This window comes from Ambystoma mexicanum, chromosome 2q (assembly GCF_040938575.1).
Source record: "Ambystoma mexicanum isolate Mex_15411 chromosome 2q, UKY_AmexF1_1, whole genome shotgun sequence".
Taxonomy (NCBI): Eukaryota; Metazoa; Chordata; class Amphibia; order Caudata; family Ambystomatidae; genus Ambystoma; species Ambystoma mexicanum.
In genome coordinates, this window is record NC_090924.1 from 285,343,298 (window position 1) to 285,415,386 (window position 72,089).

Sequence of the window (72,089 nt, forward strand, 5' to 3'; positions counted from 1 at the left end):
TAGCAAAGGGGGGATGGGTGTGGATGAGGCAAGTGCTATAGGCCAGGAAGACAGTCAAGGGACAGGGACATATGTTGATTGCAGGGGTGGGGTCTTCAAAGGGGAGTCTGCAGACACAAGGTCTGAGGTGGCCATGTGGACAATGGTCCCTGTGCTGAAGAACCCTTCAGCGGTGTACATGGCGTTCGGCACCTTGAGTGTTCCCATCCACCTAGCCCCCTTACAAGCGCACGCCCACAGGTGCGAACTGTCATTGATAGCGGAGGGGGGAAGGATGTGGATGAGGAAAGCGGAATACGCCTGGAAGATAGTCAAGGGACAGAGACATATATTGATTGCATCAACAGGGTCTTCAAAGGGGAGTCTGGAGACACTGAGTCTGGGGTGGCCATGTGGACAATGGTCCCTTAGTGGAAGAGCCCTTTGAGGTGTATATGGTGTTCGGCACTTTGAGGGTTCCATCCACCCAGCCCTCTTGCAAGCGCACGCCCACAGGTGCAAACTGTCAATGATAGCGGAGGGGGAATGGATGTGGATGAGGAAAGTGGAATAGGCCTGGAAGACAGTCAAGGGACAGAGACATATGTTGATTACACGGACGGGGTCTTCCAAGGGGAGTCTGCAGACACTGAGTCTGGGGTGGCCATGTGGACAATGGTCCCTGTGCGGAAGAGCCCTTTGAGGTGTATATGGTGTTTGGCACTTTGAGGGTTCCCATCCACCCAGCCCTCTTGCAAGCGCACGCCCACAGGTCCGAACTGTCATTGATAGCGGAGGGGGGAAGGATGTGGATGAGGAAAGCGGAATACGCCTGGAAGATAGTCAAGGGACAGAGACATATATTGATTGCATCAACAGGGTCTTCAAAGGGGAGTCTGGAGACACTGGGTCTGGGATGGCCATGTGGACAATGGACCCTGTCTCGAAGAACCCGTTAAGGTGTACCTGTGTTCAGCACCTTGAGAGTTCCCATCCACCCAGCCCCCTTGCGAGCGCACGCCCACAGGTGCGAACTGCCATTGATGCTGGAGGGGGATGGATGAGGATGGGTCGGGCGCAATAGGCCAATGCACGTGTTATTGCACACCAATATCTTATGATACTCTGGACGTGTAGTGGGCTTACAAAGAATTTCTCACAACTGTTAAGCTTGAATTATTATTATTATTATTATTATTATTATTTTTATTTAGATTGGTTAAGTGAATGTAAATGTCATTACAATTTAGGCTGCTGCAGTCGAGGTACACGCTGCATACATCCATGATATTGTCCGCTGTCACTGGGGAATTCATCACAAATGGCTCAAACCACACAGGGAGGTATTACTCTTCGGATGCAAAATCACAATCTTCCATGAATCGTCCACGTATACCCACCATAAGCCACAAGCCTGTACCACCTGTGTAAGAGATACAGACGTAGTTTACTGGCAGTAACCCAATAATTGAATTTTCTTTTTATTTGCACTACCTTGTAAAATGTATGGCCTTGTTTGATTTAAAAAGTACCTTTTCATAAAAGGTATTGACAGTATTTGTGATTTCAAGTACGGATCAGTTACAAATGTGAACACACATTAAAGAAAGAAAAGTTTGGGAAATATTTAAAACACAAAATTGGACGATAAATCTACAGTGCAACACTGGCTTCATTTCACAAATAATACATTATTCAATTTACAGAAACATTCTTGTGTCAGTCATCTGTCGAACTTATATTGATCTAGGGGAACAACATATTATGTTAACCGTCTCTATTATCAATCAAATTAGATATGTAGATTGAACTTACTCGTTACTTGGATTACCAGGGCGCACTGTAGCTCAAAGTTAGTGCATTAGGACCATCTTCATTTGCAGCATGGATCTTGTAAGGCAGACTGCCCTGAAGTCATGCAGCTCGGTAAAGCATAGTGATGGTGTGTCTTTTTCGGCAATGTAGGCCAGGCAGCCAGAGTTTTCGCTGCAACAGCAGTTCTCCACGAGAGTAGGCAAAAGCTCACAATGAAAGCAGGTACACCAGGTAAAAACCTCTTCCATGCTACTGGGTTCAGGCTCCGGCAATTGATCCTCATGACTTTCATCTGATTCTGCATCCTCTCCACTTTTTTCTCTTTCAAGGGTCTCCTCTTCTGAGTATTCAGATTCGTAAATGTATGGCTGAATTGTTGCCATAGTTGCTGATTCCTGACTAGTGAATACGCACAGAATCAACAGAGAGGCAAATACACACCCTTTTGTTTTTGTAAAGCAATGAAAAGAGGTTTCACATTAACATTCAATGTTAAAGAAAGACAAGCAAATAAACAGCCAATGTCACAAAAGCACAATGTAAAAAGGCAAGATTAATAGTCTCAAAGTGTAAACATTCCCAGGGATACATTTTTAAAATATGGTTTGAAAAAGACCTCTGTATATAATATAAGAAATGAAAAGCAACAACTGGGTTAATTGATTTTAGGCCATATAAGTGCCTGTTCTCAGTGTGTTGTACTTAGCAGAGAGCTGAACAGAGCAAAAACCAGTCAGGGAGGCTCAATATGAAATACACTGACACAAAGGAAAAAGAAACTCCAAAGATGTGAGCTCAGAAATGATTTGTTTATATTTGTTGAGGAACGAGGCGTCTTGCCATTTCCATGGAGACACGTCAATAGATTGTGCACAGTGAATGTTGACATGAGACGTGTATTTTCATTGTGAAATGGGGTGTAAGCATCTAGTGATATCAGCGTTAGGGGTGGGCTATCCGAATCAGTGACGCAAGGGCACTTGAATTTAGGGCGATAGATCAATGGATAAGAATAGAACAAGATGGCGTTACCCGAGTCGTCGTTTCCGCATGTGTTGAAATAAGAAACACTCGGATAAGTTGCATTGGCAATTTATTTTCAGAACGTTCGATGTTTGCTATGAAATACATGCCCGATCCATTAGGCCAATAATATTTCTGACAAACCACCCCATTAATGCATGTTTTTGTACTATTCACATTATTATGCAGCCACAAATTACGTAATCCGCCGTGCTGATTGGATTGAATATGTCTGAGTTTTTGCATTCTGTTTTAGAGCTCTGGTGAGTCCCGGTGTCCTCTGACCCTGTTCTAGAGAGCAGCCTAGTTATAATTACTGCCTCACACAAATGACAGTCTTGTGGCTGCGGCTGCGGCTCAAGACCCGGACCATAAGACTGCTCGGAAACCTGGAGTGTTCTCACTGTGGACGACAACTCTGAAATGTGCAAAAAAGAATGCCATGGCCCAGCATTCCACACCCCTAAATGTAGGGGTGAGGGCTGACACTCACACGCAAACAAGCACTTTCAGCCATGCATTGACATATCATTCATACAACTCCTTGCATGCACACATTCATAAAAACAGAACCAACATACATACATGAATGCATGCATACAATTAATTCATACACACACACTCCATAATAAAACGTTCCTGCATGCATCCTCCACACATACCTGTGCCACCACAGGGAGGACCAGATGTCCTTTCCCTCCTCTCCGCACACATGCTGACTGGCTGGAGAGAACTCTTCTCCTGTCAGTCAGCGTGTGTGTGAACTATGCTAATAGCACAATAATGAGAGGCAGATGGGCCAGTCTTCTGATGCCCGCTGACTTCCATAATTATGCGCTACGTTAATTTCAGTGTAAATAAAGCACAAAGGGACTGTGCTGCCTACCACTCAGGGAAGGAGGTGGCAGGACACCCAGGCAAAGGGGCAGCACTCCCCCATAGTGGTGAGCCACCACTGACATGGACATAACCTAAAACTAATGGAGTGGAGAACCACAAAGTCTCTTAACAGCCACAACAGTATGACAGTCACACCATCAATTAAAGTAGGAGCAGCTTTCATAATGAACACCAGCAAATATTCCACGCAGAGCAGGGACAGTTTCCTGATGCAAGGCATTACATCAAACTGTAGTAAGCCCTAAACAAATTATTCAAAGCAAAACTGAACACGATTTCAAAAACACTCCAGATTGAGACTAGAGAAGACATTAAGGAGCTAGTAGTAGAACATCCAGCATTTGGCACATTTTACATTCCCTCCAAGATACACACAAACATCACTGAGGAAACCCGATCATGTCTCGATCAGGCACAATTACTGAAAGAAAACCACTGGTGGGGTTGGGAACACCTTCAAGCTATTCAGAAGAGAACCACCCCCCCAGCTGCATGCAGTGCTCCACTTATTGTTTAACTTGCCCAATGTGATTTTAGACCAGTGAGATACCTGTCATGCATAGATTGTATACTTCTCAGTTGTGCCATCGGGGAACAGGTGTGCATCTACTTCACCTAGGTGTTAATGAATTCTACAAAACCCTCAAGTCCCAAGAAAAAGTATATTTCCTGGGCATCACATTAAAAGAGAGCCAGTTAGAGACATGCATGTACAGCAAACCAAAAGACCAGACTAGCTATCTAAAGAGTGACCAATTCCAACTAGTTTACACAAGTCATGCCCCCAATATTCTGCCCAGCCATACCATACAACCTGTTATGTTAAGGTATTGGGGAGAAAAAATAAATCTGACAAACTTTCAGATCATAAATCATAATTCATAAACCATAGATACAACCAAAGATTAATGGATAACCTACTTCAAAGGGCAAACAGAATTCCATGGAGACATATCCAGAATAAAGATCAACATAGATTAAAGACTGGATCCAATGTGCCATCACATACAATCTGTATTTTGTTTTGAAGGATCCTGCATCTACAAGAGCTATGGACTAAGATAAACTGCAGTCATGTTTTGTGATGTTTGCGAGGTGCTGAGGAATTAGGGCTTATTGCTTATGGAAACATAACCCTCCTAGGGAGGTGTGGCTATTACATGAGGCTTGGCCCAGGGCATGGGAATGCCTAGTTATGCCCAAACACTGCTCTGCTAAAAGTGTCAGTGTGACAAATGTAGGTTAGGTAAACAACCTTGGAACCTCAACAGGGAAGCATGTGTGAAGGGGGCTGCTCAGTCACCTACAATTATGTTACGAGGAAATATAGGCTAAGGGGTGTTTTATACTACATTGGAAGGCATTGGGAATTGTACAGGTCTTGAATGGTGCTATAAAGCCATGCACACAAGGCCAGAGGATGTACCATTAGGAAGTTCATTCTTGCTCTAACCATCAAAATGTATCATAACTGACTTTTCTGCATGAGGCTCATTGTGTCAATCCCAATCTAAGTGTACTGTGCTCATGGGCCACCCTTTTGGGACAGGGATACTATGTTGCTTTCCTGATCCATGTCTGCACAGCTGTATGGAAATTATCCTGTCTCTACCTTTACTGCCTCATGTTCTTTTTGGATTACTGGGTGAAAGGATGCAAATTCTGGCATTTGGTGGCATGACCCAGATTCACATGGATACTGTCCAAAATAACAAGCACATGATCCCTTATTATTTCTATCCTTGAGAAAAAATGGGATAACTAAAAGCAAAAAGAACATAGGCTTTCTAAAGTCAAGATAAATCAAAAGTGAACACTAACAGTCAATTTGTGGTTTAACAAAATTAAAAGACAACCTCTTTATAATGAAAACAATTGTTGAGACGAAAACAAACAACCATTTTATGCATGTGTACATATAGGGCCTGATTCAGAGAAGCATTTTATAATGGTGCAATCCCATTGGAAAACACTCTGTGAATCAGGCCCATAATGACAAAAATCGATTCTAAACATCAACTGTTGATCAAAATTTTCAAAATTATCATTATGCAGATCCTTTGTGTATGAACAGCACATGTGTATGAATTTGCAGTAGAAGTGAGAGCACAAAGGATGCAATGATTGTTTTTTTTTAATTTTGTTTTATTAGTTTAAAGTGCAGTTTGGTTAATAAAAACCTTACACACTATAAGCAAACACAGATAAGAATCCCTTTTTATACAATATTAGATAAACCAAAAATACAGTAGAATAAAAATTACTTTGATACACAATTCACCTCCTTTTTACAGGTCAATTCCAATTGGATTCTGATTATTAAAACCAAATCATCAGTATAGATTATATCATAAAATACTTTAAAAAGGAAATTCATAATGTTTCCCCAAGAGATAGCTCTTTTCCAAATATGAAAAGCTTTCCCGATGTAGACCTTAATCTCCCCCTCATAGATAACTGCCCAAAATTGTTCGATGCAATCATTCTCATGTCCCTAGTAAGATTTCCATATCCTTTATGCCACCATTCCTTTAATTCGGTGCACATTGTAAGAATGTGTCTTGCGGTTGCCACCTCTATTTTGTAATACCTACATAGTCTTTCTGCTCGGAGGATGTTTGTCCAAGCACCAATATAATCATTGCATGGAAGGGTATTCATGCATAATTGCAAAATAAATCTTCTTAGTGCTCTATTACCTGTTTTTAATAAATATTCTCTTGGTGTGGCCGGTTTGAGTCCTTGAAGAGCATAATCAGCATAGCATAGAATTGGTATCCCCAGATATGGTTAAGCCTCTACAACCTCCACAATTACGGAGTTTTTATGCCATCTAGAAGTCAATTTTCATTTCTCTTTCTTGGCTGCTCCAAATATCATAATCTTAGTCTTGTTAATATTAATATTTAAGTTATTACCCTCTGAATAGAGGTACAGTTCATCCAGCAACCTTTGTAGTCCCACTGGAGTTTTATCCATCAAGATGGTATCATCCGCATACATTAGGCCACATATAACTTTACCACCCACTTTGGGAGGAAAACTGTAGTGATGAATCCATCCAGAAATCCGATACATACAGATTATATAAAATCGGTGATGTAACACATCCCTGCTTGAGGCCAGTGTTTGTTCTAATCGCTGGGGATATCGTCACCCCTTTACCTAAACAAATAGATACAGTTGTATCCATATACATTTCTTTTAAGAAGTGTAGAATTCTTGGACATATTTTTTTCCCACTTAATTTTTCCCACAATAAATCCCTATTGACACAATCGAAAGCTTTCAAATAGTCAATAAAGCACACATATAAACTTTCCCCTTTTTTATCTTTTGTGTCGGCAATAATATGGTTCAGCATTATCAAGTTGTCCAAAGTGCTATGGTCTTTTCTAAAACCCATTTATTCATTTATTGGGCAGATAACAATCCCTTCTCCTTAATCCATTTATTCATAGTGCCCACTAACAGAGAACAGAACATCTTGCAGCTACTGTCAGCCATAGCAAGCAGTCGATAATTATCGGTTATTTTCCTATCCCCTTTTTTAAAGATAGGGATGACTACAGCTTTCCTCCAACTATCAGGAATAATTCCCTTTTCCCATATTCCAGTGAATAGTTGGAGAAAAAGCACTGCCTATTTTTTGGGTTTTGTTTGATTACAATATTGGCCAGCCCGTTTCGGCCAGGGGCTCTCAATGATTTAATTTTGGTAATAACTTGAAGGATATCTGAAATGTCATAAGGGAACATTTGTGTTCCATAAGGCCACTACAAATGGGAGGTTCCCGTTATATGGTTTAGCTTGAAGAAGAGGTTCGCTATATAATGCATCCATACATCCTGTCCCACATCATTGTTTTCTCTGTTTTCATCCTCTATCACGAATTGTCGATACAAGTACCAACATTTGTTTTGAATCGTGGGTTTTGCATAGCTTATATATGCACCTCCAGTTAGCGTTATTAATATTATATTTGTAATCTTTAAGCCAATTTTTATAGTGCGTCATAATATTACTAGATCTAATCCTCCTCTCTTCTTCGTCTAGATCACATGACTCTTTAAGCTTCTTCATTTCCCGCTTCATTTCTCTTTTCCTTTCCTGTATCTGGTGGTCAAATTTATGTGTATGATTTTTACCTTGTTTATTTTTAAAAACCATATTACTGTTTATTTTTTGTATCAAACCTGTCAGGTTTATAATTGAATTGAACCCATTAAGGGCTCTTTCCTGGCCATCAATAATAATCCGATCAAACAGTCTGTTAAATAAATCTAGGTTTTTATCAGACCACATAATCCTATTACCTACTGCCGTAAATTGTGTATTCATCGCCTTTCCTACCTCCCAGCTCTGTGTTTGGCATTTAATAAATGTCCCCTTCAATAATTTATGGTCACTTAGAAGAGTAGGTATATGTTCAAACGAGATAATGGATTTACTTAGCCTTTCATTAACAGGCATATAGTCAAGTCGGTACCCAACCTTCCCATTTGTCCAGGTTTCCCCAGTGCATATTCCCTTTATTAGGTTCCAGATACTTCAACCCCCAATTTGACAGCAATTTCAACCATTGTACTCCATATATAGTTTGCTGAATTTTCCCCCATCCAAACCATAATTCTGTATTTCCACTGGCACAGTGATGAATGATTCATCCCACAGTTCATGGCACCTATCCATCTCTTTTTTAGCAGTGTAACAGTAGGCATTAAAATCTCCTACTATACAAATTTCAGCACCTTCAATGGCATTGTTCATGATTTCTCCTATCTCAGAGACATTTTTCCGCCCCAGGTGGGAATGTATGTTATTAAGAAGCGATTTGCCATATTGGCTTCCATTATCGATAACTGCACACATTACAAATTGGGAGTTCCCATACTGATCATATGTCCTGTATGTGATGTGATTTTTTACCCCTATACATAGACCTCAAACCAGTCAGACTTTTTCCCCTCTAATAGCGGCTTTATTCCATATGTTATACCCTTCCAGTAACATTTCCCCACACACCCAGGTTTCTTGGAGGGCAAATATGTCACTGTCCAGTTAAAGTTGCATTCTATCCATATGAAGTTGAGAATGAAAACCCCTACTATTCCAGGATAGTAGGGTAATTTCCTTTTTACATACCTCATCTCAGGTTTCTATTGGTAAATTACCCTCCAAAAACCGTACTTCCTTTTGGTTACCTCTTGTGTCCATTCTTGTTTTTGGATACCGCTCAGATTCCATATTTTTATCACTCTGATCTTGATTTATTGTAGTGTGGCATTTAACCATTTCAAATTCATTACCCCACACCCCATTAGAGTGTTCACAGATCCAATCCACCAGAACTGCAGATCTAAACTGGACAATTTTCCCAGCTCCCAATTGTATTTGGCAGAATAACTGTACCAATGTCTCATGAATTGATGTTGTGTAGCTGTGGAATTTGTGACAGTTTATTCAATATCCAGGCCCTATTTAAAAAAGGGATTTTGTCTGAGGTCATTTTTTCTATGAGCTTAATACTTTCCACAAAATAAGTTTAGATTCCTCTTTGTTACCATTATAGTTGTTCATTCTCGTTTCTGAATTTCCATTCATTGCCAATCGTTCCATCTCCTTAATATATATTTCCCATGCCTCATTGGTAAGATTCAAGGCCATTTTATTAATAGGGATATTCACATATTTTATTTAATTTCCCAATAGCTCTTCTCCCTCAGGTTCCATTAAATCTGGGGCCTGTTCTCTGCCCCTCAACCATGTTTCCATACACCTTCTTTTACTCACATCCATTTTATCCTCATCCAGTTTCCTCTGACATTCAATAATTTCAAAGCGGTTTCCAACTTCCACACATTCAGAGTCTAGTGGAGCAGTGGTGGCTAGCGCCTTGGTATTCCTTTTAGCGCACTTATGTGTTTAACCTTAGCCATGGCCACCCTATTTCGGGTAGTTCTTTTGTTTTTCCTTTTACGTCTGGTTCGTCTATTTGATCCCCGGGACACAGTTATTTCAATGACACTTTCACAGGCATTCATTTCCTCTTCCGACATCTCCTTTAAGGAGGCTATCTCACTAGGGTGTATATTTGCCTGTATATCACCTTTCTCGTTCTCTTTCTCAGCAGCCAAGCACAATTCACTCAAATCACCTAAAACTACATTATCATTGTGGTCATTATTATTACTGTTTTGGTTTTTTCCCCTATTTTCCTCTATCATAATACAAGTGCTTTGGTATTATCAATGGTCTGTTGTACCAATGATTTGAAGTCATTTTGGCCTTTAGCAGCTTGGTGCAGATGGTCATAAGGACATCCATCATGGTAGTCAGGGAATCACATTTTTCCCCAACTTTAAGGGAATTTTCACATCTAGTGCCTAATCCCAGATTAGATGAATTTTCAATAGAATTCCCTGTTTCATTCCAGGACTCATCCCCCTAAATACATTCAGTATCAATCTGTGCAAATGTTCCCATATCAGGTGTGGCTGACAAATTAATTCCAATAACATTATTCATATTAGTTTCATCCATAGCAGAAATATCAAGATCCAGACATGTTCCCATAGATTGATGTCTGAGGTTCTGCACTCATTTCAACAGTGAGTTATTGTCAATCATCGAGCTATTAATAGGGGGAGGTTCGGTGTCTACTATATGGGGTTCATTCACCTTTTCCTTTATAGTTAAAAAGCTCAGTATCTTAGGTTGGTCTAAGGATTGTTTATCTGGACTTATATGGCTAACACCTTTATTGCCTCTTTTCTTCTTACTTTTTTCTTTGCCTAACACTGAAGCCCCTTGTTTGGCATTAAGAATAGGCATGTTATTCTTGCCCTTCTTAGATCTAAGATTATGGTAACAAGACCTAGGGCCCATATTACTCATCTCAGCACAAGCCAGCTAATCAAAATTGTGTGTAGGGGTGGAAAGCTTCCTTAGAAATTACCAGAGGAGAGGATCAACCTCGCAGCCTCCAATGCTTAGGGATCAGGAGGTTTTCACTATTAAAGAACCTGAAGAAATCCCTACAAACCAGGGGAAAGCTCTAAATTTAAAGTGGTAAGGGCCACAAACCACAGTAGATAGCAGAGGGAATTATTAATAGATCCAAAACCAGGATTAAAAATCCATACCAAGATTTATAGGGGACAAGATGTCTTTGCAGCCCCGATATATTAAAAAGACATAAACAGAATTTAAAAACAGTGTGGCCGTATGAAAAGGATACAAAAGCACTATAGGCAAAGGCAATTATCTAAAAAACCGTCATGATCGAGATCAAAATAAAAATGTTCATATAATTAAGATTACAAGCATCAAACAGGCTATCCTAATATTGCCAGGTTCGAATGAAAATTCAACGTCAAACACAGCCAAAGTTAAAGTAATAAGGGACTGCCCAGGTTGGGTAGGCATAAAGCTCGAGGAGCTGCCTTAGTCCGACTCTCCCCCACAACCGGGCAATCCTTTATGTTATAAGAGGTAGAGCTCTTACTTCCAAACCTCTGCTTGCTACGGTAAGTACTCCAGAAGTTACTGGTCATGACAAGGTTCTGAAGTTAGGTTACGGCCTGCCAACATGCCCAACAGCCTAACAGCAATCACCCGCCATTTACTCCTGCCGGGCTTAATGCCACAAGGGTGACCATGCAGGAATTTGCCTGCTAATACTCCCCAAGAGTGTCACGTTATCCTTTTATGGGATCACGCTGGTATGAGTGTCCAGTGGGTCTCCAGTGCTGATTGTGCTAGGTAGTTATTCCCCGCTCCTTGGGCAAGCGCCCCCACCACCACGCAGCCCGGAACAGCCACCGGGCCAGGCCCCAGTCCACTCAGATCCCCGGCCTGGTCCAGGATAGTGGGGTAATTGGTCGTTCAAGTCGGTCCCACTCAGGAAGTCGCAATAGTACCTGATGCAGGTCACAGTGCAATGTGCAGCAGGCCCAGTCCACGCACCAGAGTACTCAATCCCCCCAAGATTTAGAACGGCAATTCACCGCACCCTCAGCACTCTGTAGACATTTTTCTGGAGTTAGAGGATCTGTAGAACCACCACCATTTTCGGATTAATATCGGCGTAGTGCGAAGCAGTTCAGCTAGGCAGCCGTTTGTAAAGGCTGCTCAACAGCGCCCCCCTTAGACAATCTTAAACTCACAGGAGACACTACATTAGTGCAATATGTAGACAACCTATTCATTGGATCATGCTCTTGTGAACCCTTTAAACAAAAAAAACATTAGTACTTTTGACTGCTTAGGCAAAAAAAAAACATATAGCATCTAAGCAGAAATTGGAACTATACATGGAAATATTCCATCATCTCAGAAGTGATATAATGCAGGCAGTAGAAACAGCATCATACCAGAGTAAAGAGTACAAGCAATTCTAAAATTGCCCTCGCACATTATTATAAGTCAAGGGGGATTAATTTTGGGTTTCACTTGCTATTGCTGTAAGTGAGTTCTAGGCTGTGCTGATATATTCGAGGCATTGCAACAAAAACAATTTTTTTATTTGTTTATTTGTGCATTTCACAGGTACATCACACATTGTCAAGGGTGAATCAGTCTTCATGTGAATCAACCTAACAAATAATACCTATAAAGAATTGTTTTGATGTCAAATTATTTAATGCAGAATACATTTAATAAATAATTAATTTTCTATATTTAATACCTATAAGATTTTAAATACACACATTAACTTTTTTTTAATGGAATATTTAATTTGACCAGTAGGTGTCACTCTATAGTTCATTTTTCACATTAGGATACACCGGAACCTTGCAGCCATTTTGGATTTGCTTTTTTTCGGTTTGGGAATTAATTTGGATTTGATTTTTTCTTGTTCCTTGGATACATTGGGCTTTTTCCTATTTGGATTTACTTGCAGTTTGTTATACACATGAATATTTGGTGTTTGGAATTTTGGCGTTTGAAGTGGTAAGTGAATATTCCTGTTTTCAATAGTTGATATTCAATGCAATGCTGTTCAGATATACTATTTTTTCTTACTTTTCGAATGCAAGTACACATTGCTGGTTGTTCCGATATGTTTTTCTTTGCTAAGTCTTTTTCTCTTGATATACATTGTGCAATATGTAGTTCTTGATATGATTGTTCTTTTTTTGAAATGTTGCAAAAAGCACCGTAAATTTGGATGGCAAGTTTTGAATGCCTGTCTGATGCCATCGTGCCATCCCTCACGTTTCTTGTTAGTTTTAGCATTTTCGTTTATGACTGCTGTATAACAATTCCACAGATATTTGCTGAAACAAGATCTTTCTTTGTCATGTTCCACTTCTTGTTAGTTGGCCTATCCATGTCGAATCAAAATAGTCCAAAATTGGTTCTAAAAATTGTTCATTTGCCTTATAAAAGTCAGTTTGTGTCAAAAGTTCATAATATTCTTCTATATGATTCTCTGGTAGAAAAGCTAAAGCGAACAGCAATTTTATGGTGAATTGAAATTCTAAATCTTCTGTGTATCTATTGTGCATTCCATTTGCCTGTATTTTATGTCATAATCATTGAGTGAAATGAAAAATAAATTGTGTATTTTAGTCTTCGGAAAGATTTCTGTTATAGTCTTGATTTGTTGTATGTTGTAATCTAAAATCATGATTATTGGCTCATTTGGGGACATTTTTCCTCAAATAAACATATATTTCCCTGTAATTTTCTTCTGTTTTAGAAGGCGTTAGTGTGAATATCAACGGAAGCAAAGTGTGAGAATGGTTTTGGGCAGACCTTGAAAGTTGTGTCTACTTGCCATTGTTTTGCACATTTCAACTATTCAACATTTTTAGTGGTTTCAAAAATGAGCAATATTTGTTCCATCTTTTCGTTGTCAAACAGTAAAAAGTTTTCATTTTTCAAAGTTACCAACAATTCTGGTGAAATTTTCACATCATGAAATCTTTGTGGAGCTGGTGGAAATTGTGATTTTTTTTTCTGTGTTTACACAACTGTCTTTCAAGTAGTTTGACACTCTGCATTTGTCCTGTCACGTGGAATGGTAAATCATTGCATACTTTGGTAATTATAGATCCACTGGGCTCATTTTCGTTAGAATCTACACATGCTTTCATTTCTGATATTTTTTTTATTTCCACGTTTGTGCTGTCTGGCATGTCATTGCGGGTTCACTCATTAAGTAACTTGTCTCCCTGTGTCACTGCTCTTCCTCTGCAATTGTGTACGTAGTAATCAGTACATTTCCAATATATTTTATAGTTTTTTTCCCTTTTCATTGTTTATAATAATTCTTTCATAATCAATTGTTTTTTCCCTTCTTTTGATTCAATATATTTCAGGCTGGCCCTCATTATGTTGAACTATAAAATGAATGAGAAGCCTTGTTTTATTAACCGCGATGTCAATTAAGAACCCTTTTGAAATGCTCTATTTTCACTGTTATATGTTCGAATCACTAATGTTTTACCTTACGTGCACGTTATAAATCTTACCTCAGCAGTTAAAATGGTGTGCTTGCCTTTGTTTTGTTTTTCTTCCGTTACTCTCTTCATTCAAGTCATTGCAGTGTCTTTATCGCAATGAACTGTTATTGAACCGTTGCTCTTGATTTCAAACATACTTCCTCATTAGGGTCCTTTTCTCAGAGCTGCCTGTGCACTATCGGTATATATTAATTTTGTTATACACGTTTCATTGTAAGAAGTTCTCTCATGATTTCGAATGTATTTCGGTAAGTATGTTTTCGTTATACAGTATTTGTTATAACATGGTGTCGATATATGGGATTCGTGATAAAGACATGTAACCATTCAACCAATATACAGAAATAAACAACACAAAACAAACAAATACCCAATGCTCATCCGTTTGACTTATATGATGCTAGTCTCTGTTCAGTTTCACAACGTGTCTAACTTGGGACAGGTGGATAGTTCACTTTTGTCATTTCAGTGGGAGAGTTGGGTCTGATATATACATCTTGTGTATAAGTAGGATTACAAGAGTGAATCAAACAATGTCCAGGGGAGGAATTCACAGCGGCAAGACATTACTAATTTAAATAAACCCAGACCATTAGTTTGAACAGGAGAAACAGAAAAGGCTTCCACAAAAATTATAAAAAAAACATTGATTAAATACTGCCATGAGAAGGAAGGCTTTGTACAAGCTATATTGACACAGAAATATTGTGAGAAACACCACCTGATAGCTTTTTACAATAAAGCATTGCACCTTTTAGCAGTAGGATCACCAGACTGTTTGCAACGGGAAGCCATAGCAACAATGGAAGTAATCAGCTCCAAAATCAGCTCCAAAAATATTTTGCTACGATCAACCATGCTTGTAACAGTGCCACAAGAAGTCACTGAGCTTCTTCTCAGGACTCTCTACATCGAGACTTACAAAATATGATCTGATCTAATACTTTTAAATTCAGCAAACAGAACATTTATACAATGGTGAGTGTTCAACCTAGCCCCTCTTTTGCCATGTTGACAGATGGGTAGCCAAATGATTGTGTCCTAATTATCAACGTTTTAATTCAGCCCACAACATATTTGCAGGAAACTACTTTGCACAATCCAGATGAAGAACAATTTACAGATGAGTCTTGTGTGCTGAATGATGAAGGGTATTGGACAGTTGCATATGCAGTGTGTACTGTTCCACAGCACTGGAAATCAGGCAGTTACAGGATTATAACAGGTAGCACAATTAATGACTTTAACACATGCATGCCATAAAGCAAACGTTGAACAATTCTATGGATTCTTGCTGCACCATGATGGATGAAGTGCTAGAGTGGAGGCAGAGAAAGTGAGTTGAGGTGTGACTATTAACAAATGCAAAGAAGGAATTGTATGTAATAGAAATGAAATATGATCAAGACATTTATCTTTTTAATTGGCTCATCACACATTCACGTTATGCTCAATAGCAGATGTTCTTTGTCATGTATTGAAATGAGAAGACACGATTGGTGTGTTGTCTTTAAAGCTTTCCAGAGAGTTCTGTTCAAGTTCATAATACTCAAATGATGCCGCTCATTGTAAATAGCACAGAGCTTACACATGTGGATTCATAGGCAGAGACCAAGGAGTGACCGCACAAGAATAGAAATACAGATTAACGAGAAAAGAGGAAAAGAGAACTGTTAAATGCAAGATGTTGATTTACTGTGCCAAATTACTTGAACTGCTTTTCTGTTTCCATCTCAAATACTAAACGATGCACTTAATACAAATGGATAGGAGTGCATATGAGAATTGGGGGAGGCATTAATACTTGAGGGTTGGTGTAATAACATGTCACAGAAATGAGGGTTATAAAATAGAGAAACATGAGGAAATTAGGGAGGTGGCAATGAATGCGTACTGATTTGTTTGCATGAACCAGGAGCCCCTAAGGTAGTGCGCCTATTACATCATGCATGATCCAGGGCTTGGGGATGCCCAATTACACTCCAAAACTGCCCTGTTGCCAGTATATGCATCACACATGTAGGTTGGATAAAATGCCTTGGCTGCTCAATGGGGAAGCATGTGTTCAAGAAGCTTTTGACTCAGCTGGCATTATGTTATGATGAAAGATCTGCCAGAGTAGTGGCGTGTGCCATGTGGGTAGGCAAGCTGAATTCTGAAACAAGAGGAAATACTGCAAGAAGTTTTCCCTAAAAGGCCACTTTGAACTGTAACAAAAGGGGATGGCCTCATTCTGTGCCATATGTGCAGGACACCTAATGCACAGCCTGTGTCGATGGTCCAGCTGCATTATATGGCCCTAAGTTTTATAGAGGGCATGTGATGCTGCCATGCCCCAAATACACTTTTCCCTGGATGTCACCTGTGTTCAGGCCTCATCCACAGCCACCAACACTGCACCAGTGGCGGCCGCTTATAATGGACGGGCGGGCGTCGCCCCCCCAGAGAGCTGCGAGCAGAGAGCACGTCAGTGTGCTGCTGTCATGAAAGTGTTTGTCTGCATGTATTTTATTTTTTTTGCAGAAAGTGTTCGTCTGCATGCATTTTTTTTGCAGTGCTGCCTGCAAACCAAATAAATCTGTTGGAGCAGCATTCTCATTTTAAATCAGTGCTGCTCCAACAGAGGCTCTCTGCTGTTCATGGCTTGCCGGGCTGTTTCAGAGGGGCGCGTCCCCTTTTACGCAGCTTTTTCCAATGTAAAGTGCGTGGGGGTCGTAGCTTCACGCAGTTTACGTAACCCCCATGGCAGTGCAAAGGCTAGCAGGGCGCTAGAGTGGTGGCTGCGCTAGTCATAATGTGTGCGCAAACAGCACACCTGCTGAGGACTTCTGCATAGCAACAGCAAATCACTAAATGTCATTGGCTGTTTTCGAGCCAATGACATTAATGTGATTGGGCCCACGCAGCGCTGCGTGCAGACGGAAATCCGGTTCAACCTTGTTAAGTGGACTCTGTATGAAGAAGACATCACAACACTCGAGAAGCTGCCCTGAAGTCAACTGAGGGTTCACACGACGGATTTCAGGTAAGTGTGAGCGACTTCGTTAGGGCTTAACAGTTAACTTAGTGATGGTGGTGCCCACCCGGGGCGGCCTTCATTCCCAAGGGACAGTGCTCCCACGACCGTTCTGGTCCTGGAGCCCTGCCATGGGGATTCCACCAATCTGATAAATTGTTTGTGTACATTATTTGTGTGGCTTAGCCTGTCATAAATGTCAAGGGTTGGGGGGCTTCAGTAAGGGCTAGCACCACCATCTATACCAGACCGTTCCCAGAAGCGCTTGCCTCTCTTCCTGTAGGAAGGTCAGCTGCCTGTCTGCTGCAGCCGCCACCCACTCTCCTACCTCCATCCGGCCTGATGCCTGCAGGCCCTGCACTCTGGAGATATTTCCTATTTTCCTGCCCTTCCCCGCCCGTTCTCCTTTCCCTCCTCCCTTTTCCGTTGTCTCGCTGCACCACAGCCCTTCTCCCTCCCCCTACCATGCCCTATTTCCTGTGCCAGCCCCTCTTGCCTTCTTAGTGGACGCCCTATCACCACCACTGCTCTCAGCTATTATTCACACTGGCTTCCCCCGTTCACTTCTATACCCTCACTCGGTCCTTCTCTTAGTCTGCTCCTCCGCACCGCCTACCTCTCCCCTTTCACCCTTGTGGCCTCTTCAGTCTGCCTGTCAACCCTCTGGGGTAGAAGGGAACCAATTCCATGCCCCTCGGCCCCCGAGCCTCCAGCCCCACTGCTCTGCCTTAAACTGAGCAGCATCCTGGGGACAAGGGGACATATAGCTGCTCTGTTGTTCAATGCTGCAGGCAACGAACCCTTCCACCCAGAATTCCCAGAGGTCAGATTCAGGCATGAAGTCCAAGACCAGCCCGCAGAGCTTTCTCCATCTAGCGAGCGTTGTGTCCCCTATTTGCTGCCACCCCCACTCGGTCAAGCCGAATAATGATTTCCAGCAGGACAGCAGTGAAAGAGGGCATTTTTTTACTGAACGTTTTCAGAACTTCTAAAAACACGTTAAAACGATAAAATATATTTTTTCGACCTAGGAATTCAGACTGGTAGTGTCTGAGACGTGCCTCTTTTGACCAATAAAACAATGTGCAAAGATATACTGTTGCAACATTAAAACATGTACGTGTTGTATATCGCTATTAAGGGCACCTCAGAAAATCGCACATTGAATGCTTTGTTCACAATGAAGCTACGATTGAAATCGAGGCTTTTTGGAATTGCCCAAAGTTGGGAGTGCAGGTGTCATTGGATACATCCCAACATTATCCATTCCATTAGGGAAACGTAAGTCTGCCCAACCCTAGTTTTATCTTTGCATTCTGGGACTTGTAGTCCAGGTTTTATAATGGGGCAATCCAGGACTTCAAGTCCCAGAATGCAAAAGTAAAAGCAGGGCTAGACTAATGTTTACTGAATTAAATGGATGAAGCTGGCATCTATGTCATGGACTTTAGCTTTAATGAAGTTGTGAAGATGTACTAAGCTTATACAACTTTTTCTTAGACTTGATTGTCGTATTTAAATGATTAATTACTCTTTTATAAGTACCATAAAACCGTCTCTAAGGGTGGTGCTGCCTTATGGCTGCTTCAAGGTGTTTGAACATTAGACATTTCAAGCAAAACATTATAATTAAACCTCAACATAGTATAACATGACCGAACAAGCTAGTATAAACGGAAACAGACATCACATTCTCCCCCCCACTCCCCAAAGGTGTGAATAAATACATGCAAATGCAAGTTAAAAAAAAGCAACACTAAGGTGACTAGTTAATTTGCATTTAGCTTTGGTGAAAAAACACATTGGGCCCCATTATAACCCTGGCGTTAGCTGTGCTATTAAAACCGGCATGGCTGCCGCCGGAGTTGCATCCGGGGCCGGCACCCGCGAATGGCCAGTTACCAGGTCATGCCGGGTCATGAGCTTGCTCGCTCCAAAATCCGCACCAACAAATTTACGCCCCGCCACCTTTCAAAGTCACCAGCCTCCACTGCACTGCACTGCCCTCTGGCCTTGGCCTGCAGGCATGAACAGCAGTCATGGAGCCTGTGACATTGCACCTCATTACAAGTTTGGCGGTAGCCTTGCCGGTAATACCATAACATTCCGGCACCTCCGGACCCGGAAACTGCCCATTCGCGGGCGCCAGAAAAACGATGCTCCCCATTCCCATTCGGCCCCATAGGGCTGAAAGGGAATGGGGAGGTCGGATGCACAGGCATCGTTTATAACATGCTGTGCTCGCAGGTGCCTTTATGCCCGCCAGTTCCGACCTGGCGGGCAGAAAGGCACCCGCAAGCACAACTCGTAGTTTGCTGGTCATGGAACTACGGTACCGGCAAGCTTACCAGTAACGTAGTTCCCAGACCGGCAAACTAATGATGAGGCCCATTGTCTTTGGCTATGCTATTGGCACAGAAAACTCTCTTGAAGTGCTTTCAGTGGATTACTTGCAGCCATACCTTGAAAGCACTCTTCAACGAGCATGGCCTTTGGCGAACGCTTATGTGCAGTACCTACTCCAACCAATAGAAACCTTATACGACAGACTCAGCCATACAGAATTCCACCTTGTGAAGTGGCACTTTAAATGACATAAGCCAATAGGGTGATACCATTACATGCACAAGAAAGTCCTTTAACCTCAACATCTAGACAGATTGCCAATATTGAATTTGCCCATTCTGTGAAAGCGAAACCAGTAGCTTTTCCAGGATACACAACAAGTGCCAGACCAGGTGGGGGTCAAAAGTAAGATATAAGACCGTTAACTCAATCAAAACAAACAACTCTGTGAAAGCGAAACCAGTAGCTTTTCCAGGATACACAACAAGTGCCAGACCAGGTGGGGGTCAAAAGTAAGATATAAGACCTTTAACTCAATCAAAACAAACAACTCTGTGAAAGCGAAACCAGTAGCTTTTCCAGGATACACAACAAGTGCCAGACCAGGTGGGGGTCAAAAGTAAGATATAAGACCTTTAACTCAATCAAAACAAACAACTCTATAGAGAATATATGTTCAAGACTAGGAAGTTAACATTCTGTTCAACCTTTGTTCCAAAGATATTTATAAGTGATTCTGAAACAATGGTGTAATTATCAGCATTGTTTATTAATTCAATTAAAATCATTGTTCACTCAGGAGCAACGCTCCAAAACGGTTACTGATTATATTTGCATATAATTTAAACTGAAAAGTAATGTTAACCTGTGGTTAAACATAATGCTTTCTCCGTGTTTAGCAATGTGGAACAAAAATAAGTCAGTTCATTTTAAAAAAAGAAATTGCCACATCATTGTAATTTGGCAAGAAATGAGACGCCTGCATTGACAGAATTAAATAAATATTCATCCATAAGTATCAAATAAGCCCTGATTACTATTCGCAAAGACAACTATATTAAGTATAGCAAGAGCAACAACACAAAATGATAGCTTCAAACGTAAACACCATTAAATGAATTCTAGCAACAGCCGAGACATCACTTAACACTGGCTTAAACCTTTTGTTGAAGACAGTTGTGATGGGTTTGTATGCACTCTTTCTGACAAATGCAGGCATACATGTTGTTCATTGTAATTTAAGATTAATCCAGTTAGAGAGACTAAAGAATTATTTTTTACGTAACCAATTTTATCAGTTTCTATCAAATAAGAATTTAAGATTAAATATTGCATATTATAGACAATTGATAGGGACATCAGTGGGCACTAAATGCAGTCCAAGTTCCACACATTTATTTATGGAGCATTTCGACCAGCAATTTGCATTGGCATCTTCATTTTAGAAAGAAAGGCGTGTCCATCGGCTGTGTAACATTCATAATATTTTCCTCACACAAAGAGAAACAAACTGGGGAGGTTTACTCACTTCCATCAATACGTTACAACTATCACAGAATTAACCTTTAATATTGACCTTTAAGCAAGAATATTCCTTCCAATATTTGAGTTCATAGTGATGTTTTTTTGTATCCCAGAACTAATTTGAAAGTCAATCAGAAGCATATTTCAACTTACACTACTGTACGTATAATGTACATGCTAAATTGTTTGGCAAAATATATGTAGGAATTCAATTTGGATTTAATGGATCACAAATAAAGTGACTTGTGAATACATCCCAATATTTTCTCTCTGCAAAGACTTTCAAAAAAAGGCTGCTAATACGAGCACGCCTTTTTTTAAAAATCCAGGGTCCATTTAACCATGAGGCATTAATGAGACAATTTCCTGGAGTGCCTTCTATCATTCGTTTAGGCTTTCATTTACATACGATATCATACATACTATAGCAAGCTTTCATTCTGGTTTGCTTTCAAAGTAAATGTGGTACAATAAAGAGCTTGGATTTTTTGTTCACAGGGAGAAATGTGTTCACAGCATATTTCTGTTATGCTTTATTGTTTTTGTTAGTCTTGTGATACATAATACATAAAGATAAAAAGTAAGCTTTATTCACTAAGCACACATTAATAATATTTCACATTAATTTACTGGTTCGAATTAAAGTTGAATCATTGGAAATTTTGCAGCTGAACAGTGTGTCTTTAACAATCATTGACAGATCTGTTTCTGACATATTTATTTATGTCTATGTATAATACTTTGTTAAAACAGATTGGTAGTTTGGAGGGAGAACATGCTCGCATTATTTCATCCTTAAATCTCAAAGATCTCAAATTTTCTTACATTTTCATGATGTTGAAGTAAAGTTAGATATTAGTAGGTGTTAGGAAGGAAGTGGAATGACATGCTATTTTCACCACTTGATAAAGAGAGAACGGATTGACTCTATGACATTGACTCTATGAAGGTAGTAGCTGTTGGATGTTTTTTTTAATTTGTTTACTTGTGATTTTTAAGGCACTACATTCAGTGAAATATATTTCACAAAACTCTAGATGTATATTGCTTAAAACCCATTTAAACAAAGAGGACTAATAGTAGGAATATCATCTATGTAGAGGGCCCCGAATAGTGTTGAATCTGTAGAGACAATTCTTGATAGCACCCCTGTCATTCTAACACTACAATTTAAATTTGCAAAGAGCGCAAACAGTCCAATCCACAAGGTTGAAATACCACGAGAGTTAGAGCAAATAGGGAAGGTTTCTCAAGGCCTGACCTTGACAAACTCGGAGAGCACACGAACCGATCATTCCCAGTCAAAGTCGGTGCTAATCAAATCACTGCAGTATTTCCTTGGTCTATCTTTCTCAGAACTCTGGCTAGGATAGGAATTAAAAAGGATCCATATTCCACCTAAATCAAGGATATCTTCCGGCCATGCCACAACAAAGGTTTTTGTGCCAGGCGAACAGAAATAAAATACACACTCTCTTCTGATGTTAAAAGATCAATCTGTGAACTCCTGAAAGATGTCTTGGTGTAGGCAATAGGCAAACAATAACAGTAACACGTTCCTCAATTCATTCATTTGAAGTAAGGGCACAGAAATGACTGAAGGTGTGCATTGGGCAAGACTCCAATGCTCTGAGCAGGGTGGTCTGTTTAATATATGTCTGTTATTTAATGACTTCACAATTTGATCGTACTGTTTGGATATGGAATGGAACCTGATACAGTATGAAAAGTCTTGAAAGCTTCTGGAAATTATTAACTCTCACTTGTGATGATCCTCACCAATGGACAACTTCCATTGAAAGATGAACAAATCAAGCACTGCTTCCAGCTCTTCTTGTCGACAATGGAGATTTCAAGTTAAACTCTATTCCTGATACCAGATGGACGGCATCAGTGTACCCTCAAATTTGCAGATGTCTTTTACCAATTTCTCATAATCCCTAGCCTCCAGCAGAATTTAAGATTATGCATCTAGATTGCGAGGGGATGTCAAGTCCATGGTACAACTGCTGCCAGGCCCTGCCATGTTCATCCATAGGTGATTTGGAGCTGCTGCTTCTCCAGTATTAACATATGCATGCAGCCCCATCAAACCAGTGTAACATATGCCTCTAGCTGTTACCTAAACAGCTATGTGTTTAACCAACTTTCATTGCGCTATATACAATGCTCTGTTGGCCACCGGAGCCATGCCCTTACATATATAAATACCCTAAAAGACGGAGCAAAAAATAAAACTCTGGATGAGAGGCAACTAGAAAGGTGTAACAGGGGATGCAATAGAGAAGGGGAATAGGGCCTAGATCACAACAGGGGATGATTTGATTCCTAGGATCAAAGTCGGTACAAATAATTAGAAAACACAGTCTTTGGCATATAAAGGTAGATTAGATAATTGGCAAATTATAGCAAGATTGAGTACAACTGAAATAACACTCTAGATGAAAAGCCTGCCTGAAGATCAATGTTTTATCCGCTTCCCCGAATTAGAAAATGTCCCCTTTAATCTCATTGACAGGGGTGGCTACACCAGAGCCAGCTCCATATTACTCCATTTGTTGGAACGTTTTTTACTGGTCTCCTAGATATTGCAGGTGCAAGGGTATCCAGGGTTCTTTAGGTTCCTTCTGCATGAGTTTGTGGATTATGTCAGTGGCAGCCAAATGATAATTCAAAGCTTTCATCTATTTGACCGCTACAGCCACGCCAGGAGGGCAGGAGCCCTCTCCACCAGGATCCCAAAATTGGTGCAGGAGAAGCGATATATCAGCTGCCTTCGCCATAATATTGGTGAGACTGGAGGTCGTATAAGCCTTCACTACCACCTTGGTTAATATCCCACCTTTAATTACGCATTCGCACAGTGCATAACTGCCTGGTTGCTTTTAATCTGCAACAAGGATTGAGATTGCCTAAATAGCATTCAAATCCGCTAATTCACAGCATTTCAGCCTCGTTGTGCCATTTGGAAATGGCTGCCGCTTTTATTACAACTCGACAAGAGGTATCCTTGTAAAACTGATGCCACTGCTGATTGGCTGCACTTCCCTACTTGAGCCAATCGTGGTGGCCAGTAGGCAGAAGCCGGCCCTCCGGCCCTGTCTGTGCCTCTTTCATCTCTTTGACCGCTACAGCCTCGCCAGGAGGGCAGGAGCCCTCTCCACCAGGATCCCGACATCGGCGCAGGAGAAGCGAGACATCAGCTGCCTAATCCATAATATTGGTGAGCCCGGACGGCATATAAGCGTATACTACCACTTTGGTTAATTTCCCACCTTTAATTACACATCTGCACAGTGCATAACCACCTGGCTGAATTTAATCTGCAATGAGGATTAAGATTGCCTAAATAGCTTCCAAATCCACTAATTTGTGGTATTTCAGCCATGTTGTACAATTTAGAAATGGCGGCGCTTTCACTTCAACTCAACAAGAGGTATCCTTGTAAAACTGCTGCCACTGCTGATTGGCTGCACTGCCTTACTTGAGCCAATCGTGTTGGCCAGAAGGGGGATGCCGGCTGTCCATCTAAATGCCCATATTTCAAGCCCCTGTCTGTGCCTCTTTCATCTCTTCGACCGCTACAGCCACGCCAGGAGGGCAGGAGCCCTCGCCACCAGAATCCAAATATCGGCGCAGGAGAAGCAATATATCAGCTGCCTTCGCCATAATATTGGTGAGACCAGAAGTCGTATAAGCCTTTACTACCATCTTGGTTAATTTCACATCTTTAATTACGCATCCGCACAGTACATAATCTCCTGGTTGCTTTTAATGTGCAATGAGGATTAAGATTGCCTAAATAGCGTTCAAATCCGCTAATTCACAGTATATCAGCCATGTTGTACCATTTGGAATTGGCTCCCGCTTTTATTACAACTCAACAAGAGGTATCCTTGTAAACTGCTGCCACTGACAATTGGCTGCATTTCCCTACTTGAGCCTATCGTGTTGGCCGGTAGGTGGAAGCCAGCCCTCCATTTAAAGCCCCATATTTCAAGGCCCTGTCTGTGCCTGTCCAGGCCTCTGGACCTTCAGAGCACGTTACTCTGCCCATCCCTGCAAAAGTCGAGCATGAAGCACTGTGCCGTTCTACATGCAAAGCTAACTTTACACTTTTCTGCCGCAGTGCTTGGCTGGCTGCATCACAACCTTCGAGCTCCATCATCTAACTCGGTAAGCGCTGGCTACTTTAACTCTTTGGAACCTTAAATATACACAACACTTGACAACTTAAACAGCCACGTAACGTTCATGCTGTTAGCCCATAGCCGACTACCGCTGCAACTGCATTGACTTTGCATATCCATGCCACCTGCCATATGTCTTGTTAACATTGTTGCCATATGTCTTGCGATCGCCCGTATCAAGCTTTGAACTTTGTTAGACACATTGCCAAGTTTAGACATTGGTTATGATCACACTGGTTGGGCTTCGTGCCACTAGTCACCTGTCCGGCTCGATACCTGTATATTTATTGCTCCCACTCTATCGATCTGCAATATGTCTAACCATTCCCAACCTCCCTGTTTGGCACTGCCGCCTCAGAATCATCTGTGTAAGCCCTCTCAGCTTGTGTAACCCCATTCCTTGATCTTACGAACGTAGTGCATGGCCACAATTCAGCAAATGTCTCAAACAGTATTGTTGCTTTGTATATTACGCATGGGAAGCGCCTATTCTGCACTAATGCATGTGCCCAGTGTTAAATTGTGCTAAATTGTTACCATTGAATTGTTGGTGCTAGCCTTCACAGCCCTTGTATCACCACTTCGAGTTCCTTTAACTCAGTGCATGTCCGGCACTTTTTTCAAACCATGCCGTTGCCATGTATATTATGCATGAGAAGTGACTACCTTACTCTAATGTCTCTGCCCAGCTGTAAGACTTGCTAAATTGTTCACACTGTACTGCCATCCTATGCTAGGCCTTCACCGCTAATGCACGTATCTACAGTCCAAGCGTCACCAATGCAAAATTATCACCAATGTCCCTGGCCGTTGATCCCCATGCAGGTCCCTGTGCTGCTAACATCATTGTCTAGCGTTAGACCTGCTAATGATTTTAAGCCAAACTACCATTTCCTCTGAAATGAATATTGCGAATCACCAACGTGCCTGAATGTTATCACTGATTGGGAGACTTGCTCTTTATAAGTCACCTTATCGTTATAATAGGGACTAGTTAAAAATAGCGTGCTGGCCTCTAGACCCATACAGCAATACACATACCTAGTACTTAAGAACCGTTATGCTCCTTTGGTAGCTTCCAAGCACCTTTAAATCTCACTCCTGATGAAGGTACCTGGTGCATGTTATTGAACACATCTCCTACCTGATACCTTGCTGATAAGCCCTAACACTACCAGCAGAGCTGGAATATATAATCATGGCTGATTATTATCACCTCACACATGGCTAACCTACGCAAGGTACCAACAAAACAAATAAGGTGTCTACACCTTACTAAAGTTGGCGCTCACAGTTACAAGTCCAAAGGGGCTATAGTATAATTATTTTGAGAGGTTAAATCTCTGTCAGCAAATTATTTCACTCATATAGTCTGTAGTCCGAAATGTTTTATTCACATTCCTGATTTTTTGTTATATTTAGCATTCGTTTCTGATAAACCATTGAGCATTATCCTCACAGGTATTGTTATGTACAATAGCCAATGCATTTCGGTATAACCTTCTTCAGGGCCGTACATAGATTATTCATACTCTTGCTCAATATAAATGGCAATTTTAGACATTTTCATTCTGTACAAATATGCAGATAATCACAACGTTAGCAAGATAAATAAAGATAAACAAACAGAAAGCACATAGCATCAATGTTTGTGTCGTCCGATTAATCCCAACATGGATCGGATAGGGAATATAAAGAGATCGAGTTTTAGTTTTAAATATTCTTACTGTATCAGTACCTATATTTGCTTAAAGTATAGAAACACATACCTAGTCCAATGCGAAACTTACTGCTGCGTGTAATCGCACGTGTCAAATATTGTACTTCTTATTTCAAGTGACCGATAGTAAACTGAGCTGTCCTGTTGAAAAGTAAAGATACTATAAGCCCCAGGCTCTTTTCTCCATACCTCTGCCCATATCTCACTGTTCGCTCAAACACTCACCTTGTATTCCTCTCTTGGACTGATCAAAGAAAGCCACAAAAACGCACGTTCATGCAGGCTCTGTGTGCTTTTATGGGTCGTCATGGAGACGGTGCGAGGCGTCGTGGTCCAGCCGGAGGGCTGGAGCACGTACGCCTCGCGCCCCACCCCCGGACAGCGGCCAGAGGGCGGGGAGGTCTCCATGGTGACCAACGCTCAAACCATTCTGTGGTTTCTATAATCCGTTTACTCGATCTGCTGTGGCGAGGCAGAAAAACAGACCTAGAGTGTCGGGAGGTTTTACAAACTCTGTACGAGTGCGCAGATCCACTTGTATGTCACCGTAGCGACAAATGGTGATAGGCTATCTTAATCTGTTACTCTGTATCATAGAGGTTATTTAAATTGACTAACATTAGTGGATGTAAGCGTACAGATGTATTCCATTATTAACAATTCTCATAATGAACCATTTCATGCAAAAGTGTTGAAGTTGATCAGAAAAATCTGTGTCAGTATTATTAATACTGAGTGAATTCAGCCAGAGTTAAACAGAACCAAGCACTAAACACCACAACACAAAATATAATCCCAAATATGTTGGTACAACCATACAAAGGAAATATATACATGTATAACCAATTACACTGAAAACCATAAAAGTCTTTACAGATAACACATATAGTTAATCTCCTCGTTCAGCCCTTTTGGGCCCAAAATATCATCCCAACTGTGTTGGTACAACCATGCAAAGGTAAATATATGAATAAATGTATAACTAACTGCATCCAATTATGCTGAAAACCATAAAAGCTTTTACAGATAACACATATAGTTGATCTCCTCGTTCAGCCCTTTTGGGGTCAAGGAGCTAAGTCGATCTATACAAAAAGTTTCACGTTGATCCAGTCTTTTTTGGAAATTTTCATGTTGATCCTGCCTCTGTAATGTTTCCAAAATTACAAATTTGATCTGTGCCAAGTTATGGTGCTTCTCCTGCCAGTGGCTGGCTACTGCAGAGTTTTTGCTCACATTACGTATGCATGATCTATGTTCGTTCCATCTTGTCTTGGCCACCCTTTGTGTTTGGCCTACATAATAAAGGCCGCACGGACATTTGATTGCATATAGCACGTTTTGTGAATCACAAGTTGCATAACTTTTAAGTTTAATCTTCTCTCCAGTATATGGATGGTTAATTGATGTTCCTTTCATTATGTAGTCACAGTTACTGCAGTTCAAACATGGGAAAGTGCCAATCCGATCCGTGACTTTCTTTTTCTGCGCCGGTCTTGTTTTGACTAGTTTATCTTTCAAATTTTGTCTGCGTTGATAAGCAAATGTAGGCACTTCTCTAAATAGATGCTCCACTCGTTGGTCACATGTGACTGTGTTCCAATGTTTTTTAATTATTGCCTTAATGCGGTTACTTTGTCTTGAATATTTTGATACAAACACCAGAGGTGGTGTATTGTCTTTCTTGATTCTTGGTATTAGAAGCTCTTCCCTATTTTGTGGTGCTATTCGTGCTTCCACTGCTGTAACTTCCTCTTTGGTGTATCCCCGATCCAAAAATTTCTGACCTATTTGTTTAATTTCGTTCTCATAATCGAGTGGATCACTCACCAGTCTTTTGACTCTGAGCATTTGGCTGTATGGCAAATTCTTGATGAGACTTGGTTGGTGAAAACTCAATTTTTGTAGCAGGTTATTTCGATCAGTTGGTTTTTGGAAAATTGTTGTCTGATATTGACTGTTGGTGATGAGAATTTGAATATCTAAAAAATGGATGCTTTCTCTGGAATATTCCTGTGTAAACTGTATCCTTGAGTCTATGCTATTTAGATATTCAAAAAATTCGAGTAATTCCAATTCTGTGCCTTTACATACTCCAAAGATATCATCTATGTATCTAATCCAGATGTTTAGATGTGGTTGCCAGTGTTGGTTAGAAAGTATGTGCTCGGTTTCAAATTTATGCATAAAAGCATTAGCATACGATGGGGCCATCATTGCCCCCATAGCTGTATCCGTCACTTGGAGATAGTATTTATCTTTGTATTGGAAGTATGACTTGTTGTTAATAAATTCCAAGAGAGCCATAATCAGTTCTTTTTGCGCTGGTATATCTCCTTCTTTGAGTAGTATCCATTCCACCGCCTCGATTCCTAAGGGCCTCATTACAACCCTGGCGTTAAGGTGTTAACGGCGCCGTAAAAGGCTGCGGCGCCGTTAAACCCTTAACGCCCGATTCACACTTTAACGCCTGCTTTTTGCAGGTGTTAAAGTCCAACCCGCTAAGGGACCTTGGTGCTAATTACGGCACCGTAATTTACGGTGCCGTAATTAGCGCCTTCCCCATTCCCATTGAGCCCTATGGGCCAAAAATGGAAATAGGGAAGGGGCCATGGTGAATGGAGATTTACCGCCCCACCAACCTTGGAATGGGGCGGTAATTCCGCCATCCACCATGGCGGAATCCGGCATGGACCATGGTGCTAATAGCACCATGGTCCAACGCCAGGGTCGTAATGAGGCCCTAAGTCATGAGGAATAGAGGTGTATAAGCTCTTTACATCTATTGTAAAGCAGATGTTATTGCTATCAAATGGTATTGAGTTCAAACATTGAAGAAAATGTGTCAAGTCTTTAATATACGTTGTGGTTTTTTGAATAAGTGGCTGTAGGAAGTAATCTATGTATTTTCCAAGAGGTTCTAAAATGCTATTGATTCCTGTGACAATTGGTCTGCCTGGTGGTTTTACTGCATCTTTATGTGTGAGGAACCTTTGGGTGAGTATTTGTCAAACAATTCTTGGTGTTATGGTTTATCCACTCAAGGCCTTCTGCTTTATTCAAGAGTTCTTCCAGATTGCTTCTGATTTCTAATGTTGGATCCTTTTGGAGCCGGGCATAGGTGTTGGTGTCTCCAAGTTGTCTCTCACACGCTTCTTCGTAGTCACTAGTGTTCATTAGTACCAAGCCACCTCCTTTATCTGCTGATCTTATAGTTATGTTCTCATCTCCATTACAATATAATACCTACCAAGTTCCTACCTGCTCTGCAGCCTGACATGACTCTGACTAACTGCATACAAGGAACTATAGCAAGCAGTGACTGTCCGCTCACACCGCTACAATGGATCCAGCTCGATGCAAGCCGGCCTACCCCCCAATCAACCATGTCCAGCAAGCATCAGAAACACTAGACTAGGTTCTAGACTAAAAAACAGCCTGCAGTGTCCCGCCAACCGTAGATCTCATCCAAGTACAAAGAACACTCCCTTCAGGACAACAAGGGACAGCCATGTCCACCCGAAACATAACAGTAATCCATCCTCCCCTGCCAATACTCGCCTTACCCCAGAAACTTCCAACCCAGATGCATAACCTATCAAATGTGCACTCATAAACGATAGATCACTTCTGGCACACGGGCTAGATATAGCTGATCTCATCGTAACCAACAACCTGTACTTCCTGCCTATTACGGAAACTTGGCTCCATCCGGCAGCAGGCCCAACACTATCACTAGCCATACCCAAAAAATACATAATTCTTAGAGTAGACAGTGAAGCTTCTAGAGTTGGCAGAGTAGCCTTCATTGCCAAAAAACAGTTAGGTCTTAGAGAACTACCTAATCAACGACTCCTCTCTGTATAACTTCTGTCCGTCAAACTTCTCCTTACTGACAAACGCGCCATACTAATACACCTTATATATAGACCTCCAGGCCCAAAATTATCATTTGAGGAGGTCATCTCACAACTCATTACCAGGAATTCTAAACCTGGCTCCCAAATCATGCTGTTGGGAGATCTTAATTAGGCCTTTATGACACCAATGATGACAATGCTACATCACTAGCCAAGACAATTACCGATCTATGCTTTTCTCACCACATCACCAACCCAACGCACAGCAAAGGTAGAACACTGGATTGGCTAATAGACCTAAACTGCAATACTAAGATTCTTGCCAGCACACCTTGCACCTGATCGGACCCCTTGCACCTGATCGGACCACCATGTAATCTCCTTCACCATTCAGGACAGCCTGTGCCCAATTTCTGACAATACACAAGCTCCACCAGCACTTACCAGGAACAACCACAATATCACAGCTAAGAAGATATTGCCACTATCAAAACCCAAAACTAACCAATCCAAGCTTACAAGCATGGACCCATTTTCTCTTGTGGATTTGTATAATCATACCTTACTTCAGGCCCTTGATAAAGTAGATCCTTTAAGAATGCGTAAAGCCAAACCCAGAGCTCACCTAAATAAATGGTTCACTTCTGACCTGAAATCCTTACGCAGCATTAAAAGAACATCAGAAGCAATTTGTAAAAAATACCCTACTGAATTGAAGAAAAAAACGTTTATAAAGGCTTCCAACAAATACAAACTAAAAGGGACACCTATTATGATAGAATTATAAACACTAACTCAGGATCGAAGGAGTTATTCACCATCCCCAGAGAATTAGTCTCCATCACAACCTGCTGAGATTCCCAATCATATTTTGTGATGGGAGTGTTATGGATGGCAGGTCTCATGTTTTTGGCACTGATAGAGAAATGGGTAGCTCCAGATGTGGCACATTTGGTGGTTCATTTGGGAGGGACACGCTAAACTGCGAAACACTCCTAATGGTGGGTACCTGAAGGAGAGTGCATTGTCTAATGTCTGCATGGAGTAAGAACCAATCTCCTGTTTCATATCTATATAATATATTTCGTAATCGTTAAGTATTCTGCAAAGCACAGATCAGAGATTCAGACGTTCAGATGCCCTGTTTTGCACACTTTGAACAATTGTGCAGGTAATGAAGAGTTTCAGGGCATGCAGAATCCACAAACAGAATGCAATTAAAATGCACAGAAAAAAAAACATATTTTCCTGTGCCCATTTGAAATAGGCGCAGGAGGATGTGCAATCCATGACTGGGTCATTTCCGAGCTTGTCATTGTTTTACATTTTATGAGGCATGCAAATAAAGGACATCGCCCTTAGTTGTAGTGGACAATGGGTAGCTTTATTTCCCATTACATACTCCTTCCCTCTGCTGGACCCAACTGCTGTCCCCAACTGCTGCTCCCCCTTACCCATATGATCCTCCCTCTCCCACATGGATCAGTCTTAAAGGGCCGGTGTCTCTGCAGTGCAACATCACACCCACATAAATGTTCTTATGTAGTAGTTCAGCATTCTTCCATCAATCGTTGTGACCTCCTTATGAATCTGTGGCATCTACTTCTGGGCTCAGGATATGCTTCAGCTCTTGGTTCTGGTGTGTACACCTGCAGCTTCCCGATGGTGCCGTGTCGAGCGATCCATGGGTCGTCTGGCAGATCTCCTACCTCTATCTCACATCCACTGGCCTGAATGTTGTCCTCGTCACCTCTGAGTAGGCGTTTGAACTGTGACGCGTCTCTGGTGAATTTTTGGTCAGCATTTCGTGCTGTCCCGATGGTCCCTTTTACTGCCACCACTTTAAAGGGGTGTGGTGCGTCCCTGGGTTCAATCTTCCTCCTGGTGTGTTCTCTCATCAGGACTTCTTCTCCTGGTCTGAACTCTTTCAGTCTTGCTCCTCTCCTCTGGTCTGTGCTTTCCTTGTCATGTTGTTTTTTCACAGCATCTCTTCTTTTTATTTCACCTTGCATGCCACAGATCGTTGGTGCCTTGACTGTTCTTGTGTTCACTGTGTAAGCTATCATGACGTTAGCTGGCGCCTTTCCAGTTGCCTCATGAGCTGTGTTCCGGTAATCTCTCAGCATCCTGCAGAGGGCCTGGTGTGGGGATGTGCCTTCTATCTTTGCTCACTTGAGGGTGCACTTTATTTATGCCATGAATCTTTCGGCCATCCCGTTGGCTTTGGGACATCTTGATGTTATTTTCTGGTGGTTGAAACCTATGTGTTTGGCGAACGTTGTAAAGTTGTAGCTGTTAAACAGAGCCCGTTGTCCGATTTGATCATGTGTGGGATCCTCATTCACTGAGTACTTCATGATTAACTGCTGACACTTGGGGATATGCAGTCATTGAGGTTCTTCTTACAATGGGAAACCGTGAAAATGTGTCTAAGAGGATTAGGAGGTATTCTCCCGTGTTTGTTGATCCACACAAATCAATGGCAACCGTGTTCCATGGTCAACTGTGATTTGGATGTGCTGTAGTGGTCATGGTGGATCTTCCTTGGCTGTGCACTGACAGGGTAGGCAGAGGCAAATCATTTCTTCTGTGGGTATATCCATATATGGGAGCCACATGTGTCGTTTGAGTTGTTTCTTGGTGTCGTCGATTCCTCTGTGGCCCTCATGCGCCATCCGCATTACCGCCTTTCTTAGAGTTGGTGGTATGACGAGCAGATATCCACTGCCAGCTCCCTGCATACTTTTGCAATCCTGTGCAATTCTGCCTGGTTTGCCTCTGGGTTGACTTTAAATAGTTTACAATAGTCTTTCAATTTGTTGCTGCTTGTCAGATCCATTGCCATTTTCACAGATGGGTCTTTCACTGATTCCTGTGCAACCATTTCCAACGTGAGAGATGGTGGAAGCGCTTTGGCGTTAATGTAGTTGATGTATTTGATATCACCTTTCCTCGTTGATTGTCTACCTACCAAATGCTTTGAGATGTAGTCCACAGGGTTTCAATCACTCCCTGGTTGATGGATGATATTGAAATCGTAGTCCTGTAGTCGTATCCCCCCACCTTTCGATTCTGGGTTTCATCTTTGTTCTCGGATTTCTGAACAGAGACAGCACGGCCTGGTGATCAGTGATTAAGGTAAACCTCTTCCCGATTACAAAGTTATGGAAGTGTTCACAGTCCCAGACTGCAGCCAGTGTTTTCTTCTTGGTCTATGAATAGGCCCGTTCAGTTGGTGAGAGGGCTTTGCTGGTGTATGCCACAATGTAGGCCCCTTTGTCCTTTGTCTGCACCAGGTTCATCCCTAACCCCATCGGGTTCGCATTGACAATGATTTTGGTATGTCACGTCAAGTTGAAGTATGCCAGTCATTTGGCCTAGCAAGGGCATTCTGGTTGTTGTCGAAAGCGTCCTGGTATTCCTCCATTTAGTGTAAATTGATGTCCTTCTGCAAGAGGCACCATATAGGTTTGGCGTGTGTGGCATAGAGTGGAAGGTATCTTGTGCATTATCCTGCCATCCCAAGGAATGAGCGTACGCCTGCTGCATGTGCGGGTGCCTGTAGATTGGAGATGGTGCTGACTTTGTCGGGGTCCAGGGTCAGGCTTGCATCAGAGAAAATGTGGCCAAAGAACCTCAGTTTCTTTTTGTTGATGTTGCACTTGGCTAGGTTGAGGGTCAAACCTGCCGACTGCAGCGCTGCATATGTGTCCAGTAGCGCTTGCTCAAGTTCAGTCTGTGATGAGCCATGTACTAGGATGTCGTCACTGTAGTTCAGGGCCATTCTGATGGGTTGGATGACTTGAAGGATCGCTTCTTGAAAAACCTAAGTGGCCGAAGAGATTCCGAAATTCAACCACTTATATCAAAATAGACCTTCGTGTGTTGCGAAAGTCGTGATGATTCTGGAGTCAGGGTGGAGTTCCAGTTGGTGATAGCCCATGAACTTTTCAGAATGTGGTGGCTTTGTTTAGTTGAACTATCATGTCCTTGATACTTGGGCCAGAAAGACGTTCTCGCCGGATGGCAGTGTTTGCGAACCTCATGTCTATGCACAGCCTTATGCTTCCTCCTTCTCTTGGGACGACTAGCAGGGAGACCCATAAGGTAGGTCCAGAGGCGCGTTCTATGATGCCGTTCTGCAGGATTGCCATCCCTATAGTGGGAGAAAGCCACGTTTCACAGTGTGACTTTACTTGTAGTAGGGAGAGTCGGCGTGCCTCCCTGGTCCCAGGGTTTCTGGAGCCTTCTGCCGTCTTTGGCAAATTGTCATCCCACTCCACATCTCAAACCTGATTTTCACCAGTGTTCATTTTAGTGGCAGCATAGCATTTGAACATGTGCACACGATGGTGCTGCAGGGCCGGTGGTATCGACTTGTCACAGGGTCTGGTGGGATCACAGCAGGATCTCACAGTTAAGAACTTGAAGTTGCACAGTGAGGAAAACACTATGAGGGATGGGATCGCCTTGGTGCGCCAATCTGTAAAACCATATTGCAATAATGCGGCCTAAAGCACATTTGCATCATGCAGTAAAACATTGCGAATCGAGAAACCTGAATGTGACCACTGGGAATCCATTTTGTAATTATTCGCCATTTTGTTGTTCTTCTATATTCTGATGCTCTCACAAATATATTCTGTGCTTCAGGTCTGAACGCGGTAAGAGGCTGCAGCTTGAACTCTGAATTACTAACGTAGATAGGAATGTGAAACACTGCAGAATAGATTGTTTGTCTTACACTGCAGAACCTTGAAGCTGTACATGAGCACGACTAATCAACACACCAGGTGCCTTCCAGTCTCGTTAGTGCTATTGTAGGAGGGAGTAAAATAAGAATTATGTGCAACCGAATGTGCTCCTCCATGGGAGATGGTAATTTCTGTACTTTAGAACTGTCTGACCTTAGCCCATGAACGTAGCAATAAGATAACATTAGTTGGTAAAGTTAGGAATGTCACCTTGCGGAAGGAACACATATCCTTCTCCGTGCCAATGCAGCATGTTCCCAGACAGTAAATTGTCTCTGAAATGTTGGCCAGAAATGCTGAATGTTTAGGCGAAGAGAGTTACGTACATGACTTGTCAATTACTGAACCCTAGCTTGTATGTCATTCATAGGGGAGGGCCGGGCAATGCTTTGCAATGATGATCTGTTTTGTATATATGCTGTCACTTCTTGATGCTCGCTCTCTCTCCTCTCACGGTGTCTGGGTGCACACGTCGTGGGGTGTTGAGACCCGGTAGGCTGATCAAGAGAACTCAGAATAAGCATGTTTGAATTCGAACATCGTGACTGATGTGTCATCAGTAAATGGTTGTTGTGCCTTTATTCCATATATGGTCATACAGCTCAGCAGGATTGCTGAGTTTGTTGCAGGGGTGGGTTCACCTTAGGAGTGCAAAGATAGGAAACAGCTGGAGGGGCAGGATCGCCTTGATGATGTCACTCAGTGGGATCGCTGTGACGGCAGTGTGGTGCATGGAGGGAGGCTACTCGTCTATGTGGAAAGAGTCCTGGGTTGCCATTGGATGCATGCCCAGTGGGATCACTGGCACAGTGGATGCCGGGGTTCGGTTGGTGGAACGTTCCCAGAGGGATCACTGGTACAGGTTTGGAACGGGGTGAGCGTGGGTTTTCTTTCTCATCAACAGTTGTTTTACTTTATATGATGCATACAAATGAAGGACAGCAACTTTAGCTGTAGTGGACAATGGGTAGCTTTATTTCACGTCGCATACTCCTACTCCTTCCCTGTCCTGGCATCAACTGCCGTCCCCAACTGCTCCTACCCCTTACCCACGTGTTCCTCCTTCCCCCATGTGGGTCAGTCCTAAAGGGCCGGTGTCTCTGCAGTGCAACAGTTATATATTATTTTTGACGTGGAAGAGCAGTGAAATGAATCGGTGGTGCCCCATTTGCGTATCTATCCTGCAAACAGGGATAGAAATGCTTTTTTTATTTTGAACACATTTCACAATGACCATAACTATTGAAATGCACTCCGAGCTCCTGTGCTAGGAGCGTGTCACACATTAGTATTGGGAGCACGGTCCTGATACTAATGTATGCAAGGAGGTGGACCAGTGCACCCTTTTTACTGCCCCTCAGCCTTGTAAGAATGCAAAGTTCACTTTTGTGAGGTAGGTGACCTGCACATTCCTCAAAGTAACACACGTACATAAAGCGCATGCTCTATGGATTTTATGGGCTTCATTTTTGAGAAAATATCCTGAACACTGTCAAAAGTTCCTCAGTGTTTTCATTCGAGCTATGGGGTTGGGATATGAATTTCAGGTAATGCAATCGAGCATACCAATCAATACCACACAACTGAAGGATATTGAAGTCCAAATATAGCACAAGCAACATCTGAAGCTAATGACTGGACAGCATGACCAAGCAAGGGCCAGGTACAGTCAATCACATGAAAAAAGGTATGAACGGAGCAATATGCTTGGGTTGTTTACATTAAGAGGCTTACACGGGAGTTGATTGTGTTTAAGGGAGCTGGTGGTTAGAACCAGAGTGAGAACCAATAGGAGAAGTAGAAGGAGCAGGGCTAGCTGTTCCAAGGAAAAGGTAATCTCGCTTGCAGCTCAGCAATGCAAACATACTGACATTATACAGCTGGGACATGGAGACCATCACATGCATCCACTGGCTCATTCAGGATGACTTTCAAAGCAGCATTGACATATCAACTGCCATTCCCGCCCAAAGAACGCACTGGCGGCCCTGCACTATGCCATTGTGACATTTCCACATACCTCTGGACTAACGCAGCGGGTGTCACAGACCCCCTTCTCATGGGATTTACCTGAACCCTGAGTGCCCTCTGACATGCTTACATCTACCTCCACACTGCAAAAAATCACAATAATAGCACCCGAGCCAGATTATTTGCCATTGCTTGGTTCTTTATTTATCTGGAGGCACAGGGCTGTAATCACAACCCCCTGGTGTGCCCCAGACAGGAGAGCAAAAATATAGGGTAGGACAGCAACAGCACATATACAATGTCAAGATAATCTGCAATGCTGCCTGTTGCATCGCACACTGCTGTGCCTGCTTTCCTGGAACCACCCATTGCTCAGTGATCCTGCATAATAGCACCATGTTCATGTTCATGGTGTCATGCAGACAAACACTGACCTTGAAAGATACAGGTGCTAATCGTTTTGACAGATAGCTTTGCACCACCCACCTCCAACATCCCCACACATCTTCCCTTCCCCACAATTATACGCCGTCGCAAGATCTGAAGCAATGCAGTAATATGTTGTGGATGAGTGGTGTAAGGGTACAAGTCATTCACATCATTGCATGCAGCATTCTCATGATCAGCATCCATTGGGCTTCATTACGAGGCTGGCGGAAGCCGTGCCTGTAATACAGGCACGGCTGTTGCCGGTATTCATTTTATTCCGGCGGCCAGAAATGGGCAATTACCGGGTCATTACGGCCTTGCCGGACCCAGTATTTGCCCATTCCTGGGTGCCGGAAAAAATTCTTCCCCATTCCCATTGGAATGCGGAGGTCGGATGCACCAACACTGTTTATGCCGGAATGAAAGGCACCCACAAGCACAACTCGGAGTTTGCCGGTCCGGATACAACGGTAACGGCATGCTTACCGGTACCGTTGTATCCGGACCGGCAATCTCGTAATGAGGCATTGTCTGTGGTCACTGTGACAACTACGCATTTTCCACTATAGGAAATGCTGTATAGCGACTCGTGTCATGACTACTAATTCCAACCTATGACCTCTGGCATATATTTGGAGCCGTTTTCCATAGTACCGACATTTAGGTTCATGAAGGCTGGGTTTCTGTGGCTGATTCATACAGACAGTGCACTGCTGTACAGCCCGAGAAGATGGCAAGATTGCCCTTCTTTTCTGCAAGCTACACAATGTAGCAATAAGGTGTCGGGTTCCGATGCCAAACCTGGAGCAAGATTCCAGACAGCATCCAGCAGGAAGAGAAGGAGTAGAATGACCTATTGGCCAATGGAATGCAAGGGAATGGTCAATTGCATACCAGGAAATGTGGGACAATTTGTGATGACAATAATTTAATGGACACACAGGATGAAAAGGTATGTGACATCCATGTTAAATGAATTGTCTACTAGCTCATGTTGCACAGAATATCAGAAGCCAATATGTACCGATAGATCCAACTCCACCACTCTCAGTCGCTGAATACACAATCAGGCACAGTCTTACCATGTCAAAGCAATGTTTATTATAACAGTGAGCATTGCACTGCAACAACGCTTGCACCATTCTCTAATGCACACAATAGCTCTGACGAATTGGATTCTGCCTCTCATGAGTACAAGGATGAGTAGGGGTAAAATGGCCCACTCAGCGCTCAAAGACACAGTCTATACACTTAAGAGCGGTGTGAAGGTGAACCAGTAGTAACCCAAGCAACACAGTATCACAGTTCAAAATAAAGGGAATGTCCAATCAAGGTTCTATATAAATATAAACACTTTCATAAAACACACCATCCGTAGGTAGAATGAAAAGAGATTACTGTACAAATACCCAGCCCAGAAGAAAGACTGAGAAGATGCAACAGACTAGAAAAAGTAGCATTTGGAGCTTAGCTGTAGTGTGGTAGATAAGGTACTACCAAAAAGGATATCTTAGTGAAGACAGGGATGATCCTGACCTAACCAGTCTCTAGGGCCCAAGTGGAAAGGGGACAGTTCAGTGTCACAGGACCTGAATTTGGTTCTTGGTGGACTGATGCATCAGACACAGTTTGAACATTAATGCAAGCTCATCAGGCTCAGATGGGCACATAGAATCGCAGAAGTCCTGGCAGCAAGTGGGCATTGAGCAAGGTCGAATGTGGTGCTCTGTGTGGTTAAACGGCAGTGGTTCAAGTGTTGCTGGTTGGGCTGGTCCCAAGAACCCCTCAATGTTGGCCTGGCCGAGCCAGGCTTTAGCCACTGACAGAGGTCAGAGAGTGATGCTCCCGCAGGTCAAGTCTATGGGCAGAGGTCATGAAGTGGTGATCAAGGGCTCGTCGAGTTGTAAGAAATGAGGCAGCGGTTCTTGGACTAGCTGGCCCAAGCTGTCTGGTATCCTGTGGGTAGGATCGGCGAGTGACCCTCCAGAGTTTTGGTTCGGTTTCCAGCTTTGGGCCTGGCAGTTGACATGCTCTGCTAGTACACTATTCCATGTCGGGCTGATGGAGATGCAATGCAATTGTTCGGCTGGTTAAAGGAACGTAGATACCAGTGCCTTCTCTCTCATTCAGGATGCAGGGAACACATAGTGACCGGTTTGGTGCAGATGAACAGGGAGCATCAGCTGGTCTGGTCCTCTGGGGTGCTGTGAGTCCTTTCACAAAGAGTTAGAGGACAGGATACTCCACTTCAGGGTCTGCTCTTCTGGCACAGAAGATCAGTTGCAGATTAGTTCATCGTGGTCCATGACACTGGTCACTCCCGACAGTCCCTGGGAGTGGTTAGGGGACAGTTCCTCCTTCCATCTTGGATGGATCCTTCTTCAACTCTGGTGGAGGGCTTTGGACATTACAACTGTCCCAAAGGAAGAGCAAGTGAGAGTCCCAAGAATGTCTCTTTGGCCTGAAAGTATCCTCAAGGAACTGAAGGTATTCTGTTGAAGGGGTGCAGTACTTCTTAAAGTCCTCAGGTGATTGGTCTAAAGCTAGCCTGCTTCAAGGGACCAATCCATGCTCATGGCTGGAGTGCACTGTGACATCTTGATCTTGCCCCCAAAGTGCTTTGCTCCAGAGTAAGTGGAGGAAGCAGGAAAGGGAAAGAGAGACAGCGAGAAACAAGATAGTGGAAGGGTTCTTCCTTTTCCAGAGCACTCCTGCCTATCCTTCTCCGGAACCTGTTACCTCCTGTGACAGCAAAAAACCTTTAGACATGAAGAACCCTGGTGTGAGGCTACTCCTCCTGAATGGATGTGCTCCTTTGATATCAGGGCCAAGTGTACTGCCTGCTGTGGGGTAGTCTCTGGTGCTGGAGTTCACCGGCCCTCACAAAGAGAATCAAAGAGAGGCTGGGTCCTCTGGCTTTCTGTCCTGCCAGGTGGCAGTATCGGTCGATCTGACCCAAAACACATTCCTTTCCACAGCAGAGCTGATTCACAGGTGCTGACACGTGTGATATCAATTGGTTTGCAGCGCCCACTATCATAATTAATGCCATCCACAGTGCCTAAACTCAAGCATAGCGTATTCTTAGTGATTACCCTGTCACCAGCGTAGAGTATTTATGATCATTGTAGTTTGGGTAGAGGGACCATATCTTACATCTCGCCCCTGTGCTGCAGTGCCTTTGCTATCACTGCAGTGGTCAAGTGAACATGTTGTTACCTTTCAACCTGCTTTGCGTCATGAGCAGATCGAGTGCTGTGGATCAGGCTACTGATGCAGACGGACACAAGTGCGCTATGCTTTTGGCATGGAGCTGTGACAAAGGGGGGACCTGCTTCGCAGATTAATAGTTTGGAGAAGGGATCACCTGCATCATTTTATATACTAAAAATAAACAATCCCAGTGTGCTGCACCTTTGCCAGATGACAATTCCTCACTATAGCCACCGTATCCCTTGAACTCAACAATATCTTCCCACTACTTTGGCCCAAAAATGCCCAACCTCTTCCCTGAGGACTAGTTATAAATCCTGTCCTACCCATTTAACACCTCTCAGCCGTCGTTTTCCACTGAAGAAGTGAGAAAGGAGCAAAACGTGCAATCTTCGAAGGCCACCAACAGGACTTGCTACCCATCTGCTCCATCATCTCCAGTATGTTAAAGATGAGTCTGAAGCCAGAGTCCATGGACTGCTCGGACTACCTAATCCTCTGGCTGTGGAGAGTTGTTTCTGCCATCTTGTCCTCCATCATCCTGCACTGACAGGAGAAGTACTGCCTCTCCTTCTACTCCAGCATCACTTTGGCCTCCCAGAATCCTTACATCTCATATACTGTTCAGGGCATCTGTCTATGGCTACCCTTCCTCTCCTCGACTGTGTAAAACCTGTCAATAACTTCCAGCATTTCTGGATGTTGATAGTAAGAGACCAAGCATTCAGTAACAATGTAATGGGTCCCATCAGCCATTGCAGTTGGTGGTGTGGAGCTATGAGGGTGGGTCTTCAACAGTGACATCTGGCTCTCTCTTTCAAGATGAGGATGAAGGTGCTCCTGTTTCTTCTTCCTCCTCCAAGGCAAACCCCACCTCACTAGCACAACCTACCCAGTCTAAACATAGCTGAGCTTCTCTTCAGTGACTGCGTGGGGTTTTGGCCAAGGAGGGGTGATATGATATGATATGATATTTTATTTGTATCGCGCTCGTACACAAGTGTTCAGAGCGCGACTAGGCAAGGGAGGGGAACAAGGGAGAACACAGCACAACATAAAAATGATCTTACTAGGCCCAGTGACATTGAGAACGCGCAAGTGCATGGGAAAGGGAAAAGGGAAAAAGTGCATGGAAGGGGGAGAGTGGAAAGTGCAGAAGCCGAGGAGCGCAGATAAATAAAATAAATAGAAAATTGAGGCAAACTGTGGTAGTGCAGCCAGCATGTGGCAAGTGCTGTGTTTAAGGCAGCAGACTGGGTAAGTCTGAATAAGTGCAGAAAAAGAAATGGGGGGGGTTGTATGGGTACAGATACAGTCCCCAGTGCAAGGGGTGGCCAGGAGGCAGAGCAGGAAGGTGGCAGGGTGAGCAGGTACCTGGGACCAGGGGACAGAGGGTGGCCAGGTGCACAGTACCAAGAGAGCAGATCAGCAGGGGAGAAGGGGAGCAAAGGCAGAAGCAAAGAGGAATGTTTTGAGGTGCTTCCGGAACCGGAGATGGTTCTCCTCAAGTTTTAGAGTGGCAGGGAGGCTGTTCCAGAGGGAGGCCCCAGCCGAAGATAGAGATCTAAGTCAAAGTGCAGTCAAAGTTGTAGAAGTGATTTAGATGCGCTGGCAGGAAGATTCTTTGAGGGTATAATTATAATTGTTCTTTTATAATATGCTTAATACCAACGAGTGGCTCCTAAGTGCAGGATTGGGTTTCAAACCTGTGTTGCGCTGCGTTGTTTTGCTTCCAAGCCAAACACATTGCCCCTGAGCTATTATTCCTCGTTATATTGCTGTAATGTAGCCACTGATCTCCAATGATGGCTGGTGCTACAGGGGTATGGTTGTAGAGTGAGGCAAACACAGATGATGGCACTGAAGTGAGAGCTGGCAGTGCAGGTGGTGCAGCTGCTGGCAAGAAGAAGGAAAGGAATTAAATACTTTTATAAGGCATACCTTTTAGGGAGCAACCATCTCAATGATCCAATCAACTTAGTTAGCCAGTTGGGACAGTTAGTAAGACTTCATTGGAATAGGGAGACTTTGAAATCTTTTACAAAGGAGGTGTAAGAAGGCTATAGCCATAAACTATCCAGGAGGCTGTTTAAGATATTGGGATCTTGCCCACTCAAGCATTTTCTCTGAATAACTTTTTTTATAAATGAAAGGATGAACCAGAATGGCCTGCACTGGGCGCAAAACGTGGGTAGCAACACATCTTGTACCTTAGCATCAACAGATACTGAAGAGGTCCAACAGAGTTCTGTATGGGTAAGGCATTCCACCATAACATTTGCTTGTGGCTGTTATAGGCAAATGGTGCAGAGATAGCTCTGGCAGTGGTGTTCTGTGCTACCTGAAGCTGATGAACAAGATTGTATGTGGGGATGCAATGTTGGGCAGTAGAATGATATAGGTGAGAACTGCAAAAGTCTCTTACCACTATGGGCCTTTCCCCACAGGTTATGCGAGTGAGGATAGGCTGGAGTTTAGCATGGTTTATCAAAATAAACCCCCCTAATTCTGTTATGAAACTTGGACTTGTGAGAGTGGCCAGACTTCCACCGCATTTCTAGATTTCTAAAGTACTGTTTAATAGAGATGGTAGCAGAAAAAAGGGCATCCAGTGAAAAAGTTACAGTGAAAATACCTCTGCAATGAAATTGTTGCCAATCAAAAAGTAGTTACAAAATACAACTAACATATAGCCAATAATGTGGTGCTGCTAGGGCAATTGTTAGGGTGAAGGAGGATTTGGTGGTCTTGTGATTGCCTGGTTTAGAATTTGGATAGGGGTTGGGGTAAGTATAGGGATTAGGGTTAAAATAAAGATTAGGGTGAGGGTTAGGGCCAGGGTAGTTGATGCAAGATTAGTAATGTTGAGGTTTGGTTAGTTGTAAAGGAAGACTAAGTCTCAGGGTAAGTTTTATGGTAGGGGTTATGGTAAGGCTAGGGCTAATAGAGTAATGGTTTATGTATGTGTTAAGGACCTAGACAAGTTTGGGAGGACTCGCTTAGGTAAGGGATTAGGATAAACCTAGTGCTTAGAGAAAAGTGTTAGAGTTGCAATTAAGGTAAGGCTAAGGGTAGGTTTAGAGCAAGGGTCTGGATTAGGGCAAGGGCTATGTAATTTGTGGCAAGCTGATGATGGGGTTGGAGTTAGGTTCTATGTTAATTTTCCTTCATTTTGTATTGAGTACCATGCTAATAAAATGCTTTAGTGCGCTGAACGGTTAGTGTTCTGTAAGGGTAGTATTTAGAATGAGTAGAAGGTTTAGGAATGTAGTCAGTATAATTGTGGAGGGTTTACCAAAGGTTTGGCTAATGTTAGGGTTAAAGCCTTGTACTTTTGGGTATTTAAAAATAGCTTTTTGGCAACCTTATCACTGGCAACATTTTCACACTTTACATTGATTGTATTGAATGACTACATGTTTAAAAACAACTTTTTGCTGGGTACATTTTCCGATTACTACATTATCCTGGGGACGCTTTCACATAGAACCAACAAAAGATGGAACGGCAGAACCTGCAGGAAAAGCCCTTGTGGTCCTGGGCCCACAAAAAGAGAAAACCTCTGTTTTACTTGAATTATGTTGTCGAACATTTTTCATGCATTCAAACCCAGACTGCATCAAGACAGTTTTCTAATGTGATAAATTGTCTGGACTGCCATCCAGTGTGAGATAGATGGCAGCCCATCTATAAGCAGAGCAGGTGTGATAAGGCCAACACCATGGCCTTGTCAAAAGTTGGCAAGGGCCCATTTCAGCAGGGGGTGGGAGGCTTAGCGAAATGTCCAGAGTCACTCCTAAACCTGAAGCCAATGCCAGCTGAGAGGGACCCAGTTCATGCACCCCTGTGCAGTCTGTTTCTCTGCACTCCACAATTGTCTCACATCATACCTCCTACAACAAATGTTCATCAGTTTTTATCTGTTTGTTGCGGAAATCCCAAAGTTGTCCTTACAGCGGAGTTACATAGGGCGACAATACCTTCACTGACATCTGTGTCACAGGGTCATCAGAAACCCCTTACCTGCATTGAGAAAACCCACGCGGCGGAGAGAGTATAGTCGACATCCCATGACAGGCAACAGAGCCACACAACCCCCTTACAAGTTGACAGTGACAGACGGCAATGTGTACTCGAAACCCAAGAACCCAGGGACACTCTAAGGGGAATCAGACCCTCCCCACACACGTACCTAACTGGGGGACAACCCTTGCATGCCACCATTGCAGTTCCATGTCAGGTCCACAGGGAGAAGGTGTATGGTGCTCATTCTCATACTTGTAACATTTCCTGTTTCTGCAACATATGGGAACAGAAAGGGAAAGCCAGATTAGCTATGTACAGGGGCCCAATCAAAGAAGGGGGCGGATGATAAAAGGACAATATATGAAGTAGGAAGTGTGGGTTGTTCAGGTGAGGTCAGAGGAGTCAATGGTGATGGACCAAGAGAACAGTAGGATAAAAGAAGGAGCAGTGGATTGTGGAAGCAACTTCTGAGAAAGGTGAGTTATTGGATACAGAGTGCAAGTGGTACTGTTGTGTGAGTGTTCTTGTTAGTCTGGCAAGTGTGTTAGCGTAACTAGTGACATGATTGACTGTGCAAATAAAAATTATTGTACAGAGTGAAAGGATTGTGTTTGAGTAGTAGTTTGAGGCAGGAATAGTAGTTGGAGGGAGGAATAGTCCTTAGAGGGAGGAATAATAGTGGAGCGGGAGGGAATTGTCACAGCAGAGAGTATACAGTAACATCTAAGGCTGGAGCCAGAATCAGAAAGAGTGATAAAGCTTCAAGGGACAGGCGAGAAGTAGGAGAAGTTAATAGAGAAGGTTGGAGGTGAAAGGGGAAGAGAATAGGACACATCAAGGGACAGGAGAGAGTGAGTCCACACAGAAATTATTGTCTGTAGCAGGGAATTTGCAAGACACTGTTCCCTTTCCCTATAGAAAACTTTCCACGGGCCAGAGTAGGGAAGGCTGGGAAGTCCCTGAGGGAGTTCAGTAAAGAAGGTAATCTGCCTTTAGATCCCTATTATAGGTGAGGTTCTAGACAGTAGGGGTCAAAAATCACTATCTACTAATCCAGGGCAGGGGCACCTCGGTTAGGGAGGAGGTGTTTTACAGGATGAGAGAGAGAGAGAGAGAGAGAGAGAGAGAGAAATAGAGAGAGAGAGAGAGAGAGAGGGAGGGACCACTATAGGGCCTATTGGGAAGCCAATAAAAACCCTTAAGGCGTCTGTGAGTCTTGGAGAAATGTTTGTGACATCTGTGACATAGAAGTGTTTCAGAGCGCGATGAGGCAAGGGAAGGGAAACAAGGGAGGACAACATTACGATCTTACTCGGCCCAGTGACTTTGAGAACATGCAAGTGCAGGGGAGAGGTAAGAGGGAAAGTGCGAGGGGCATGGGAGGAGTGGATAGTGCTGAACATGTGATAGAACAACAACAGGTAGTGCGACCAGCAGTTGGTAAGTGCAAGAATAAGGTGTAGACAACGGGTGTCTGATAAGTGCTGGAAGGGGGACTGTAGGGTAGCAGATACAGACTCAAGTGCAAGCGCTGTCAGGGGGTAGTGCGGGTGTGTGGCTGGGCAGGCAGGGATCTGGGCATGAAATCATAGGGTAACCAGGTGCCCAGTGCCAAAGCAGACCGATTAGCAGGGGAGAGGAAGAGCAAAGACATAGGCAAAGAGGAAGGTCTTGAGGAGCTGCCAGAACAGAAGATGGTTCTCCTCAAGTTTCAGAGAGCCAGGGAGGCTTTTCCAGAGGGAGGCCCCAGCCAAGGAAAGGGGTCGATCCCCCAACTCATTGCTTGGTGAAGCGACTGACCCAAAGGGAGTTGGAGGTGAAGGAACAAAGAGCTTGAGTAGGAAGGTATTTACGGAGGGAGAGTTGAAGGTATTGTGGACCCATGCCCCTGAAAGCCTTGTAGACAATGCAACAGTTCTTGAATTTAATCCTTGCAGCCACTGGGAGCCAATTAAGAGATTTCAGGGCTGGAGAGATACAATGCCGAGGCTTGAGGCCAAGGACAAGTCTCACAGTCCTGTTCTGGATGAGATGCAGAGGGTGGAGAGTGGTTGCAGGCAGATGTAGAAAGAGGCTGTTGCAATAGTCCAGCCTAGAGAGAACCAGAGCTCTGGAGACAGCGAGCTTCAGGGGGAAGGAGAGGAAAGGAAGAATACCTCTGAGGAGGTGCAGTTGAGACCTCAGAGATGTGTGGAGAAAAGGAAAGCGTGCAGTAGAAGATGACCCCACGCAAGTGTTATCAGGAAGAGGGTCAAGGGAGGCTGGCCAGAGAGTGACAGGAATGGAAAGTGCAGGTGTGCCAATGAGGAGGATCTCTGTCTTACTGACATTATGGCAGAGGTCGTTGGTGGCACACGACTCCTGGATTGTAGACAGACAGTCAGAAATGAGAGAGGGAGAAGAGGTGGTAGAGTGGAGCCTGAAAACAAGTTAGGTGTCCTCCGCATAGCACTGAAAGTTTGAGCAGAGAGCAGCAATGCAGTGGGTGAGCAGTGCCAAGTATTGGTTGAAAAGCCAGGGAGAGCCGTTAGACCCCTGGGGAACACCACAGGTAGAAAGTGAAGAGTCAATGAGATGGATTGGTGGTTCAAGTAGATGTTAAATATAATTGGCAATAATTGGGAACTGTCCCAAAGTGGATAGGCATCAATCAACAGGCCAGACAAAAATACAATAGGGTGACATTTCATTAGGCCATTGTTACATTTCGGGATAGTTTAAAGAACGAGGTTGTAAATAACATAAAATAAATGGCCGGAAATATTCTTCTGGATAACTTTGCCAGGTGATTGATCAAGCAAACATTTGGAATTTTCTGTCAAGCCCATATCCTGGCTCCCTCCCGGTGGCTTGTAACAAATAAAAAGTCATTCACAGCTTTTTTTTAACTGACTTCTCCCTTGAGGTGAGATGTATTGCATGTTGATGTTCTGCTGGTGTTAGTGCTGTTTTCTTCTGGTGAAAGAAGGAACAGGGTCTTTGGAGTCTGGTAGTAATGCGAGCCACATTTTCCACCAAGCAAAGCTGCTACACAGAAAACCGACTTTGTGTTCATGCTACTACCCTATCTCAGGGTCCTTGCTATACCAACCCCAACCAAGATTTACTCAACTCAGTGATGACTAGCCACAGAATCCTACCTATGGATGCCATCCTTTCTCTTCCTCTTTTTTGTTTGTCCTTTTCTTCTGTCCATTGCACCTCTTTGATGCTTCACCAAATGCCCCTTTATCCACTCCTCTCATACTCTCCTGCTTCACACTTGCAGTGCAGACTTCTTGCTCCAACCTTCTTACGTTGCCCCTCCGCCATTCTTCCTCTGATAGTCCTTCTCTCCTCCCCAACACTTCTTTCATCCTCCTTACTTTCTCTGATGCCCTTTTTCCACCTCTCCACTCCTTTCACCCCTCTCTTTCCACCTACTTATGGTCATCTGCTCTTCTCATCTTCTTCAATCCTTTCACCTTCATTTGTCCTCCACCTGAATGTCCTTTACTCCTTCTCTCCCCTTTCGAAACTCCTCTTCTCTCCTTCTCTCTCCACCTTTCTGAAGCCTTCTGCCTCATTCTCCCTCACACTCTTGTTCCTCCAACCTTATCACGCTTGAACCACCCACCCCACTAGGTCGGTTCCTCCCCTTTTTGAATCCCAGCCAGGGTTGTGATTGGGGTTTCAATTCATGACCGGTCCACCAGTGTGCATATTGCTGTACGACGACTTGTGTATTGGTCCACTTGTATTGCAATTACAACTTTCTCCAAAATAAATAATTTTGTGAGGCAATGTGTTGCAGCTTTGTGCACCGACATATTAGGGGAATGGTGCACTGTCTTGCATACTGATCCATTGTTAGTCTTAGGCAGTCTGCCCTTGCACATTTACTTAGATGATGAAGATGTTTTCTGCCACCCTTCCATGAGTAGCATGAACCGCTCCCTTGTTAAAGTGGGTGACCATTGTGTGTTAAAAAAAGTGGAGTATTGTTCTTGCTTAAGTGCTGAGTCTATGTCTAACTTTCCTAATGTTGCCACCATTTCACCTGCCTCTGTATGTGTGTGTGTATTTTACCAGCACAATACGTCTACATGTCAAGGGGTTTGAAGAAGTGTTTACAGTGCATACATATTGTGTCTCTTCAAGGGACATTGCCAGAGGTTAGCAGCCAGCAGGAGGAAGTAGCCAGGGAATTCTCCCTACGAAGCAAAGCACCAGTCTCAGCATCTCGTGGCAGGTTGACCCTTGACACACAAAGTAAAACAATGTGCAAAGCAAATGTTTTGAAGGCCGCTGAAGTCTAACAGCACTATGAGGATGATGCTATCCTCATCAGAAGCTGCCAGCAGATTATTCCAACTCTCAAGGAGGGTTAATTCCATACCCTCATGTTATCTAAACACGAACTCAATTGGATGGTGTATGGTGGGGTTTCAGAAAAGGCTGCATTTTGGAGATCAAAGTACTCTCAAACACTTTGGCAAGATAGAAATGGGAGGAATAATGGCCGGATCCTTCAGGATCTAAAATGAGGTTTTACCTAAGTGTCTGAATAAACTGGTTCTATGTGATTTCATCGGATTTATTTAATCGAGGGAGAATTGGTTGAATGTTTTTTTCCTTTAAGGACATTTTACCACAACTGTATGAGGGAGACCCTCCCAAACCCCTCCACATCTCCCCCCAATGCCCCCTACCTTTATTAATATGCTAATCCACCTCCACATACAATTTCTACAGAAACAATTCGACCAAGAAAGGCGCATGCTTTAATACACCAAGCAGGTATGTGTTTTACTGAGGAGTCAATGGGCTTGTGTTCAATGAATAAAGAGAGAATGAGAGAATATGACTCCAAATATTAATCCATCCAATGGTGCTGACCGATGATCTCTTGGCCAGGAAGAGGAAACGTCTACCACGCTACCAGGCTACCAGGCTACCACGGAAAGGCAATGAACACATCCTTCCTTTTTACTGAATGAAATGGCTGTTAACTCTCTCAAAGACACTTTGAAATAGATGAAACATTCCTTCTTAGGTCTATCATATAGTTTTTCGGCACAGACAGCAACATCTGTTACATGACTAAAGTAATTGTATCGTTAAAAAATAGAAACAATGAGAAGCAGTACTCAGAGAAGAGGGTTAGTCGAAATGTGAGTGAGGATGGGTTGGTAAATTCCAGACCTGAGGAGCACAATGATCCTACGTGTTCTTTGCTAGAGTTCATAGATACGTGCCAATAATTCAGGTTAGCTTCCCAGACAGGTTTATGACAGGACGACCATAGAAGATTCAATTGCGTTTTCAACTCTGTTGAAAGATCCTTTCTTCACTTGAGTTCAGCATGCTGACATCCCTGATAAAGGTCCAATAGTTGACAGGTGAGCCATGAACCCTGGAGTGATCGTTTAAAATGCAGGGGTGGAGCAATGGTCAATAGTGAAACTTACCGCAGTGGAAGAAAAGCGTTGTCAAGACACTCAGTCAGAAACTGGCAAAGAAGCGTCTAGATAAGGCCATTGCTCAGCTGGAGGGCCAGAAAGGAATGTTCTCAGTTTATTTGAAGGTGAATCGTTGAGAGTAATGCCACTAAGGAGTGGTAGGAGGAAGGGATACTGGGAACCCAAAAATATGGTAATCAGACCATATGCATGCCTCTATTGAGGTGTTGCATGACCCTGAGATTGACTCAGACTATGAATGTGTTGGACTAGGTACATGGACAAAATACATATCCGGGTGTTTTACAATATGAAATCACAGAGTGGGATTTGAAAGACTGAAACTCTTTCTTGTAGACAGGATCCTCAGAGTTATGCAGTTTTTGGAACAGGGTTGCATATCATAAATGCAGCCCCTGCGCTGCAGAGACGTGGCTGTCACTGCAGCTGTCAAGAGAGCACCTGTGACCTCGGAAACTCCTATATGCCAATGGGAGAGCAGCAGTCATTGTAAATCAGGATACACACTATGCTTTTGGCATGGAGCTTATGAAAGGCGAATCTGATTACCCTTTCAGAGATGGAATTACTGTCATCATAAATAAAAAAGCCAGTGCTTGAAGACCGTTGCCATCATCACAGAGCAAGCTGAAACCAAGGGAGATCTATGCTCTCAGACGTAAACGTGGGGAAACAGTTATGGTCGTTGTCTGGGTAGTCCTATGGAGGCTGTGGTATTTGCATTTGTACTGTTGGCAGTAGTAACAGTAGCAGTGGCCTATTGTGCAAATTGGACAGTTTGCTTTATATGTTACATAACAGACTAGCATGCTGCATGCCTATCCCATTCGTTGTGGTCGTCAGCATATTGTGCACAGATTAGTCACAAAATGCAGAAACAAAGATCAGCAGAATGCTAAGTTACTGAAGTTACTTTTTAAACATAAATACCCTTTTTTACAGTGAACATAATGACATTTTGCATGCCTTTAATTGCCATTGTGATGGAAATTCTGACACGTGAATTCCTGCTGTTCAGTTAAACTGTACATGACCCACTATGTTCTGAGTGATGATGATGAACCCAGAGACCTAAGGTCCTTTAAGACGAGGTAGCAATACTAAGAGGTGGATGGGGATGCAGAAGTTACTCAAACATCAATAATCAAAACGACTCAGGGAGTTGGCAAAACTTGGTTCTGTTTTAATATCAATTATCTAAAACAGGGAGTTACAACGGACATCTTCCGACGTCGCACAGCAAGGTCTCAAAGCATTTAATAAAAAACAGTACTTTTATAGCAAAAACGTGTCATACGTAACGTCATACTACTTGGCAAATGACAGAAACCTACAGCGAGTTATGGTTGGTTTACAAGGAACATCTAAGTATACGTTCCATACTTACAGGTGCAGTGATTGGGTATCTAAATCAGGTGGGCAACTAAGCCCATCCCTAGTAACAGGTCATCTTCATCGCCATAAAATACACAACGATTAATTGGTTACACAAACTACAAGGCTCTTTCATACGTGGCCCTCTACAATTGGTTGGCCATTTGTACCAGTTTGCCTTTCCTGTATTTCTCCATCGGTTTATTACCAACTGCGCCACACTGAAATCCCTTCCAGTCATGAGGTTTCAATCCTTGCTAAAGTGCATGGTGGAATATCCAGGTTCTCTTCATTCCTATAGGTATACATTGGCGCATCACTGAAACTATTCACTACATAGCCAGCCTTATGATTACTTTGTCTGCTTGCGTTAGTGCATCTGTACACGTGTAAAATGGCTTTGCATTTTCTTCAGTGTTTCTGTAGCATGAACATCTTCATCTCAAGCCTGAAATGTTGCTCATCTTTACCACCTACTCTTCAGATCTCCTCAGAATGTTTATATACTTTGCATCTTTTCAGGGTACGTCAGTTCTATTTTGTATGTCGTCACCTAATCTTCTTTCTTGCTCATATGCACATTTCCTCTGGAATTTCATCAGAAAGAACACTAGGGGTCTAACTCACAGAAGTGTTTTATAATGGCAAAACCCCATTGGAAAATGCTCTGTGAATCAGGGCCTATGTCTTCATGCATGCATTTAAGGTTTCTCAATGGCCACTCTTTGCGGTATAGGCATTCTCACTGGAACTGCACGTGTCACAATTTCTGGTTCCCAACATATCAGCAACATGGGGGCAGAGCTTTGGATGGGGGTACTTATCTCCTCCTCTACACTCCCCCCTGTGTGTGATTCATCGCCCACTCTCTCATAAATCTTCACATCAAGACATCCTCGTCTGAAGAAATGCTTCTTGGGACCCATATCTTTATGACTTCTTTCAAGAATCCAGCTGATTTCACATGCTCATCAATACTCCAGGTCATGAGCATCCATTGTCCATTGAGACTACAGAAAATCCATCTTCCGACATACTTCTTGTGGTTCCTTGGGTACAGGAAATGTGTTCCCTCGGTTGCATGAATACTGGCCTTCACGCATCGATCACAATTTTTATTTATTTCTGTATTTATTTTTACATTTGTATAGCGCACATACAGCCCAAGGGCATCGCGGCACCATTACTTGTGGCTAGCTTAGTTACAGGGTAAACTTATGCATGTGAGTCATTTAAAAATTTCAGATGAGAACAATAATGAAATACATTCATTAATACATTTCAGGACATGTGCTGAAGGATCACCTATTGGTTGGTATTGGTCAGTACTGGTCAGAGCTTATGTAAAGAGTAGTGTTTTCACGGCTTTGCAGAATACTAAGAGAGAGGCTTCTCCTCTCAGGGGTGGCGGCAGGGCGTTCCATTGCAGAGCTGATAAGTATAGGGAGCTAGCGCCTCCGACTTCGGCTCTCTTGACTCTGGGGATTAAAAGCATGTTTGTATAGGGTGTTCTGGTCAGTCTTGTGGAAACTGTGGGGTGTAGTCTCTCGGAGAAGTATGGAAGGGCAGTGTGGTGAATATACTTATGAGTAAGGGCAAGAGTTTTAAAGAGGACTCTTTCTTTAACTGGGAGCCAGTGTGCCTGTTTCCGATGGCAGCATTCAGAACATTGTTTTGAATTACTTGTATTTTAGCATGTTTTTGGTGGAGGTATCCAGAAAGAGGGCATTGCAGTAGTCTAATCTAGATCCTGTAATAGCTTTTGCAATGGTAATGCAATTGTCCTTGGAGAGGAAGGGTCTGGCTGCAGTCATTAGTTTGGCGTAATATGCAGCTGTGGAGGCGATAGCATTGACTTGCCTGGTCATTCTTAGGTTGGAGTCAAGATAAACTCCCAATGTTTTTACTGAGTTAGCCACCGGGATTCTAATACAGTCGATCATAAAGTAACTGAACTAAGAGTCTAGGTTCCAGGTGTTTCCCTGGAACCTACCAAGAGCAATTCAGTTTTGTCCGAGTTTAGGCAGAGCCCATTGGCTGCCATCCATGCTTTGATGGTATTGTAAATGGCGTTGAGTGTCTTGGAGTCGGTGTCATATAGCCTCATTACACGGGTGGCGGTAAGGATTTACCGGTACCGGTAAATCCTTACCGCCTTACTACGAGGTCCCTTTGCGGGTTGGGGGATTTAACGCCTGCTTTTTGCAGGCGTTAAAAACCAACCCGCAAAGGGACCCAGGGAGCTAATTACGGTACCGCAATTTGCGGTACCGTAATTAGCACCTTCCCCATTCCCATTGAGCCCTATGGGGCAAAAAGGGGAATGGGGAAGGGCAATGGTGGAAGGGGGAATTACCGCCCCGCCAACCTTGGGATGGGGCGGTAATTCCCCTTTCCGCCAAGGCGGTGCCGGTATTTTACCGGCATGAACCATGGCGCTAATAGCGCCATGGTTCTCCGCCATTCGTGTAATGAGGCCCATAGTCTCCTGTCAGCGTGAGGAGGATCTGGGTATCATCTGCGTAATTAGTGTACAAAATACCTAGTTGGTCAAGAATGAGGAAGAGGGGTCGTGCAAAGATATTATAGAGGGTGGGCGAGATGCAGGATCCTTGTGAGATTTTCATTCCAACTACTGTCTTTGCAGTCTTCTTGCAGTGTGTGATTATTATCTTGATCACACAAAGTACAAACATGATCATCACCAACAGGGCTCCAAGAAGCATGAAAATGTTCGCCATTCATTGTGGAACCAATGTGAAGATTGAACCAAACCAGCTGTCATCAGCAATGTCTTCCACTTCGTTTATCATTTTGATGTGCAGGTTTGTCAACATCGTTATAGCCTCTGTCAAAGCACCATTCTCGTCATCGTGAGAAGGTATGAATGTGGAACATGATTCTCCGATTTTGGCACAAACACTTCCATCCATAGCCATGATCATATCAAGGACATATCTGTTCTGGAGAGTCATCAGTCGTATGGCTCTCAACTCCTCCTTGATAGCATTGAATCCCTTTAAGGTAGTGTTGATCATCTGCAGAAGTTCCCATCTGGTTATCTGTAACCATTTGGTATACGCCATTGTCTGGACTCCAGCCATAAAGATGACAGAAAGAACTGCTGAAGTGTGGCTGAATAGCCTCTGTTCATATGGAATAGCCATGAAGGCTTCTATTGACTTGGCTGAGAAATAATTTTCTCTTTTCGTCCGACTCACAAGTTCTGTATATCTCTTCTTCCTTAGGTGAGCATCCGCTTTTGGTAAAACACCGATGATCAGGTCGCTCTTCAAAATCACCAATGCTGGAATGTGAACAATCACTAAAGAACATAGTCGTCCCCAATCTCTGGCCAGCTTCATATCAGCTCTGTATCCACAGGCCCAGTAGTGAGCCATTATCGCTGCTGTGCCAGTCTTCATTCCTGGCACATCAACGTTTTGACCACACTTTTGATTCTCTCCAACTTTTATTGTGCCATTGGTTCTGAAGCACAGCTTTGCACTGTCTAGAGGCACTATCTGTAAAGGACCTCCTTTATCTTCGACCCCGGTCAGCAATTTTGCAAGTTTCAGCCGGAGAGGTTTGTACCCTTTTTCCCAGTCAGTCACTGGCTGATGATGACCAATCACTACCCAGGCTTTGCATATGACTACACCTTCCTCCCAGCCATCTGGAGAAAGTATGCTCCCCCTCTTTCCTTGCAGCTTCGAATGTCTTCTGTGGTCTTTCCTTGACAATCGACTTTTCTATTTACTTCCCATCTGATTCCAGCTCTTTTCACTCCTGGCTGTTCACATCTTATAACATGATTTCTCGTGTGTGCTCTTTCTCTTGTCTTTAAGTCTTGAACATAGTCCTCATCATCTGGGGATGACCATTCTGTCACCCATACCAATGATGCTGTTTGGTCCATGAACTGACCTCTTGCTAGGCAGAGTGCTATATGAGATAGGCAATTGATGTTTGGACATCTATTTCAATGGCTACAAATACCTTAGATTTTCCCATAGCATAAGGAAGGAGTGCACATACATAGTATTCCTCCTCTGAATGACTCTTGCCCACCTCTTTCATGTGCTGATACCACATTTTGTTTCCTAAATGCGCTGTACTGTCTAGATAATCATTTAACTAATGATCATCCTCCCTTACACTTCTCTTAGTTCTCTGTTTCATTCTTTGTCTTTCTCTCAGAATATGTATCTGATGTTCAGTGAGAATATCTATAAGAGTCCTTTCTGCATAAGGATTTCTAGGAACAATTGTCACAGGACTAGGTGTCTCCACATGAGCTATTAGAGTAGGGACAATCAAATATGGTGTAGGCTTTCTTACAATGTCTAACTCTGCATGAGGTACTGGAGTCGGAGGAATCAAAGGGACCACTGCTTTCTTTGGACCATTGTGAAAGAGCAAAATCAGGAGAACAACGATAAACATCGAGCAAGCATACATTATGCACCAATAAATTATGCTCCACCAACAATGCCTCTCCACTCGTTGCCGTCTTTGCTCACTTTCTGGTATAACAAGGTGGGTTATGGGCCACATGATTTGCCTGTAACTACTTTTGAGGAAGAAAAAAATATTTTTATTCAGGCAATCTCATTAGATGCTCCGGTAGGCGTTGAATCTCCTCGACAATTTCATTGAGTAACTGATTTCAGGACGATTTATAGGATCTCGCATTAAGACAACAGTCTTAGTGTTCCTCTAAACAAGATACGAATGAGCTTGAATCAAATAATAGAAGATCCTGGTAAGTAACTTGTGAGTGTCATTGTCAGATAGAATCATTTGTGCTCTCAAAGAAACATTCAGGTAATTGTCTAATTTGATCTAGAATTGCTGCCAGTAGACGTCTAATCGCTGGGCCATTCATAGGATCTTAAATGAACGTGTGCACATCAACACAATGCCCAACAAGAGCAGGGTAAGCTCTGAGTATACAAATAAAGACAGCAAGAAGCAGTCTGTGTATGTTGACATCAGTGAGAACCATGTGGCCCACCAAAGACAAAGTCAGCAAGAAATGAATCTGGGAACTGTTCTCTCTTCCAATCGTCAAACAGAAAGTCCAAATCTGGCATCCGTAGCTTTGCTTTCACACTCCAAAGTTCAAAATCAACAAACTCCTGTGGTTCAAGAATGGTAGCATTCTCACTCCTTGATGCAGTAATCACAAAGAGTGTTTCAGGGGAACCACAGTGCAATATACTCTTTTATCTGTCTACTGGACAGTCTCTGTCCTTCTTTCTCGTCATCGATCGAGTCTGCACGTGCTGATCTTCTTCTCCTTGACTTGCTTCCAAATAGTGTATCCAAGCTTGTCGTCCTAGGACTTTAACTGCTGACTGAATAATGTCCTCCACAACAAAAGGCTGCTGAAACGGGGCTCGTGCCACTTTTGTGTGAAATTCCTGATTAGAACCTGATCTCCAGGAAAAAGTCTAGGTACAGGTAATTCTTGAACCTCGGTTTTATTTATTTATTTGGATTTATAAAGCGCACATCTGCCCGGGGGCATCGTGGCACTGTAAGTAGTCTTACTTGTTACATTACATACATGGTGCATAGATTAGACATGACAAAGCATAGTTACATACAGTTGTAATATACAGTACGATAAGGCGGGGTGGTTAGTTGAAGAGTGTGGTTTTGAGTAGTCTGCGGAAAGCATGGTATGATTTTTCATTCCTCAGTGTGGTGGGGAGTGTGTTCCAGTTTTTAGGTACTAGGTGTTGGAAGCTGGACCTTCTGGCTTTGCATCTTTTGAATGTGGGGACATAGGTCTGGTTGATCAGGTGCGACCTGGTGGGTCTAGTGGATGTGTTGAGGGTGATTCTTTCAGAAAGATAGGGCAGAGCATTGGCGGAGAGGCATCTGTGGCTGATGGCCATGAATTTGAATAGCATACATTCTTTTATTGGTAACTAGTGGGATTCTTTTCTGGCTTGGGAGATGTGCTCTCTTTTTGGGATACTCATGGCTGCTCTTATGGCATTGTTTTGTGCGACTTGCATTTGTTTTAGGTTTTTTGCAGACGTACCCAGGAAGAGGGCATTGCAGTAGTCCAGTTTGGTGCCTACTGTGGCTCTGGCTATGGCCAGGCAGTTTTTAGTGGATAAGAAGGGTTTAACAACATTAATAACCTTTGTGGTAAGTACAGCAGAGGAGGCTATGGCGTTAACCTGCCGTGTCATGGAGAGAGTGGAGTCAAGGTATACTCCTAGTGTTTTTACTGCGGGGGAGACTGTGATGCTGGAGTTATTGATGTTAAAGGATTTGTAATGCAGTGGGAGTTTGTTTAGCGTTTCTTTGGTGCCAATGGTTGCTCTATGGTCTTCATCTGTGTTCTGAGACTGACACCCCGTTGGCTTGACTTGATCTGAAATGATAGAGATACTAGCTGTCATACATGTTAAGTATGCACGTACCTCATCTCCTAACAATTCTGCAGTTGTCTGGGCATCACTCCTGGTCCTTGATGGAGGAGTTAGAGGCATTCTCATTCACCTCCCTGTAACATGTTCATGGGGTGTGAGGTGGTGGTCTAAGCCAGGCTTATTTCTTAATGCATATAATGCAAGGGGCAGGCAATGCAGCCACCCATTTTTCAGTGTCAGTTTCAATTTGGCTATTCTCTCTTTGAGCAGACCGTTGAGTCTCTCACATATTCCGTTCACTTGTGGGTGATAAACAGAAGAAAATGTATGCTTAATGCTCAATAATAAGCGTATTTGCTCAAATACCTCATTGACGTAATGGGGGCCATTATCTGATCTCAGCACCTCACATACTCCCCATTTATAAAATACTTCTTGAACTAAAAACTTTGCAGTGCAAGTGGCATCAGGGTGTGTGCATGGACCGGCCTCGATCCACCTGGAGAAGGGGCACACTACCACTATCATATACCTGTATCCATTACAGACCTGCAGCATCTCAACATAGTCAATATGTAAATGCTGAAAAGGACTATTAGGTCGAGGAATTACTCCTCTAACTGTTTGCAATGTGTGCCCAGCAGTAAACTTTTGACATACGATGCAATTTACTACATAAAAAGCAACATGTTCTAATAGGTAAGGCACAAACCAGTCCTCCGCAATGGTTGCTGCACGTCTTTCCCTAGTGACATGTGCAGTGTAGTGTAGCTGTTCTAACACCACCCTTTAATAAGCGACAGGCATAACCAGTTTACCAGTGTTGTCTTGTCACCACAATGTTTCAGAAGGGAATAAAGAACACCCCCTCTGCATCCACATGTCTTTCTCTTCCTGTGGAGCGTCACCTTGAATTTTCATCAGTTGCGTTCTCGATAAGTGGTTAAAGCTTTCATTCACAATCATCATCATCACAACAATTTTCTCTTTCACATCAGGCGTATCAAAACTCATTATGTCAGGTGAATATGCAACCCTTTTTACCTCTTCATCCGCTGCCTGGTTTCCACGTGAAATAAAATCTGTTTACTTGGTCTGCGCTGTGCACTTAACTATTGCCATGGCTACTGGGAGTTGTAATGCTTTAATAAGCCTGTCCAGTAATGCGACGTGTTGCACTGGAGTCTGTCCGCTCGGAGGTAGCCCCTCCTTTTCCAATGTGCTAGCCCTGCATGCACGGTTCACATCACATAGGCGGAGTCAATGTACACGGTTACTTCCTGGTCTGTGTGATTCTTGAGTGCGAAAAAAATCACCACTAATTCTGTAGCTTGTGCTGAAAAGTGAGACGGTAGTCTTGCACTCGTCATCACTTCAAATTCCTCATAAGCATTGCTCTTTACTACAGCGGCACCTGAATGCCTTTCTCCATCAATTTGTTCGATCCTTGAAGAACCATCAATAAAGAGAATCTCCCCTGTTGCTAAAGCATTCTCTTTCCCCCTCGGGATTCTCGTCATAGAATTCCGCATAGTTTGAACAATCATATATATGCTCATCCTCTGCCAGTGTTACGGCTACAAACATGGCAGGATTAACTGTTTTAGACCTGACTATTTTGATCGCCGGATTTGACATGACCACCACGTAAGCAAAAACTCTTTGAGACGTTAGTGTACCCTTTGCTTTCTCTAAAACAGCAAAGAAAACATGCTCAACAAATAAAGTCATTGAACACCCCATCACTATGCTCGCAGATTTATCGATCGTGATCGCGGCTGCATCCAATGATTGTTTGCAAGGGAAGTGACCCCTCATTACTGGATCCCACTGTAATATGCTAATGGTTTGTACCCCAATGTGGTTCTCTTTGTGAGTACTGCTGTCATTACTTTTCCATTTGTGTGTGAAAACAAAAATAATTCCTCAGAATAATTGGGAATTCCTAAAACTGGAGCTGTGCATTTTGCTTTTTTTAATTCATCAAACCCCTCCTCCATTTCCTCAGTCGATTCAATTTTTTCCTGATTCACCTGTGCCTTTTTAAGGTTCCTGCAACAAAGGTCTTGTGTATAAACTATAATCAAATACCCATGATCTAACATAATTACACAGTCCTAAAAACTGTTGCATTTGCTTTATCATGTGCGGTTTTGCTGTTTTCAGATTTGCCTCAGCTCTTTCAGGCGTAACCTTCTTTCCTTCATGTGAGATTTACTGCCCTATGTACAACACTTCTTCTTGGCAATACTGCAATTTCTCTTTGTCCACTTTATATCCTTTCTCTGCTAGAATATTCATTGGCTGAAGCGAGTCTCGTCTGCATCTTCCTCTGTTGTGCTATAAACTAAAATATCATCTACGTACTGTCCCACAATGATTGGCAAATCAATATTGCTCATGTCCATCTGCAGGACCCTATTAAAAATCGACGGTGACTCACAGTACCCCTGAGGTAAACGTGTACTTTTCATCTTTGTCTGACAAAACGTAAATGATGTAAAATCTTGAGAATCCTTGTGCAACGGGATTGAGAAAAATGCATTTCAAGTCAATCACTGTAAAATATCGCGCCTCAACAGGAATGCTACATAATATCGTCACCGGATTAGGAACTAGAGGAAACTCTGCTTCTACAATCTGGTTAATTGGCCTCATGTCCTGAATTAAACTCCACAAGTACCCTTTCATTCCTTGATAGCGTACACTGCGGTATTGCACAGTGACTTCGATCTCATGTCACTAAAATGCCTTGATCCATCAGGAACCCCACTCTCTACACCGCGAATACCATAACCGTTAAAACAAGGCCACCTTCCCATCAGTCATATAAGGCCATAAAAGGACCCCACAATTTCAAATAATCCTCATCCTTATCTTTATTACGAAATGAAACCTTATCATACTGTGCCAAAACATGTAATTCCGTCAGCCATTCATCAACATTAGGTTTCTTCCTCGATTTCCAAACCCTGAGTTTTAACTTGATAGCCACCATTATGGCCCTATCAATCCAACAAGAATGTCTCGCAATTCGACCACCCCTATCCTTACGGGAAAGTAAGATGACATTCACTGCCGACCTCCGCAAAACCACATCAAAAATCAAATCGATTCTACCAAAACTCCAGCACTCTCGGGCAATCCCACAGTAAATGCAATTTAGTCTTGAAATACCTTCATCTGCCTTTGAAGACATAGGATACTGCCTTGCTTGAGGCAAAATTGCTCCAGGATACAACAGGCCTATGTTATAAGTGCCTGTAGTCCATAGGTAGATTGGTATTGTCTCCATATCTTCATCAAAGAATGCAGGACGTTTCCGCACTCTCTGTGGGACTTCTCGTCTTTCTGTCCTGATCCAATAAGTGATGCTCATTAAAAACACCACTTCATCATCTGACGGGTCATCTCTAAACATATCCTTATCAGTGACATCAGTCAATCTATTTCCATCCCCAATATCAATTACTGTTCTCCATGACCTGCCCTGATCCCATCCTTCGAGCATAGCCAATTCCCCTCGTACTATGGCTGCTTGTAATTCCAAGGTAAAAACCTGTCCCCCCTCTTCGTCTGTGGGTATCTGTGGTCTAAACAGAAATTAATCAGATATTCTCATAATCTTACCCACTAAACCAGGTAGCCACGTTTATAAAATGTGTACCCCATAGGGTAAAACCTCAGGGTACAATGGCATATCTGGCAAAGCTACGTGCCCTGAAAATGCCATAATGAATTCACTTACATTTAAATAGTGTATTCCTGGTGTTGAACACACTATGGGCCTCATTACAGGTCGAGCGGTCCGGATAACAGTGGCGGTAAACCCGCCACCACTGTTTATTCAGGACCACCCGATCCCGACCCCTGCAGGCGGAAATTGATCTTCCCGCCAGGTCTTCAAACCTTGCTAAAGTGCATCGTGGAATATCCAGGTTCTCTTCATTCCTATATGTATAAATTGGTGCATTGCCACAACTATTCACTGCGTAGCCAGCCTTATGATTACTTTGTCTGCTTGCGTTAGTGCACCTGTACAAGTTTAAAATGACTTTGTATTTTCTTCAGTGTTTCTGTAGCATGAGCATCTTCATCTCGAGCCAAAAATGTTGCTCATCTTGTTCATATGCACATTTCCTCTGATACTTCATCCAAAAGAGCACTATGTCTTCATGCATGCATGTAGGGTTCTCCCAATGGGTACCTTGTCTCGAGGATTCTTTGCAGTATAAGCATTCTCACTAGAACTGCACATGTCACACTTTCTGGTACCCAACACATAGGCAACATGGAGGCAGAGCTTTGGATGGCGCTACTTGGCTCCTCCTCTACAATGACTTTCAGATTTAGACAAGTTATTTCCACATAGGGCAATGTTAGTCTAGCCACAACCACTATTTTGAAGTGGCATGTTGTCAGAAGCACAATGTTGTTCTCTTTGAACTAATGGGTGAGACAGTATATAATTTCACTCACTGCTTTCTTTGGGTATTTTTCGCTCCCACATCTTGTCCCCTAATTCCCCCTTTCCTCCCATCAACTAAGGACCAGAGGTTGAAAAGTTTCCTGTTCTGTGAGAAGACTCTTTCCTGTGATTTACCACGAGAGCCTGCAGACATCACTTCAGGATGTTCAAAGATTCATCTCATCAATGATACGAGGATGGGTGGGTGCGGCCACAATATTTTGCTGCTTGGATTGTCAGGGCCTGTCTGCTTCAGGGAAGGAATTTGGTAGTGAAATTGACAAATCAACCATCAACCTCTTTACCTCCTCTGCCTGGACATCCAGGTCAACAGCCAAAAAATGTTTTTACCGGACGATGGCTAATCGTACCACCTTTGCATGTCCATAATATCTGGAGCTCCTATTGGTACTGCAACCAGGTGTTACAAATGATGGAAACACAGACGTCTCACATAACATGGCTTGTTTGCTTTGTCAGAAAGGCTAGAACGTTTAATGATCTTTAAAGCATCTCACTGGGATAATTCTCAGATGACTCTCCAATATGTTTTCTCCCTGGGTAAGTCCCTAAATAGCTCTTCTAGCTTGTCCTTGCCTTGAGTTGGTCCCTACAACATTTTTCCCCTTTGTGTTCTCTTTGGGTTAGTCACGAGAGGACACTTCAGGCTTATCTCCTCCCTTTCCCTGGTCAGAGCCTTAGCCTTCTCTTTCACACCTTTTCCTTTGCTACTGTTTCCTTCCATTGGTCTGAGATTCAGCATTTCCTTCTTGGTTAGGACTTCTACAATTTCTCTTTCAACTCTGTCTTTGGCTTTGGGTTCACATCTTGCTCTCTGCTGTCTCTTTGGCTGCAACAGTCTCAACTTTACCTTGTGCTGCCTTTTTGAAACTATGGTATTTGCTTGTTCATGGGCCACAGACTCCATTTCTCCACTGGGAATAAGGTGACCCACTCACCCTCCTCTCATCTGCCATTTTATGGGACTTAAACTAAATACATTTTGTTCTGAGTGGAAAGGTCAAGTTTTCTGTTTGAGCATGCTAAGTCTGGGATACTTGCCCTTAAATAGGTTAACAGCCATTGTGTATTTCTTTTCTATGTCTTGCTGTGATCTGTTTGGTTTGCGCTGCTGTATTATTTCTCCCCTTCTGGCTGTAATACTGTCCCTTTGTGGACTCCACTCTTGCAGTCTCCTGGACTCAACAGGTTAGTTTCTGTGTTAAAACGTCCTTAAATTTGACTAACAGTATGACTACAAATTTCTGTTGTAGTTTCTGCTATGTGGGTGTTTGTGTTGGGTGCAGGAGAATCCCCTTCTGCAATGTTAGCTGCAGTGAAAACATGAGTTTCCATTTCCTGAAGCCTCACTATAGTTGTTGAAGAAATAGAATCCTCAGTCTGTGTGGTTGTTTGCTTCGCTCAGTCATCCTGGGTATTAAGTAGGAGAGAGGTGCGTGTCTCCCAAATCTGTCCTGTTGCTGGTGTAGAAGGTACTTTAGTGGATTGATTAGGATATCTCTATAGTCTTCCTCCCGTGTTCAGAGTAGTTGAGTTTCCCAGATCTGCTTTGGGTTTTTCCTTTGGAAAGAAACATTTTTGGCCTTGAGGGACTGGCAATATCACTTGCGGGCCCATGTGATGATAACCAGGAGGTAACTTCATTACAACATTTATGTTTTGTAGGAGAGATTTAATGTGCAACCATCAATAAAGGGTGCTCAGTCCCCACCGAATCAAAAGTGCTAGGCCAACATTCCTTTTAAGTTCAATCTAGCCCTGTCTGTGATTCATATAGAACCATGTAGGTTCCTCACCCCTGTGCCTCAGATAAACCAAGAAGGAGGCTGTGTAAAGAAAGAATATATATTTATTTTAGAATATCGAAGTATAAATGTGTAAAAAATCACAGATCATGCCAACTCACTCTGTGTCCTGAATTATTTTCTTTTCTAATTGCTCCACTTTCTCACTTTCAGTAGAAGGTGAGCTTTTAAATCAGTGACTACACTCTGTTTAACTTTTGGAATACACTCTACTGTCCCAGCACACAAAAACCCAGGTATTCAGTGGATCATTTGGAACGCCAATGCTTTAAGGCAGTGTTCACAGGAATAGGAGCAGTAGGGAATTTCATTTTTAATACACCCTCCCTTTAGTGAATTTTGGGGTTGGCTAAAATAAATAGGAATACAAAATTACTAAACAGACAATGTATTTATTCACACTGGAAGTGATGTTGTTAATTTTGAATTTGAATTAATTAAATTATTGTTTAGTAAAAAGCATACGGATCTACTTTGTCTGCCCACCCAATCAATAATGAATTATTGAATCAAACAGAGCCGCAGAAGATTTATTTTTGTTGGGCACGTTTACTTATATAAAACATCTCTGGGTTTGTGCTCAGGGAAAAGAACATCAAGGCCCAGGTCGTCTTTCAGATACAGGACAGGGACCATCAGAATCCAACATCAGTCATGGATATTCTTCAGACTCAATCCCTCTATTTTCCCTCTAATTGGTCATTTGTCCCAGTCTCTGTCCCCTCTATTGGTTTTCTCCTGCAATTTTATCAGCAGTACTCACCCAGGTAATTTCAGGCAGTCTCGCTTTCATTCATTTTCCAGGCCGTTCTCCTGATTTCCGTTGTGTATCCCTTTATGAATCTTTTACCACTCGCACAAAAATGTCTATTGAGCCATGCCAGCTTATTGGCCATTAGTTTTGATTGGACAACTATTTTCCACCCCCTTATTCAAAGGCTAGCCCCTCTCCTTTGTAGAGGACGAGCCAAGTACCTCTACCGGAAGTCCCGGCCCCATGTTGTCTATATGTTGGGAACTGGAAACTGTGACATGTGCAATACCAGTGAGGGTAGCTATACCGCGAAAGGTCCTTGAAACAAGGTATCCATTGAGAAAATCCTATATGATGTATCTGCGAAGAAACAATCTTCTGAAGGAAGTTGCGGATGAAGTGTGAAGATGAATGAAAGAGAAGACTGGTAACGTCACATGAAGCAGAAATGAAGCACCCAGAAGAGATGCCGATGAAGAAGGTCAATAGACTGTATAGAATCTGATGGCAAAGTAAAGAATTAAACAACATTTCATGGGCAAAATGAAAATTGCACGTGCAGAGAAGCACTGGAGAAAATGCAAGGCTGCTTATAATTGAACAGATGCAATAACGCAAGTAGACTAATGAATCATAAGGCTGGCTAAACGTAGTGAATAGACTGCAGGTGGTGCTGCAAATATATATATGTATAGATATATATATATATATACATGTGTGTATAGAATCTGATGTTCCATGATTCATTTTAGCAAACTTGGACCCCTTGAATAGAAGGGCTTTAAGTGTGGCGCAGTTGAATAAAATAGCTGACGGTGAAGGAAGAGTTGAGAAGGCTTACCTGGCCCAGTGTCAAGAGTCAGGGCTGCCAAGAGCCTGGTTATCTACTCAAGGAGATACAATGAACGCGAGAAGCAAGACATGCTTCTGTTTGAGGTGCAATGCAAACACACTAGAAGTGCCTGGTTGTATTCATCTAATAGTATTAAATGCACCTGAAGGAGCTCAAAACACAGTCTCCTGTCACATGGTCAAGTTGGAAATAGACTTTGGGGTGAGCTACACCAAGACCAGAAGATAAGGTCATGCTTACACTCCCTTTTATTCCCAGACACGAGAGGCTATTGCAAGGCTGAGTTCAAAGACTAATTGACTGACAGACATCAGGAGTGATGATGGATGTTGGGCTAATTCATTGGGGAGGCATCACTAAGCCAACCCACATGCACATGGGGTACCAGCTTGTGTGCTGCTAGCAAGAGGAATATTCCAGAAGGGTACAAGCGTGTCAACCAATTGTAGAGGTCCACCTAACAAGAAGCCCTATACTTTGAAAGCCAATAGAACATTGTGTATTAGTATGACACAGAAGATGACTTGCACTAGGGGTGGGCATAGCTGTCCATCTGACCTTAGAGACACAGGGCCTCATTACACGGTAGGTGGTAGCCATGGCGCTTGTAGTGCCAGGGCTACCCCCTACTGCCGTCGGAGTCTGACTTCCCGGAATAGGGACTTACCAGTCTATTCTGACCTTTGCAGGAACGGTAAGTCCCCATTCCGGGAACCATTCCCCATTCCCATTTGAGCCCCAATAGGGCTCAATGGAAATGGGGAAGGAGCTATTGACGGTACCACAAGTTGCGGTACCGTTATTAGCTGTGAGGTTCCTAAGCGGGAACCTGTCCATAACGCCTGGGCAGACCACACGTTAAGGATGGGACCCGCTGAGGGACCTCGTGGTAGGGCGGTAGGGGATTACCCGCACCGGTGCCCTTACCGGTGCGGTAATCCCCTACCCCCTACCGTGTAATGAGGCCCACAATCTCTGTCCAGTCCCCCATAGAAAGTATACTTAGATGTTCCTTTTAAGCCTATCACATCCCCATGTAGGTTTTCTTATTTTGCCAGGTAGAATGACATCACTGATGACAAATCTTTTGTATAAAATGTGTTTTTTATGTGAAATGGTGTAGATTGCTTGTGCGACGTCGGTTTATGTCCATTGTACTCCCTGTTTTAGACAATTCCAATTAAAACAGTCGTGTTTTTGCCAAACTTCCTGAGTCGGTCGGATTATTGATCCATGAGTAAGGTCTGACTCCCCATCCATCTCAGATACTGTTAGCTTGTCTTAAAGGGCCTTTGGGTTCACTTGGTAGCAGAAAGAGGATTGTTGAAGACCCATCGACCTAACAGGCTTTTAGCATTTTCGGAACATGGGACATCCTCCGCCATTTAGCCAGAGGATTGCAAAAATTCCTGTGGAGAGCGGCCAATATAGAATTTTTGCAAGAAAATGACACAGGTTGGAATTGTCCCTCTTTCACAAAATCCCTCCTGGTTTCCACAGGCACTGAGAGGACCGAAGGCGACAGTGGCCGATTGGAAGAGGGGACGATCCCGAGGATCTTGAGTTGAAAGGCAAATGTTGAGTAGATTCAGGGGAATGGCAAAATAAGGGAATGGGGATTGTGATAATAAAATAGTACAAGAGGGTTGTTTAATATATGACGAGGAGCATCAAAGAAATATATGACGAGGAGCGTCTAGACAAGCCTAGTTTCTTAGCTCAAGGAGCTTTAGAAGGAGTCATTCCAAAGCCCAAGTGGGTATTTAGGTGGCACATAGACAGGGCTTATGAGAGGGAATGATTCAAACTCCTATCAGATTATTTTAGGGTCAAGAGATGGAAGCGAAGAGCGCTGAGGAGATATATGTAAAGTCAACTAGTATGTCTGTTTATGCATTTTGTGTATTGAAAAAGTGAAGTGGCGAAGAGCGACAAAGATAGGCTGTGTCGAGTAAAGATAAAAAGTTAATATCTATCTATCTTTTAGTCATTGTCGCACCAACTGAACAGGTAGATTGAAGTGATTAAGAAGTAGAGGCTTTGATCGGCCACTGTTGGAGCGCGCTCATATTTTTTGTTTGTCTGAAACGTATTTTGTGTAAATCAACGGTAAGCATTGATAGTCAATTCAGACTTGTCACAATGGGATTGTTACTCCACTGATGCACATGTGAGAGACACTGCCAAAACACACACCCAAGCTCAAAGAGTATAGTGCGGAATGCGTCAAGGGTACAGCAGAAAAGATGTTCATGTCATGGGCACAAAGGGGATCGTTGACAAAGGTGGTTTTGCAGCACATGAACACATACTTGCATGCTGCGTACACAGGGAAGAAATTAGAAAAGGTGTTAGCTAGTTTAGAGCTCTGAAAGATGTACCGGGAGGAACAGGAAGACCCGCCTTCTGAGGATTGGATGCTTGATCAGTGTAAGGAGGAAGGTGCTGAGACTTCTGCTCCCCTTACCTCGCCTGAAGTAAGTGGCGATAGTTCAAAAGATGAAGAGTTGTACCCATTGAGGGAACTAAAAGCAGCAACAGGATATAGTAATCTGATACATGAACCGCCTGCTTATAGTAGTAACAAGAGTGCAGAAAAGACTAAAGGAGAGGAGGTGATCTTTAAGGCCTTACAAGACAAAGAGGAGAAAAGGGAATGACCAAATGTGACTTTAGATATAGAAAGAAAGATTAAGGGATGAAAAGAGAAATGGATAAAGCTGACGAGATAACGCTTGTACAGAACTAATGGATGGGTGGATAGATATTGCTCAAGCTTGATGGGAAAAGCATTGAGGAAGTATGGCAAGGGGAAGATCAAGACGAGCAGGACAGAAAAGACAGAGAATGAGAGAAATATTGAAAGAAGATGAGTACAAAAGGAAGTGTGGACAGAGACGAGAACAGATGTATCAGGAAGAGCAATGAAAAAGGAAGAAAGGGCAGAGTAACAAAGGAGGTATGACAATAAGCAGAGAGCAATCGAAGAACGAGACAGGCTAGAAAAAAAGAGAAGAGGAAGAAGAACAGAAATGACTGGATAAAATAATGCAAAGATGAAGGGAAGAAGAGGTTTGTAAGGGTAAAATAAAGAAGGGAAGCGAAAAGACAAGAAGAGGAAAGGGTTAGATGAGAGGCAAGAAAACGAAGAGAATAAGATGAAGAAATGGAGCAAAAAAGGAGACAAAGGGAACACAAAATTGATCGCTTTTAAAAAGAGTTGATGGGAACGAGTCCAGTAATATCATGGGGTGACATACAGGAGTTTCTCCCATCACCGGGAGCAATGCCTGGACCATCTAGGGTAAACCTAGATGGGCATTTTGAGGTAGGAAGCATTGGATATAGGATTGATAAAGCTTATCAAGAGATGAGGGTAAGAGGTGAATTGGTAAGCAGAGGAAAAGAAGATCGATCGATAGTTGCCCACTCACGAGGCAAGGAAGGAAGCCAGTTTAGTCTTGAGCATAGAGCCTTGTCCCTAGACAGGTTGACTTTAAATAGGGATGAAAGCCCTACTGATTGGGGACTAGATATGTCAGATGAAGACAGAGAAACCTCCCGTGGGGAGGAGCGAGAAAGTGCATGCGGTCCTTAGGGATGTCTGCAGACAGACAAGGAAGTGAGATGGTCTGATTTAGAGCAGCCGAAGGATAGGATGCCAGACCCCATGGCGTACCCAGAGCAACCTAAAGGACAATTGCACAGTGAGAGGAAGGAATTGACATCATATGTGAACAGGTTGAGATAATTGCCAGGAAGAAGGCAATCAGGAACCATTGTTCCCACTATGGATAGGCAGACGATGGGAGCGAATTGTGGATTTGGGTTCATGCAATTCCCTTTATTGGACAAAGGAGGGGCCAGACTGCAGTATATCCCCTGGCCCCAAATGGACAAGGATGATTTAAGATATAAACTCCCTAGTTTAATGTCGGGTGTGGGAAAATGGATTTATGAGTTAGAAAAGATGACTCCTAGCAGCTATTCTTTGGAAAAGGGCCAATGACATTTGAATGAGAGCAGGTTATTCAAGTTTCACAGCGCAAAACACAGCGCATGATGGAACGACATTTAATATTTGTAGAGCTGACATCTGGTGGGCACAGTATCCTGATAGGTCAGATATGGGAGCAATTACGGCACGTAAAATGAAAAATGACGAACATCCGCTCGCTTACATTCAAAGTATTCAGGAACGCTGGACTTTGGAAATGAGGGAGCGGTGGGGGAAATCAGTGCCAGTATTTTACCACATTCTGTGTCATGCATTGCCAGAACACGTGCAGAGACAGCTCAAGAAATTAGTGGGAATGGAAACGAAGCCATGGGCAGAAATACAGTTGACTATTGCACATCATTGCCGGCTGTTGCAAGAGAAACATAAGAAGGAGGATGCTAGAAAACGTGAGGAAGCTAAGTTGGTTCGGAAGAAATTGTCAAAGTATGCCATGGAAGGGGCGGTATTGACATGCAGAGAAGTGCTGGAAATGCAGCAAGCAGGGGGTACATTTAACAAACTCCTTCGGTCCTGTCACACACAGAAATCTGACTACCACAACCCTGTTCGAATTCCTCTGCTCCACTACCTTCCTCCAACTCCTCACCTGTATTGCTGGAGGCTGATCTGTAGATGTCTTGTCTGCTTCGGTACCCGTACCTTTCTCCGTCCTTCTGTTGAGGTGATCTGCCCCGATGGGAAGCCACAGTGGCCACTGGAAGACAGTGGCCCCTGCGGCCCCGTCACCGAGACCGACCACAATGGGGAAAAAGCCAAAGGCTGAAAAAAACCCACGAAGAGTAGTTGTTGCGGTTGAGGTCAGCTGTTCTGGAAGAAGCAGGATCAGAAGACCAATGATGAAGGCAGTTCTGATGGATGCTGGGAGTTGAAATTCCTCGTAGCCTAGTAGCAGGAATAGCGAGGGAGCCAGGTAAGGATAGATACTACAGACTCTGACAGGCAGGAAGGGCACAAAGTAACAGGATGGGTTCCACGAAGGGAAGCAATCAGCTGAGAAGGCAAAGGAAGGAATGGCAGAGGCGGAAGTTCCGTTCGGCGGAATGGAGCAGGGAGAAGGAGTAGAAGCAGGGCGGCAGGGCCGGGGAAGAGTGAGAAAAGAAAGGTAAGCAGAGACACAAGGAGCGTTAACAGACCAAAAGCAACAGAGCCAAGCTGTGAAGTTGGTTGCAACGCAGGGAATGCTGGGAGGAAGCATAATAAGAACCTCCCAGCCATCACAGTGCAGAAAGGAAAGACTAGACCGTTACCAGCACGTTAAGAGAAACGTGATGGAACCATTAATGGCAGCCCCATCGAAACCTATTCCAGAGCCTCCAGGTAACTGGACGCATGATAGTATGCCCCCTTCTAGGACTGGGGCAACCAGGTTTCCCCAGATGTGCCTGATGGAATTTAGATACCAAGGCGGGGGCGTGTACATTAGAGGCTGGCTGCCAAGTATCCTCTTATCGGGGGTAGCCCTTCCATCCCAATATATATTCTAGACGACCCCTTCTGTACCTGGAGTCGAAGACGTGGGATACCTCATATTCTGAGTCAGTGGTACCCTGGAGGAGACTGAAATTGGAAGCAGGTTGAGATGAAGAGCCTGGAAGAAAAGTCTTCAGTAAAGAGGAATGAAAGACAGGATGAATGGGTTTAAGGTTGGAAGGTAGATGGAGTTTGAAAGTGGCAGGATTGATCTTAGCTAGAATGGGGATA